Genomic DNA, 55,396 nt, shown 5'->3' on the forward strand with positions numbered 1-55,396 from the left:
CTCAGATTTAATACCTGACAATGTCAAAGACTCCATCACTTCTCAGACTTGAAAAGGTAAAACTCATGTAGCTCTTCCTAAATGACAAAATATACTGTGGCCCACTGTCTTCGAGATGAATCAGCAAACAACTTATCCGCATAGCTGGACACTCCATATAAGCAGTCTTTCTATGATGTGACAGACTTGAGTCATTTTGAATTTTCATTTACTGTTACAGGAAGGTTCATTAAGGAGGAGGACATTCTTGAAGAACCAGGCAGAACTCATTCTCTCTAGGCCCTGTCTGTTACAGGAGCTTCATTCAAGATAGCGGTAATGCTAGAAAAGGAGACAATACTACTGGTTTTGTTCATAACTTCTCCAATAAAACACAAGGTAGCCTAAGTTAGTTCTGCTGTGTTTCTTGACAGTTCTGGTGAATTTAAGTCACCTTCAGCCTGTGTTGAACTGAAAACTAGTTCTGAACCCTGAAGTCTACAACAGACTTGGGTCCTGAGCTCAGATGAAATCTTCTGAGCTGTTTAAGCTCATTTTTATAGTTCTGGTCCACTTTTTCTTGTTTTTGACAAGTAAACTAGTCTAATATCTGGGGGTGCAAGTCTGAGAGTCCGCTTTTGTGTAACACACTGTAGGGATCCTGCTTTAGCAGGGAGTTGGAATAGGTGATCTCCCCTCCAACACCTACAATTCCATGATTCTGTAGAAACCACAGACTTTAAAAACTGGCCTTGACCTTTTACATAATTTTCCTCTCGAATTCATTTCCTTATGTATGGTCAATATAATAAAATAATTTCTAAGCTGATTTCAATATGTACATTCATTATTAACTCTCAGTCATTTTCTTGTAACAGTGGCCAAACTGCTCCACAGCCTTTTAACTAGATGCCATTTAACTTAAGAACCAAATGATGACTTCTTGAGGGTCAGGCCTCATGCTCATTCAATTGCTCTGGAATAGAAAATCAGATGATAATCAGCAGCAAATAACAAAACACAGGTTCAAAAGCCAAAGTAGTGAAACAATGCAAAACTTGATATAATAAGAGATGAAGCTGAGACAGAACTGCAGACATGTAAGCCCTGGATAATTTATAGTTCTCAGCCCTGAAGTGCAGGCTGGCTGCACATTCTCTCCGTTTTTAGCAATTGCATGTGGCTTAGTAACAGTACAGAAATGCACAGAGAAACATAAGTTTTGTCCTGAGATTCTAGGGCACTTCATAGACCACTTCTCGGAGAGTGGAGTACACACAGAACTCTCCATTTTCTCTTGCTTCTTATTTTAAATCTCAGTTGCAACTTTGGTTCAGATAATCAATCAGCTCCAAGAAAAAAGCATTGTTACAATCATTTAAAATGTTTTATGGTTAAGAAGAGATGAATAAAAAGCAAATGCAACATATGTACCATAACACAGTGAATTGACAGTTCCTCATTCTGCTCAGAAATGTGACTGATGCTTTCTAAACTAACTTGCCTTGTGGCAAAAGCAGGCCTGTGAACACAGGCCATTCTGTATCCATACTGTGAAGAAGAAAGGCATGGAATAGTGCAAGTCCATATATGTTACATTGCCAGATGTAGAATAAGGCAATCCCCAAGACTAATGCAGGTTTTGCAGAGAAGCCAGTTAGTGGCATGTCTGTTTTACAGATCTTGCTACTTAAGCTCTCTTTTTTCAGACTTACCCCAGCTCTTTACACTTCAGGACAATCATACAGCCTATAAACCCAAAAATCAAGCCACAGGCAAAAGCCTGAAACTGGACATTTAGCAAGTGGAAGGCATAAGTGTGGGAATATTTGAAGGGTGGATAATGTGAAGCAATCAAGAAGGTGTGAGAACCGCAGAGCATGGTCACTAGGCCACTGGTAAAGAAGCACTGCAAGAAGGTTGTAGTTGACAAGAAAGAGAGCAAAATGCAGTCACCCAAAAGTGAGCACTGAGGCAGATTGCTGGGGATTAATAAACATGCATTTCCACCACTGTTTAATTCTCCATTCATAATCTCACCTCTGTTCTTTCTCGAGAAGATTCCATTCTTTTTTTCACTGCTTTCTCTCTGGAGCTCATTAACAAAACAGAAAAGATGGGGGCCGAGGTCACTGTGTTCATTCAGATCTCAGTAAGAAACACTAGATTGTTCACCTTTGAATTCTCCCTGGAACACATACACAAAATTCTCCCTCTTACACTGGCTATGCTGAGCACTGCATGGTATCCCAAAACAGAGTTTGCAATGGATTTATCCAATTCAAGACTGAAGCCATATTCTTTACAGGCACTGGTGTGTTCTAGTGTATCCTTACCTTAGATTTCCATTAAATTTCTTCAGAATTTGTGTGGTTAATTCAGCTTCTGGGTTTTGAGGTTTTGTTTCTTTTCTTAAGAGCTGAGCAAAGAAAATGATAGTGGGCTTTGCATCACAGTAAATATGCTCCAAGGTCTTCTAGCACCACTGTAAAATCTCTTTACCTTGTGCTGTTTGAAACCTCTTAAGAACAAGAGGCTCAACTTCATACTTCCAGACTTGACACCACATCCATCATTATCTGACCTTCCATATATAGCTGGCATAAAATCACCTGTTTAAATGCTGTCCCAGGTAACAGCTGAGGAACTCTGAAGTTGTGTCTCCTAGTTTAGTAGGAAAATTTGTTGAAGCTCTCAGGGATGAATTCATTACTTCTATTACAATATGTTAAGCTGGAAGCAAGAGAATGTTTTTATCTATTTACTTTCTCTAGCTATGTGCCATACAAACAAGATAAATTTAAATATCTTTTTAAACGAAACCCCATTTAATAGTATCCCAATATCCTCATTTGACACATTTTTCATTTTTATTTGTTGTGCAGCCTGCATGTTACTAATTTTTATTCTTGTCCCAGATTCTCCAAGTCTATAGCAGATGCAAGTAATGTACCTCTGAGTCTATCAGGTCATTCTCCTAGCCTGCTTGTCAAGTCAAAGACAAATGAAGATGGAAATTGGCATCTTGCATACCAGCAAAATGGTGATCAGTTCCTCAAACACAGATTGAATGAGTTGGAACTTCGAAGGGCATTGCCCGACCTGTTATTGTGATTTAACCTGGCAGATGGCAGAGCACCACACAGTTGTTCGCTTACTATCCCCCTTCTCAGTGGGCTGGGGAGAGAATTGGAAAAAAAAAAGAAAAAGAAAAAGAAAAGTAGAACTCATAGGTTGAGATTTAAAAAACCTATATACTAAGAAAATAATAATTATGACAAACATATATATGAATTTATGTAACAAATGATGCACAAGTAATTACTTATCTTTCCCCAACCAATGCCTAGCTAGCCCACTGAGCAATGGAAAAGAGCGAGGTGAACTCCCACTTCCCTTCAGAACTTCTTCCCCTTGATGCCACATGGTATGGACTATCCCTTTGGCCAATTAAAGTTAGCTGTCCTAAGTCCTCCCAGCTCCTTTGGCCCTCTGCTGCAGATGGCCTTCATTCTATATAATGCTTAGCAGGCAGCTATAAAGATTGGTGTGTAGTCAGTGTTGTTTTTCTCCTAGAACCAAAATGCAGCATCATATTGGACACTCTGCAGAAAACAATTATTCCCAGCTGAAACTAAGACACCTGTCATCTTCTGCGCATCTGATTTGGTTTTCAGTATAGCTTACTTCTCTTTGCTGACATAGACTGAAACCTATGCAAGGAAGAACAAGAGTGTGGTTCTAGATAATAAAAAGGACCAACAGAAATTATGCACAAGACAAAAAGTCCTTGAAGATGTAAGCTCCCAAAGCAATTACAGAATCACAGAATCATTACAGTTGGAAAAGACCACTAAGATCATCTAGTCCAACCATCCACCTACTACCAATATCTCCAACTAAACCATGTTCCTTAGTACCACATCTCCACGATTATTGAACACCTCCAGGGACATGAGTCAGCCACCTCCCTGGGAAGCCCATTGCAGTACCTAACCACTCTTTCGAAGTTTTTCCTAATATCCAAACTGAAACTTCTCTGGCACAGCTTGAGGACATTTCCTCTCGTCCTTTGTTTGGTGATATGAGAGTTCTTCATCCTCTTTAGGAGCATCAGCAGAAATGGATAAGCAAATAGACAACAGAAGAACGTAGTAAAATCTTTTAAGATATCAAGAGCTGCTATATGGCACAGGAGGTGGCTGTGAATAAAGGCTGTCACAGGTTCTGGAACAGACCTGTTAGCTTTGTCTTCAAATAAGCCAATCACCAAAAATTTCTCCTGAATCTGTGATGTGCTTCTAACACTCCTGGTTTCACATGTTATGAGTTTCAGTGTCTGTGAAATGAGGAACAAACATTCACAAATTCAGTGTCAACAACTTGGACAGGATTTAAATCAATGTTTGTTTGTTTCTTCTTTCCTCTTGTAAGAAGCATTTTTTCTGGTCTAAGTTTGTGATGGTATCCCTCCCTAAGGGTACTTTGTCACTCAGCTGGTCCTTATCTGTTAGTAATAATGTACCTTTGATATACAGCAAGCTGTGTACAAGGATGGGGCATAGTGACCTTTTTATCTACCTACCTTGTTGGAATGTTCTCTTCCTTAGCGGCCAAAAGTAGATATGGAGGGAAGATAAGGATGGGGTAAATCTACAGTGATATTGCCTCTCATCCTAGTGGTGATGTGTTAGTGACTTTCCATATAAAGACTTGCATATTAGTATCTATTAGATCCAAGGATTTTCAGCTATTTATGTAGTTACCTACTATAAATGTAGATTTTGGGTTTGTACATCATTTTGTAATCAAATTGACAATGTATTGTAATGAAATGCAAAAAGTTTCTGATGCTTTCTATTTTGGCCCTGCAATCTGATGAATTAATATATGTCAAAATTGCTAAAAGGGAATGTCCTATACTGTGACTTTAAGGCAAATGTTTTTAGACCAGCATCTTTTTTTCTAGTTGGCCACAGTTCAGAGCCAATCCATCTGTCTGTGTATAACAGTTTTCCTTGATGTATATCTCTCAATTTTTCAACACTTAACGTCATCTGCTGCTTTACTGTCTAGTGACTTAGTCCTAGTTACTTAGTATTCCTTAGCAGTTTTGTTTTGTTTTTGTGATCCCAAAAAAATTCAGTATCAGTGGGTTTTACACACTCCTCTCTGCGTTTTGCAGAATCATTCACAAGCATATAAAATATAACAAGCTATAGCAAAATTCGTTTTCATATGTAAATGGTCACTTTCATCCATTGTGAACAGTTTATTTCTTCTCTTTATTTCTCATTCCTATTTAGACAATAATACAATAATAACTTCCTTTATTGTTGTTGTTTTGCATCCTTCTTTTCTTTGGGACATTTTGATGTATTTGAGGTAAACATTTAAAAACATACAAAAATATAAATTAGATGGCCCTTGACTGTGTTAAAAGAATTCCAGCATATTGTTGACATATGATTAACCTGGTTAAAGGTCCTAGTTAGCTCTTCTCCTAACATCATATTAAAACCTTATCAATTAATATTTCAATTAGAGATATCCTGTTGCATTCCTCATTAAGAAAAATTCTGATCAAGGAACCTCTTTAACCCTATCCTTAGTAGAGCAGACCTGGGATTTCTTCTAGTTTTTTTTTTTTCTTTTAACATTTTCTTGAATGTTTATTTTACATATGGTTTATATATGGATCATCAGTTGGCCCTACAGATCTATGCATAGGATTCCTCTCAACTTTGGGAAAAAAAAAAAAAAAAATTAAATAATAAGATAGAATTATTCTCCCTCCAGACATTATTAGTGGTTTTGTAGCCTATTTGCAAAAGTACACATTAAATTCTACTTTGTTTGTTTGATCTTTTTGCAAAATGGCTTATTATTCTTAAATGTCTACTCTAGTGCGGTACTTGGCCTTTCTGATTTTAAGGTAAAACTTGGGAGATAATTTTTGTCATATTTTCCTCGAGTCTTTCTCTGATTCCTTTTTATCACTGTCTGTGTTGCTTTTACTAAATCAGTTTGTTTGCTGGTATTGATTTATTTCTATCTGCTCAGTGTAGTTCCGTAGATATATGAGCCAGCGATGTGCACTCGCAGCCCAGAAGACCAACTGTTTCCTGGGCCGCATTAAAAGAGAGGTAACCACCAGAGCAACTGAGGTGATTGCTCCCTTCTACTCTGCCTTGTAAGGCCCCATCTGGAGTACTGCATTTGGGGCCCTCAGCATTAGAATAATGCAGAGCTACTGGAGCAGCTCCAGAGGAGGGCCACAAAGATTATCAAAGGGCTGGAGCATCTCTCCTATGAAGAAAGGCTGAGGGAGCTTGCTCAGCTTGGAGAAAAGAAGGTGCGAGGAAGGACCTGACTGTGGCCTTCCAATACTTGAAAGCAACTTATAACCAGGAGGGGGATTGACTTTTTACATGGTCTAAAAACGACAGGACAAAGGGAAATAGCTTTATGCTAAAAGAGGGGAAATTTTAGGTTAGATGTTAAGAAGAATTTTTTTTATCAGAGGGTGGTGAGGCACCTGAACAGGTTTGCCCAAAGAAGTTATGGATACTTCAACCTTGGAAGTGTTCAAGGCCAGGTTGGATGTGGTCCTGTGCAAAATGGTCAGAGGTTGCCAACCCTGCCTACAGCAGGGGGTGGAACGAAATGATCATTAAGGTGCCTTACAACATAAGCCATTCTACAATACTTAACATTAATGTGAAGTATTAGGAGGGATGCTGAATTAAAGTATAGTATGGTCATTATTCTAGAGAGACTCTTTAGTGTTGTTAGTTTGAACCATATCTTGAGCATTTCTCAGAACTGCATGAGGTCTTTTCCATCTTGTGGGTATCATGGCACATTGCAAAAAGCCATGATGCTATCTGAAATTTCCATCTCTTCATTAGTAAGTTAGAAACATAAACAGATCTTGTAATAGTCACTAACAGTGTTAAGGTAGTTCTCAGCGCCCTGAGGCTGAACTGCAAACTTAGCACTTTTCAGCCAGTAACTGTTGCATAAGGGCACAACTGTTGCTGCCCTCCACTGGCTGAGACCTCTGTTCTCTTAGTCCTTTTAATGTAGTTGAGAAAAAAAACTGAAAGCACCTCTTTCAGTGCAAGAACTCACTACAGAACTGAAGGTGTTTTTCAGATATTGCATTAATTATTCTCCTTGTCCCTTCAGGAGCCAATTGTGTGGAACCATCTCTTGAAAAGCTCTGCTTTTATTATGTACAACATACTTTCCCTCATTGCTAATGTGAGGCAATTAATGAAAGGTATTGTTAATGTAAATAAAGATGCATTTGAGCTGTAAGACTGCTAAAGACTAGTTGATAGAGGGTGGCCATTATTATTTTAGAAATTCCAGATTTTTTTCAGCTCTTGGTTTGGAGTTCCCATCTGCAATGGGATGGTAGGGTCCAGTTGTTCCTTTTGGCTATGAGTTGGTAAGTATCTTTGCTCTTGGTTGAATAGGCATCTGGATTACAGAAGAAAACCACTACCTGCTTATCTTTGCCTGCTGAAAAACAAAGCAATGAAAAATAGCTCAAATACTTCATAATCTCTGGGAGAAGTGGCTAAAAAGCAAATATAGTATAATCATTTGGGCAGTATGCCCTCACAGTCCAGAAAGTCAACTGCATCCTGGACTGCATCAAAAGAAGAGTGGCCAGCAGGTTGAGGGAGGGGATCCTGCCAAGCTACTCTTTGCTGGTGTGGCCTCACCTGGTGTACTGCATCCAGATGTGGAGTCTTCAGTACAGGAGAGACATAGGCCTGCAAGGGAACAACTCTCCTACCAGGACAGGTTGAAGGATCTGGGGCTATTCAGCCTGGAGAATAGAAGACCCTGAGGTGACCTGATAGTGGCCTATTAGTATCTAAAAGGGAGATACAATAAAGAAGGGGACAGACTCTTTAGGACAGTCTGTGGTGATAGGATAAGTAGAAATGGTTTCAAACTTAAAGAGCACAGATTTAGGTTGGACATAAGGAAAAAGTCTTTTGCAGGGAGGGTGGTAAAGGCACTGGCACAGGTTGCCCAGAGATGTGGTGGAAACCCTGTCCCTGAAAACATTCAAGGCCTGGCTGGACCAGGCTCTGAGCATGCTAGTATAGCTGATGGTGTCCCTGTTCACTGCAGGAGAATTGGATTAAATGACCTTTAAAGCTCCCTTCCAACTCCAAGAATTCTTCCAAGAATTTTATGATTCTCAGAGTTTCTTAGGGCTATAAAGCTGACATCTTATTACCAGTGTTGTGGGAGTTCATTCACAACATTATACAAACACACCTGGAAAATGTGTGGGATAATAATTTTTTTTTTTTCTCCTCACAACTGCTTTAGATTAGATGTGTGCCTTTTGGATTGCACAGCTAGGCATTCAAAGTAAGAGTGTCTGAGGGAACTGGGATTGATTAGTCTCGTTGTGCCAGGAGAGATTGAGGTGAGGTTGAATAGTATGACAAATTTCTTCTCAGTAAGAGTAGTCAGGTGCTGGAATGGTCTGCCCAGGGAGGTGGTTGAGTCACTGTCCCTGGAAGTGTTAAGGAATCATGAAGATGTGGTACTGAAGGACATGGTTAGTGGGAATGGTGGGGATGGGTTGTTGTTGGACTTGGTCATCTTAGAGGTATTTTCCAACCTTAATGATTCTATGATTCCAAGGTTTTACACGCTTCATAGTGGGTACTTACACAGTGCTCACATTCTTCTTCACAGTCTCCATAATTTCTATGGTTGTATAGGTAAGACAAAGTAGGCCAACTGCGGAAGAAGGTAGCTGACCCTCCCCATCACTGAAGACAGCTTCCCCAGGCAAGAAGCCTTTCAGATGCCGCATGTAATTCTGTCACTCAAAGGGATTAATTTGGGACTGTGAGGAAGGCCGTGTGGGCATCCTCTGTGGAGTTTTAGAGGAGAGGAGAACAGGCTTTGCTATTGCAGACAGAAGACATGGTAAAACTGATCACAAGGTGAAAGATAAAAGAAATGCTGGTGACCTGGACCAAATCTTTTTAACTAGTAATTCATATTTCTGCTTCCCAAAAAATGATCATTTCAGAGTTTTCAGAATAAGGATAAATGAAGGAAAACAGACGCTTGCCAGCTGTTTTTGCATTCTTTCTTTTATGTTACCGTTATCTTAGGAAAGAAAGCACATGAGATGTGTAAGCATATCTGATAATTTGAAGCTTAAATGGACTATTTCTAGCTATCCTCAACTGTGGAATGTCTGGATGCTTTCACGAGGAAGCTTCATCCATGGAGTCTTTTCATTTCCAGGGAAAAAAGCAAACAAACAAACAAAAAAACATTGAAACCGAAACTACTGCAGAGAGTCATTCCCAAGGAGATGAATTATATTGTGACCTTCTCATAAAATCAGTCCTTGTTACTTCATGATTCTCATTTGGCCAACCAGGTAGAATTGACAGTTGGCAATATTCTGTTTGAGAAGATTTTACAAGGTACATCTAATCCTGCTTAAGCCAGTGACACTTCCGTAAACCAAGACTGCAGCATGTGAAATGGAATTGGTGATAAGCAGGATGTCTGCTACTTTTTCTGATCCTGACTCTAGTTCCTGAATTTCCCATGGATTCTAAGAACCAGAAGTCAGTCGAGATAAAAAGAATCAAACTGAACAACAGTAATTAGTGGAGGAAAAATAAAAAGGAAAATATTCTTCATTTGTCACAGAGATGTACTCAACCATCTCTAAACACAACAACTAAACCTTCTAAACACAACAAATATGTTAAGTCATGAGGTAGAAGGATAATACATTTAGGAATAGTACTTTACTGAACCCATAGTTTATTAGTTTGCTCTCAGGCCTCACAGGAATCAAGTACTCGTCTCACTGGTCAGTCTGAGGAGTATTGCCAGGCAGTGTTTATAAACTGAGGCTGAAGCATATACATATGAGAATTTTTTTTTTCTCAATTTACCTCAGAGGAAAAAAATTCTGTGTAGTCCAAAATCCTAGCATATGAGTGATACTACCCAAAGTTTAGTAGATTGTAGCTGCCAGAAGGCATATAAAGTGAAAAGAACTTTAGTGAAAGAGAACTGTGGTACGTAGAGGATCCCTACCTAGGTTGAGGTATTCAGGAACTGCTGAAGAAGGTGATCCATTATGTAAAGATGACAAGGGAGTGAAGTAGGCAATTATTTCCTATTTCAAATGTCTATAGCTGGAGTCTGTGGATAAAGGAAGAGAATATTTATGCAGACTTTGTAAAAAGAGCTGTATAACAGCGATAGCATATACTTAAAAATCATAGTGAAAAGGATTTATCAGTGAAAGCAATTCCATAATACTTTGGTGATAGGAAGGCAGCAATAATCTACAGAGACCTAGCATTAAGTAACACGAAAAACAGTATCTTGGGGAATATTCAACTGAACTAACTGATAGTCAGGAATATCAGGCTGAGAAATTCACAGTGTATGAATTTCAATTAGCAAGCACATTATTTGTGCTCTTTCAAAACAAGACTGAATCAGTGAGGAGGGAGCAAGTCTACAGGTAGATCTGCTACAAGGAAGAAGACTATTCAAGTATGGTTTTACTGAACACAAGATAATTTTGCCAAACCACCTTCAGACTCTGAGATATCTCCCATTTCCTCTCAGCACAATCCCTATTTCTAACACTAACATACAGCCAGAACATACATGAAATTGAAATTACTGTTTTGACCTGTTGTTGTTGTGCTCTGGCTTAGGACCAGATTAGCTGTGCTACAGAAGTCCAGCTATTCCAGATTATAGCAGTGTCACTCATGTTGACTTCAATTTTAAGAAAATTTCAGAATATCCTAGTTACCTAAAGAGTCAGTGGAACATACCTCTGTGTTGTGATGACAGGTTGCATGTGTGTCATTGGGTCTTGTTAAAAAGAAAGTTTGTTTGCATTATAGGAAGGAGAACAGTGGGTTGGAAGACACATAGGTAGATATTTTTCCTGTCAGTTCCTAGGCATGTGTCAGAAGCTGAGTAATGGGATAAGTCAGTATGGAATAGTCATCTGATAAATATAGTTTTAGGACACAGTGCGGTTTGGTAGATGCAAAAACTTGTTTCTGGCCCTTTTATTTTCCCTCTAGGTCTTCTCTACCTATATCACTGAGAACTTAGCAACTTCACTTCAGTCATGGCTGCAGCAAAGGGACAGACAGCCCAGAACAGTTAATCAGGTTCTTATAGATGCCTGAAGTATAAAGCAATAAGCTCCCAGGCTTACGATCCAACTCTCAGCCTTCTAGGTGGCCATTTTAACATGGCTACTCAGTGGTGGCCAGAGAGACAGTAATCATGACTGGGTGGCTGCTTTAAGGTGCTGCAAGGTTGAAGCTAGATGGAGGTTAGAAGCAGCAACAGGGCTGAGCACAAAGCCTGCTGAGACTGGATTACTGCAAAATAGCTTATTTCTGAAATTAGCAAACTGATTCCTGAAGACATTACCCTGAGGAAATGGAAAAGTCATATACCATTTACCAGTGGGGTGCCTAAATATTAATATCTAGAGCCATCTTGTACAACACAAGTGTTCCTTCTTGCTTCTGTCTGCCCTCACAGAAGGAAAAGGCCTCCTGTAGATCCTTTGAAATATCTGCCAGTTCCATATAGGTGTCTTAGAAATAGCGGTCATCCCAGATGAAGTACATGGCTGTATTCAAGCAACTGGACCTATCCATATTTTTTCAGAGATCAACAAAATGGTTCTTAATGTGATCCCTGTGTCTTCTTTTGAAAAAGAACAATTTGAAACCACCTTCTTCAAGTAAATCTTCATGAAAATACCATGATATGAGAAATTAATATGGAGAATTGCAGCCCCACAGGAGCAACAGCCTTCCCTGAAGTCCTTGGGACTGTTGCTCTTGGCAGGACAGCCATGGAGCCTCTGGCTAAAGCTGGTGGTGAAAGAATCCCACCATTCTATTTTATTAGCTCTCATTCTGGCTGCTGGTGTTTGCTGGAGGAACAGCCTTGCTACTCATGAAGCTTGCAGCGGGAAGGCTAGATGCACATGAGATGGTCCTGTACCTCTTGCATAGAGAATACCCTACTTTATTAATCCCATACGTTGCTGTTTTCCAGCCACACTGAAATCATTCCCTCAGAGGAGACAAGCACTAAAGTAAAACTGGTGAAGCATTTACTACATGCAGATGCTGACAACACATATGCTGTATGCACAGAAGCAGTCCTAGTCCCAAGCAAAGATAAACATACTGAGGGAGTAAGTATCCAGGAGCAGCACAGAAAAAACAGGCTTGCTGCTGCTTTCCATGAAGGATGGCTTGGGAGTTGCTGCTGACAGGATTGTGCCAGTGGGAAGCAGGTGCCATTCTCCCTAGTCAGATGAGCAAGTACAGCCCTGGTGCACTCTATCCCTTACCTTTCCCTCCCACATTCCACATCCAAAGTCAGGAACAGTCTGGTTCTTGCACTTTATTTTAAGACAACAAAATATGACTTTGCCTGCAGAACTCAGAATATTTGAATTGGCTCTTTGTCTGAAGAAGTTCATTCAGTTTACATAAAAATGTAGATTAGCTCCAGGAGGTTTCTAAATCTGTTCCTTACAACTGTCAAGTCTTTTCTGCAACCATAAGGCTTGTCCAAGGTATTGCTATCACAGCTTTATCAGACTATCCCCAGGCAGATTTTATTCAAACACAAACTTTGTATCATAGGATCCCTGAGGTTGGAAAAGACCTCCAAGATCATCCAGTCTAACAGTCCACATACAACATTAATATTTCCCCATTAAACCATGTTCCTTAGTACCACATCTAAATGTTTCTTGAACACCTCCAGGTACAGTGACTCAACTACCTCCCTGGGCAGCCCGTTCCAGCACCTGATCACTCTTTCTGAGAAGAAATTTTTCCCAATATTCAACCTGAACTTCCCCTGACACAACTTCGTCCTATCACTGTTACATGGGATAAGAAGCCAATCCCCACCTCACCACAACCTCTTTTCAAAGAGATGGAGAAAGCCGTAAGGTCTCCCCTTAGCCTCCTCTTCTCACTAAACAATCCCAGGTCCCTGAGCCACTCCTCATAAGAGTTGCACTCCAGACCCCTCACCAGCTTTATTGCCTTTCTCTGGACACACACTGGGGTCTCAATACCTTTCTTGTAGTGAGGGACCCAAAACTGAACACAGTACTTGAGGTGCAGCCTCATCAGAGCTGAGTACAGAGAGACAATCACTTCCCAGGTCCTTCTGACTACACTGTTTTTCATACAAGCCAGGATGCTTATTGGCCTTCTTGGCTATCTGGGCACACTGCTGGTTCATATTCAGACAAGCATCAATCAACACCCCCAGGTCCACTTCCTCCACATAGTCCTCCAGCCACTCTGCCCCAAGCCTATATCATTGCCTGGGGATTCTGTGGACAAAGTGCAGGACATGACACTTGATCTTGAATTTCATCCCACTGACCTCAGCCCCTTCATCCAACCTGGCCAGGTTCCTCTGAAGGGCCTTTGTATCCTCAGGCAGATTGACACTTCCTCCCAACTGAGAGTGCACTCAACTCCCTCATCCAAAACATCAATCCAGACATTAAACGGGACTGGACTCAGTACCAACCCCTGGGGAACACCACTCATGATTGCTTGCAGTTTGTATTTAACTCCATTCACCACTACTCCCTGGGTTTTGTCATCCAGACAGTTTTTTACCCACCTAAGAGAGTACCTGTCCAAGCCACAGGCTGCCAGCTTCTCCAGGAAAATACTGTGAGAGAAATTTTCAAAGGGTTTGCTGAAGTCTAGGTAGACTTCATCAGCAGCCTTTCTCTTATCCACCAAGTGGGTCTTTTATCATAGAAGATCAGGTTGGTCAAGCAGGACTTACTTTTCATCAACCCATGCTGGCTGGGCCTGATCTTTCAGTTGTTCTGCACATGCCGTGTGATCTCACTCAAGATGATCTGTTCCATACCCTTCCCTGACACCAAGGTCAAGATGAAAGGCCTGTAGTTCTCCAAATACTCCTTATAACCCTTCCTGTAGATGAGAGTCACGCTGGCAAGCCTCCAATCCCCAGGGACCTCTCTGGTTGACTAGGAATACTGGTGGTGGAAAGTGGCTTGGCAATCATCTCCACCAGGTCTCTCAACACCCTCAGGTAGGTGTAATTTAACTCCACAAGAGTTCCCCTGTGATTCATTCCTTAATTTGGTATTCAGTTTTAACACTATTCTGGAGGACTACTGACCTCCAGATTTAACTGCAGAAATTACTTGGCAAGACAAAACCACCTCCTCACTAGGCAGCGATCAGAACTTGCTAGCAGCTGTCATGGCATTAAACAAGAAAGAAATTATTACCATCAATAAAGATCTGTCTAGGTGTCTCAGTGCATTACTGCTGCATACACTCTAACTCATATAAGCTTGATGTAAATTCATAGTCCTGTTTAAACAAAACAGGAAGGGGAATCATGCGTAGTTTATGCCAGTTCTTTGCAGAGGCTGAAATGGGAACAAGTAACTGTATTAATAATGGTGTGTCACTGAATGCCTTCAGCTCTGCCTTGAATAAACGGCATGACAATTTCCTTGCCATTCTATGAGCTTTTCAGTTGACTTACAGAATTGTATTAGATTTCTCAGCTCTACAAGAAAATCTATGTGACTTGATCAAACTTTGAAGTTTGCCCCACTTTAAGCAGGGAGTTGAACTAGATGACCTTTCTCCCACATATATTTTTCTGTGCTTTAAAATGGAGATGGTTGTGAAAAGGAAAGGAAAAGGAACAATAAAAACTACATTTCAAGGAGAAATTCAAACAAATTGGTACTTACCAAAATATCTTGTGGAAGTGTCTTCAGAGAACATGTATCCCTCTGGATTTTGGGCTGAAGTCATTAAATTAAATTCAGCCTTCCACAGTGTGTGGAAAAGTAGATTTAACTTAAACCTTTGTAGGGCCATGGACATGAGGAATCTCTCACTCTCAGCAGGGACAGAACCACTACAGAAAACTCAGGAGTCTTTGCAGTAGCTAGTGATTCAACAAAGAATGCTATTTCCTGTGTTATATATAGCTTGTGATTAAATGGCTTTCCCCTGAGAAAACTTTTCTGTGGAATGAATGCTTCTATTTTCATTGGAAAAGTTTATCTGAAAAGTTATACCTGTCGAAAAATGTTCATATTTTGAAGCACTCTGAATTAATTTTTCTCATATTGGAAAAGATGTGAAAAGATGTCAAACTGCTTTCAATCTGAACTGCACATCTTATTATTCAGATTTAGATGTCATTAATTCTGTATTTTCTATATTGTATTAGCATAATTATATCATGTTCCTTGCAGTTTATATGATTATATGTCATAGCTGGAGCAGAGTGCAGCACAGTAGTATGAAACACTACAGGTGGTAATTAAAGGACATTCTGGGGAGGAGGTAAACAAACTAGTTTAAGGGTGCTATGTGTTAAATCTTCCAGAGGTGTAATGTGGTGAGAATACCTGCAAACTCAGGGTAGAACAGCAGGGATCCAGGATTCTCTCCAGGTTTATACTCCTATGTTTCACCCCTCTTGCTATGGCAGAAGATAGTCATGTCCCTTAATGCCCAGGTGGGAAGGGCTCAGCTATTGCAGAGTGACACCGTAACCAGCACAAGCTACAGTGCTGAGTGTTTCATTCAGTTCACACAATGCATGCCTATGCAGTATTCTGCTGCACAAGGCTTTGCTTTGTATAAAATGCACAGCCTGGGCTTTGACCACTGCACTTGTTTAAGGTCCTGGGATTATTTTTCTTTGCTATACTCAATTTGCTAATCCAAACGCTGACCAGACATTACTGTGGACAAATGGGCTCCCAGTTGCTTCCACTGGCTATCTGTACGTCAGCAGGCTGTAGTCTTCACTTTCTCCATGAGCTGTTGTTCAGCTGATGGACCACACCTACTAGTTACTGGGCCTTTGAGGGGAAGCTGAGTTTCAGCAGTTTGTGGGTGATTCTATCTATAAGCTGGTCATTGTGCTTGCAACATTCCTACAGGGAGTCTTGTCTGTGGAGCTAAATTGTTAAATTTATTGTACAGACATGTTGAGGTTTCCTCTGCATCCAAAAAAAACCTAAGGAGAAAGATTCTAACCATAAGGAAAAATAGCTAAGAAGGAAAGAAACCATGCAATGCAGTCTTCTGGATCTAACTGAAAACAATCGCGTACCAGAATAGCAGTAAAATCCCTGCATAGAAATAAGAATCCATAAGACATTTCTGGATTACAGGTTTAATCTTCATTATTCCTCGACTTTTACTGCCATCTATTGGCTATGACTGAAAAACTCACTGTTGGCCCTTAAACATCTCTCTTTTGCTCTATGTATGTAAGAGCTACAAGTTTTAACACAAATCATATCTGCTTCACTTAGGAGGTTTGTCTTTCTTTCCCACTTAAATCACTTTGATTCACTGTTAGCTTTTAAGCACAGATACTGAATGGTATCTCTGGCAAAAATGGTGGCAAAAAAAAAAAAAAAAAAAAAAAGAATTTTGACAGGTAGAAATTACTGTGAAATGTTTATTTTCAAAACGTGAACAAAAATGTACCTCTGAAATTACACAAAAATAAGAAAACCACTACAGTTTTCCAGCCTCTTAAAGTTTCATAGATGACAAATATTCTTGCTAAGAGCTAAGCTACTTTTCAAGTAAGTAGATATGATACTTCTGTACTTGTTATCATTACTGGGACGTGGCTCAGAGAAATAAGAGAAAAGTTATCTCTGAAGAGCAGCCCATCTAGAGGAGAATCACAGAGCTCAAGTCTGTGGACACCTTGTTCCTTCATACAGAGCCAACAGCTGGAATTCATCCAGTGTTTTTAAAATGGTAAATAAATAAAAAAATATGGAAACAAATCAGCATGACTGTCGCCTCACAGTTCAGTGCTTGAGTGAACAGATTCCTCACCTTGATGAAGACCGTCCTTCTGTCATTCTGTGATTCTGTAATTCTGTGACATTCTATTGTGAATTCACTTTATGTAACATTAATCCATGTGACACTGCATGAAGTCTTGGCTGGATAAGTGATAAAAGGGAGCATCCAGAGAAAAGGAATGGAGGAGGAAGCCAATGCAGATTTAGGTAGGGCAGAAGGAAAGGATGGGTTCTGTGCCTGCGGCAAAGACAAGACGCTGGAAGTCACAGGTAGGGGAACAGGCTTTCCCTGTGTTAGCTGTACTTAGTAGCTTAGAAAGGAGCCAAAGACACACAAGAAGGTTCAGTGGATGTATGTGCCATTCAGCTGGCTTTAAGGTTCTACTACTAGAAGATTAACACAGAGGCTTCTTTAGTCTGTGCACACTAATGCTTGCACTTTTTCCAACATAGTTTGAAAATATTACACTGTAGAGAAGGGTATGAATTGTCCTGGAATATAAGCCTCTGCATGGAGCAGAGCTCTCTTCTGAAGGATAGTACAAAGCAGGGAAGCTGAGTGAGGGCAATGAGTCAACAGAGGCATCCTGGGCACCGAGTGAGCCTGAGAACAACTCTAGCAAGCTTGTGCTAAATTTCTTCCTCAGTTTCTTCATTAAAAGGCATACTGGCATGGCAGTACAGTATTATATTTTAGCCTTGTCAACTATCCAGTTTTTGACAGACTTGGGAATTGATCAAAGTTTTTTAGATGTAAGTTTGTCAACAGAGAATTTTCCGCAGCCTTTGCAGACCATTGGTCTGATCCTTGATCTCTTAGCAAAGAAACTCTTATTCTCTAGAAGCAGCAGCTTTTTCTCAAGTGCATGTCTTTCAACTCTGGCCTGCAATCAGGTTCTTGGTATTTCAGAGCTATCCAAATAGTCAAAATGACATTGCTCATAAGCTTTCCTGCATTTTGTTACACACAAGGCCTGTTGGAAATACTAACAGCCCATTTAAGTCCCTCCATCTGGATGTATCCAACATTATTTATAGGCAATAATTCTCAGATACTGCAACCAAATTTGAACTACATCTTCTGGTAGAACACATCAGCCCTTTGATCAACACTTCCTAGCACAGTGTGAAGCTGAGGGCTGTTCTGTGATGGACTGTTCTTCATTTGCCGTGCTGAAGCAGCGTAATGGTATGTAGACTACCAACACAATCATTTAGCACATTCAAATGAATTCTTTAACATTTTTGCGTACTTTGTTAATTTTATTTTGGGTAAATACATTGATGAATGCAATCCAATTTCACTGTATTCTCAGATAAATTGTCTACTGAAAAAAAAAGAAGTCCCATGTTCAGCATCAAGTTTCTCAGAGTGGGTTTGGAGATTCTTACAGGGCAACATGAAGATCAATCAAAATGACTGCTGGAGTCTTTTGCTTTCCTACCTATTATATATATATATATTTCCAAGAGAGACTACCATAGCTTCAATGTGGAATATTTGTTAGATTAGATTCTTTGTTTCTCTCCTACATCATTACTAAAAATAATGTGTATACTGAACACAGGCTGGTGGAGCAGCATTTTGCTTTCATCTGCTGTGTCCTGCAGATATTTAATCTATCAACTGTTCTGACTCCTTCTAGATTAAAGGACTTACAAGCTATCAATATTTTACAATAAAGTCAGTGTGAGGTACTTTTTCTTAATAGAAGTCTTCAGTAATAAACAAATAAAGCAACAACATCACCCCTCCCTCCCAAAAAAAAACAGAACACCAAGATACCACAAAGCCAAAGTGGCTGGATTTTGTAAAACGTCAACAAACTGACTTCAAATCAATACTAGGTATTGTATTTAAGAAATACTTCTCAAATTTCTGTTGGTAACAGAAAATTGTGATGTAAAAGTAATTAAGATCAGTACATCAATCCTATACATTTTAGATCCTATCATACACTTCAGGCTTAATCACAAGTTCATTCTTCCACTGACTCAGTAGATCAAACCTTGCATTTTAATTGTTGTTGCTGTCACATGAATGCCATAACCTTAAATTTTCCATATGGAAGGTAAAGAGAAGAGTTTAAATGACCTGCCTGTAGCAGATCATTGTATTACCAATATTAGGACAACATCAACACATGTACCAGCCGTAGTGAACATAAGGTCCTAAATATGCTAGCATGTGTGTAAGAGCATACTGTAGGACAAATTCTATCTTGAATCTGTGGTTTAAATTCATGTTTAAAGCACAAGTAGTCTCTTACATTTCCAACTAGACCAGGGAAGATGGATGTTTTCCATTTTAAAGTCAGTTCTTCAGCTTTGAATGTCTTTATTTTCCAAAACTGGAAGAAAAAAGGATATTTCTTAATTTCTTAATTTTATGAAACATGCCCCCAGAAAAATACAGCTTACTATTAAAAGAATATCCTTTTTTATTTGTATTACAGAAAATAATTTCTGTTCATGAAATCATTTAGATATGCTGTATTTAAATACTACTTTCTGCAACTGCTGAAACAAAACCATTCCACTTTATTGAAAGTTATCTATTTTTTTTTCCAAGAAATACATTACAGAAGTTATTTTATATCTTCAGATATTTCAGTTTCATTTAACATTGCATTTTCTCATTACAAAACTTGTTAGCTTGATCTGTATACCACATACTATGCAAAACCTTCAGAACTCCCATTTTCCTCTTCAACTCCTCAGTAGAAACAGTGGCCCCTAAAAAGCTACTTTGTAAGTGGAAAATGGTATTTATCTTTATAAATCATCAAGCAGACTCTATCTATCTGATCTAGAATTCTTATGTCACACCTCTATAAATTCTCATAACTCAAAAATCACTCAGATTGGTTTAAAATCTTTTTTTTTATTTAAGAAATTATGATTTTTTAATCTCTTTTATTATTTATGTTTAAAGCAGTACCTTTTCCACAGCTAGCACGGAGCAAGCAAGTTCTGTACAAAGGAATGCAATCACAGACTTTCAGGTTATAATAGGACTTGAGAGGCAACAACAATGAAACAGAGCCCTGTGGGAAAAGTGTAGTATTGGTCATAAAAATCACAAAGTATTTTCTGATCAAATGCAGGTACCTGAGGGATCCAAAACATTGAGTGCAGTTCCCTGAGGAGCTCACACGGAGCACTCGAAGAGTCAGTGACTTGAGGAGAGGAACTCACTGCACACAATGAATCTATGCTCAACAGTGTGGAAGAGCAAGAGAAAAGGTGGGGTTCAGTGCCAAACCCAACAAGAAAGACGGGCTTCCAGCCTGACATGGCAGCAAGACATCACTCACTCAGGATCTGCAAAAGCAACCATCCCTGGAGTCAGGATGTAAAACAACCTTTCCTCAGCATACCTAGGGGCTACCCTGCTCTCCTCAGCCCGTGTGCTTCCTGGTGCAGCCAAAACTCTGCTTTGTATAAACAATACACGTCATTCAGTGCGTAATGACACTTGTGCTTTAGGGTATCTTGCCTAGCCTCCATCTGAAGGTATGGATCTCCTCTGTTCCTGTTCCACACGTCCCAGCCTCATGCAGGTGTTTCATATCCCACCCAAACTGTAGAAACAGCAAGTGACTTGGAAAAGAAATAAATACGTGTTCAAGCAATTACCCAGAATCAGCAGATAGTTGAAAACAGTAGCAATAGTCTCTTCTTGCCTCAGCTCCCCTTTTCCAGAATGGTGGTTAAAATGCATTCAATAATTCCTGAGAACCATGGATACATAGCAGTAAAAGCCCTGCAGGATCCCAAAGGAAGGTACAAGTAGAATCACAGAATCATGGAATCATGGAATTGCTCAGGATGGAAAAGACCTTGAAGATCATCAAGTCCAACCACAACCTAATCATACTACCCCAACTGTAACAACCCTCTGCTAAATCATGTCCCTGAGCACCACATCCAAGCAGTTTTTAAACATATTTTTCAGGGATGGTGACTCAACCACCTCCCTGGGGAGCCTATTCCAGTGCTTAACAACCCTTTCTGTAAAGAAATGTTTCCTGACATTCAACCTACACTTACCCTGGTGCAACCTGAGGCCATTTCCCCTCGTCCTGTCACCAGTGAGAAGAGGCCAGCCCCACTCTCACTGTCAGCAGCTTGCAGTTATTGGAAGAGAGCAATACTGTCTTCCCTCAGCCTTCTCTTCCCCAGACTAAACATCCCCAGTTCCTTCAGTCACTCCTCATAGGCCATATTCTCCAAGCCCTTCTCAAGCCTTGTTGCCCTTCTTTGGACCTGCTCCAGCACTTCTATGTCCCTTCTCAGTACTCAAGGTGAAGCCTCACCAGGGCCAAGTACAGCGCAGGATTACTTCCCTAGTCCTGCTCACCATTCCATTCCTGATACAAGCCAGGATGCCATTGGCCTTCTTGGCCACCTGGGCACACTGCTGACCTGTATTCAGCTGACTGTCCATCAGTACATCAAGGTCCCTTTCCGTCACTTTCAGTCACTCCTCCCCAAGCCTGTAGGGTTGCCTGGTATTGTTGTGACCAAAATGCAGGATGGAACACTTGGCCCTATTGAAACTCATTCAGTTTAACTTGGCCCATTGATCCAGTCTATCCAGGTCCCTCTGCAGTGCCTTTCTCCCCTCTGACAGACCAACACCTCCCATCTTGTTGCCTGCAAACTTACTGAGAGCGCACTCAATCCCCTCGTCAAGATTGTTAATAAAGATGTTAAATTGAAGAGACCCCAGTAAATTCTGCATCTATTCTAAGGATTATATAATATGCATTAAATAATAGCTTGATCTGCACATTTAGTGAGGAGGCTGAAAGGGATCGCTGAAAGCTCACTTGCTGAAAAAGGCAGGATTCTGAGAGAAGAGGAAGGTGTGATCATCTAATTAAGAAATGTATAATTATCCCTACACAAAGGGGGGGCTGATCTTCAAGCTTAAAAGTAATCTCAGTTCTAGCATTTCTTAACTTTTCCTTACATAATTTTGCAGCTTCAGTGTCTTTTGTAAAATGTGTTTCAGTTCCCTTCTGAGAGTAAAACCTGAATATACTGGGGAATAGCACTTTTGTCCCACACACAGCCACTCTGACTACAATGTGTGCGAAGCAGAGTCTGGATCTCCAGTGCTTCAGCTCAGAAAGTTTCCACTTGAGGATCTGAACCAACGGCAGGCAAAGCACACAGGACACTAAACCAGGCTCGTGGGCTGCCCCAAGGTGGTAACTGAATCTGCAGCACCCCAAATACTTAGAAGGGTGCTCCTTCTTCCCTGACTTATTCATCATCAACTCATCATGTTCACTCCTTCTTACTCTTTCTTAGTTCCTCCATCTCTGTTTGCTGCCAGTTCTTTCCCTCTGATCTCTAAGCCTTTGTTTTCTCTTGGCTGCTGCCTTGGTATTTCATCTCCTGCTGACAAACATCATCCCGGATGTTTCAGTCCCTGGCAAGCCCTGTTCTTCAAGCCCTGGAGCCTATGCTCCCTATCCACCTTTTGCTTTTATTGTAACCTGGTCATCACGAGGCATGTAAAAGGAATAGTATTCTAGCTCCAAAAACTGGTGATGGTACCACAGTGACGCACAGGAACTGCAACTGTAAGAATGACCTGCTCAGCTGTAGATGGCCCACCAGAGTGTCCTACAATGATCTTGCATGATTGACATAGAATTCAAACAGCATAGTCAGTGCACCTCCACACAGCAGCTTCAGGCAATTTTTCAGCTCAACTCCACAAGTTGCTACTGATCATGTTCTAAGTGGCTTTTCAGAAGACAACTACCTGGAGAAATTTAATTGCTAATAATCTGATTGATTTTGTTTTCCTCTCATGTAGGAAATATAAAATAAGTACCCCTAACACAGCTAAATTTCAACTTTCCATTCAAAAACGCGGAGTCACTGTAACTTACAAAGATAAGCCTTACATCAATTTAAAATGAGAGAAAGCAAAGTATTTTAACCTCACCTTATTTTCAGAGCTGAGTATCTTCTGCTGAACTTTTCACACAAAAATTATGAATTTCAGTCCAAGCCATTACAGTTTGGTTGAATTATGAGCAACTAAAACTACATGCGTTAGCTTGATATTTCCCCAACTTACAGTGTTAGAAAGATGTTGATGTGCTATGGACCTATGAATTAAGAAAGAGTAGCCTGAAAATAATTTTTAGAAATGCCTAGGGGTTCTTTTCTACAAAAATGCATCATCTGTTCATTTTGAGGTGATGGTCAAGGACTTGGTGATCCTCCATCCTGCCAAAGAGGGAAAACAGTGTGAGGAGGAGGAAGGGACTATATCAACAACTGTTTGCAGAGCTGGTGTTTACAACATGGTTTCGATTTCTTCTATTATGGGATCCCACTGGAAGATAAAAATCCCAATAGACCATTTCTATGAAATCAGGATATAAGGTGACACTATGAAATGCTTGCTCAATAATATATGCAGCATGGGGAATAAACACAAGGAATTAGAGATGTGCAATTGCACAGCTATCATCTCATAGGCATCAGAGACACATGGTAGGTTGCCTCATATGACTAGAGTGTTTCAGTGGAGGGATGCAACTGTTTAGGAAAGGACAGGCTGAAAAATGAGGTAGAGTTGCCCTTGATGTGACAGAGGAGTTGGTGTGCCTGGAGTTCTGCCTGGGAATGGATAAGGAACCAACACAAGATGTGAGTAATACAAGAGATAAAGAGCAAACCATTATGGGTGACATTGTAGTTGAAGTCTACCACTACAGACTGCAACTACAGACAATCTGGCCACCTGACCATCTGCCTGTCCTTACAAGTGAATGAGGCCTACAGTTAGTCAGAAGTAGTACCCATTGGCAAGCCCTGGTAATCATGGAGATTTTTAAACACGCCCCATGCCTGTTGGAAGGACAATACAGCAGGGCATAAAGAATTCAGGAGTTCATGTTTATATATGACGTGGACATTACTGAGGTACTGAATGCCTTCTTTGCCTCAGCCTTTACCACTAAGAGTGGCCTTGGTTAATCCCAGGCCTGAGTCCAGGAGAAGGCTGGAGCAAGGCATATGTAACCTTTTCAGGGAGAATTAGATCAGGGAATACTTAAGTACACTGGACATAATAACAGGCCATGATGAGATGCAACTACGAGAGACTTGGCAGATGTCACTGCGAGATCTCCTTGATAATCCTTGATTAATAATGGCAATGTGTTGAAGAGCTCAAAGACAGAAGGAATGCATATATCACTCCTCTCTTCAAGAAGAACAAGAAGGAGTTTTCAGTAAACTACAAGTCGGTCAGATTCAACTCAGTCCCTGGAAAATTGGTGGAGCAGGTAAACCTAGAAACCATTTTCAGGCATGTGAAGGACAAGAGGGTGTCTTTCAGGAATAACCAAAGGGAAGACAAGTTTGACCATTCTGATAACCTTGTATGATGAAATGACTGGCCTAGTAGATGAGGAGAAAGCACTGGATATTGTATTCCTGGACCTCATTTAGTAAGACTTGGACACTGTCTCCAAAAAGATCCATATAGAGAAGTTAATGATATGAGCAGACCAAAGTGAAGTGAAAACTGGCTGAAGGGCCAGGGCTAACAGGGCTAATTCTGCCTTTTGCACCCACCACACACACTCAGTTGTATCAGAATCCTCATGTATATGGCATATTACGTGTGCTTGTGCACTTGGTAAGTAAAACATTGTGATCACTGATAATAACATTGCAACCTACCTGCACATGTTTGTATCCAGGATATGCACTTTCTGTACATGCAGACACGTATGCTTTCTTACTTAATTATTAAACTACAGCTTGTGTTATTCTGTAAGATAATTTAATAAGTTAACACATTTATTGTGGAAGAAACATCAAGAATAGCTGTGTGGTACCAACACATTTTATAATTTTCAAAGTCTCAACAAGAGTACAAAAAGTACAAAATAATCTGTAATTTTTTTTTTGGTGGATTTGACCACTAATTTTAATGAGTTAAACATGCATCTTCATAGTGAAAATCAACTTGTACGTGCTATGTTTCAAACTGTAACAGAGTCTGAAATGAATATTAAATGCTGGCAAGCTCAAGTTCTGGCACATTTTATGCATTTTGAGACATTGGTTGAACACAGTTCTATAAACAGTGAATATGCAGCCATGCTTTCTGTTTTGGTAACAGAATTTGAGAATAGATTTCAAGATGCCAAAAAAAATCATCATTTTTTGGTATATGCACAACTCCATTTTCAGTTGATGTACATTGCCTGCAATTTTTTTAGTGGAATGTATGGAGTTGCAATCAGATATTCAAGTCAAAAATTTGATGAAGTAAACTTTGATCAGACCCGCCCTATCAGTTGTAAAATATCTCTCACTTCACAATCACACCTTATTCATGTCATCACTTTTTGGCAGTATGTACATCTGTCAACAACTGTTGTCAAGGCTGAAATGCAGGAAGCACAAAATTTCATCAAAAATCTTTGATGAACACCTCAAGAACTCATTGAGAATTGCAACCGCTTCCATTGATCCAGACACTGATGCATTAGTTTCACAAAACCAAGGTCAAATATCCCACTAGTTTTGTTTTGTTGTTTTCTTTTTCAAAATGTTTCAGTAAAAAATAAAAGGAGTTTTGTTACTTACATACATTATATGCAGTCCAAGACAATTCCTCTTCACTCAGTGAGGCCTCAATGTGCCAAAAAGTTTGGACCTATGAAGTGCCTTGCCAAGGAACATCTGAGACTTTCTTGGAGTCAATGTTGGTATTGCTGAGTGATATTCAGCAGGGGCTCCTTTAAAGACCTTTATTTTTGTTATGAAAACTATCAACTGATTGTCAAGAAGTGGGACACAAAGGGAGAAACGAACGTGACCCCATGTTCTTTGAGCATTCATGAACACAGAGTAGCAAAGCTGAACTTGAAGAAAGTGGAGAAGACAGAGGTGCATGATGCATGAACAGATGTTCTCTACCTTGTAGGGAATGAAAGATTCAAGGCAGAGGGAATAACGTACAATGGCTATGCGGCAAACAGCAAAAGTGCTCTCTGAGCAGAAACATCATCAAAAGGCCACTTAAGGAGGCTGTTCAAAAACTGGGAGGAGCAGGAAAAAAAGACAGGAAGGAAGGTGAGAGAGCTAGAAGCACAACTGCAAGGGAAAGAGGCGGTAGTGGGATGAAAATAAGTTCGAGGGGTTGCAGATTACACCACGGGTAAGGAAATAGCAGCATGGAAAGAAACAGGGGCAACAAAACCAACGCACACGCACACTTAGGCTCACCTCATCGAGCCGTTTGTTCCCAACGGAGAGCACACGAACTCCCGTCCAAAACGAGCCGTTCTGCCCATACAGGGTACGGGGCAGATGTGCGCAGCCGTGCTCACAGACACCGCCGCCAGAGCACGTTTGTCTGCACACGCGTGGGAGCAAGCAGCAATATACGGCCACGCGCCTACTGACATCTCGGACTCTCGACTGCAGTCGCGTGTGCGTATATATCTATACACAACCCCACGCACAGAGGGATTCTTGCAGGTACCCACAGATACGGACGGGCATACACGCGCGGTGCTCAGCTCAGCTCAGATCAGCTCCGCTCAGCTCCACACGCACACGCTCGCGTACCCACAGCCGCACTCGTGCGTGCACACACGGCCACCTGTACACCGCACGGCCACATTCACGCGCGTACCGCGCCCGCGCGCGCCCCTCACCTCACCGGGGCCAATCCCCACGCCGTCCCCCGCTCACTCGGTCCAGCCGCGACCACGGTGCGGCCCCTTTAAATGCTAATGAGGCGGCGCAAGTCCCGGCGCCGGCCCCCGCTGACTGTGTTAAAACTTCGGCGGGGCCATTTTAGGGGCAGTAAGACCCAGCGCGGGCCCGAGGAACAGCTGCTCAGCGCCGCGCACCCGTCCTGCTGCCAACCAGTATGAGCGAGGCGGCGGAGACCAGCACCGCTAGCGGCACGGCGCCCGCCGCAGCTGCCCCCGCGCCACCGCCGCCCCCTGCTGCCGCCCCTCCGGACGTCAAGCCCAAGAGCCCCGTCAGCGGCGCCGCGCCGGGAGCATCGGGCGGCGAGGTGGCACCCGCCGCGTCCGGCTCCGCGGCCGCTACTGCCGCTACCGCTGCTACCGCCGCTACCGCCGCCGCAGGGGAGACGGAGAAGAAAGTGCTCGGTGGGTGCTGGGCGGGTAGGGCGGTATCGCGTGGCGGCTTCGCGCTCGCCTCGCTGAGGGAGGGTTGACGGCAGCGCACGCTGTGCTCCGCGCCGGGCGGAGCCGCCGCCCGCTTGCGGACGCCCCGCTCCTCCCCTCGTTCCTCGCTGCCGTGAGTCAGGCTGCGCGCGGGGTGGCGGCGGCGTCGTGGGGAGCCGCCGGAGGAGCGGGGCCCGGCTCGCACGCAACTCGTGGCGAAGTTGGGCGGCGCCGCCGCCGGTCGTGCGCGGAGCTGGGGCGCGGCTCCACGCTCCGATTCTACGAGGCCCCGCGTCGCGGAGAGTCGGGCGGGGGCTGCGTGGGCAGCGAGGAAAGCGAGCGCAGCCATGATGGCGGGCGGCAGGGCAGGCTTGCCGGCACCTGCTGCGTGCCCGTTCCGCGCTGTGGGGAGAAGCCGCGGTTGTGCGGGCTGAGCGTCCCGGCCCCGCCCGGAGCGGTACGGGAGGGCGCGGGGCTGCGAGCCTACTGCCGGAATCGGCTGCTGGCAGAACGCGTGGATGACCGTGAGCACGGATCTCTGAAGTCTTGGCAGGACTTCTTTACTCTTAAAGGACAGCGACTGCTTCAATAATGTCTCTTGGTTATATATTTTTTAAAATTATTTCTTTCACAATAGCAAAAGTGAAGTGCCGAGTTGCTGTCTCAGTACTCATGCCGTGTACGTGCATAGCGTGTTTCTTTCTTTTTTTTTCTGTTTGAACTGTAGCTAAACAGGACCAACCTGTTGAAATGGTCTGGGTGTAAGTCTGCGTTGAAATTGTTCTAGTGGAAGCAGGCTACTGTTCATTACCTATTTATCTCGCTTATAATCTACTATTAATAACCACTTTAAGAGGCTAGCAAGACAAAAATAAGGCTTACTTCTAATGCCTGAGCTTCAGTGAGGAAAGACAGCATCTTCTCTTTAGAAGGTTTGAAATCTTAGTGCAACAGATAAAGGAGCAGGTAGAGACCTCAATGGAACTGCCATGGCAAGGAGCCTAGCAAAGTAAACTGGTAGTATGTTTTTGGTAATGTTTTCATGCAGATCAAGCCCCTGCTTCCAACCTTCCCCCCCCCCCCCGCCAGGTCCTGGAGGGGGCAAAGAAGGAGTGAAGGCTCAAGTGCTTTTCCTGGTCTAGTAGGAAGAATAACCCCCATGATGATGCTTCTGCAAATGGGCCTTAATGTTAGGCAAGCTTTTTTCCTCGGACATGAGGAAATAATGCAATTAAAAATGGACTCAAAAGTACATAGTAGTCTAGTAATAGGTCTTATGGTACAGTGCAATTAAATCTCCTCTTAAAAAGATATCACTTTAGAAGCAAGGTTTGAGGCTTCCCCAGTGTTTGACTTCGAGGTATAAGGACAAATCAGCTTTCATGTGCTTTTCATTGCTGAATTAAGAAAAACAAGGCTATTTAAATGTGGATAGGAGTGACTGATCATTTCCCTGATATGTGCACAGCATTTCGTAGGAAATATGTGAGCTTTTGCTTGCCAATGGGATAAGACTCATCACGTTAACTGCTTTCTTTGAATTGTCAGTAAGACTGGTTATGGCTTCCTCTGGGCTTGTTCCTTCTACCTGCCTGATCTCTCCACTATGACAACTCAGGCTTAACAACAGCTGTGCTGTGGTCACATGGAGATCAAACATAATACTGACGTCTAATGTTCTTACCCTCTTGGTGATGCTTAAGGGGACGTTGTTACACTAATACAGGCGGGGAATACTACTTCCACAGTATACCATCTTAGGACTGTACTGGAGGTTTCCTGCAATCTGTGGCAGCTTGTGCAAAAAGAAGAGTGCTGTTCTACCTAGCTCTGAAGCTGTGTGCGCATTTATCAGCGGCCGTGTACGATGAGTTTTGACTACCTTTCCTTCCGCTAGTTTTCTGGCTCCTCTGAGAGTTTTCATAAGATTGTCAGGCTTCTCATCCTCTTCCTGATCTGATTGAATAGGCCAACATATTCATGGCTATTTTGAGAGAAGAGGAAAAAAAATAAGGCAATCAGTGGTATTAGCCTATTATTGTCTTCTGCCCCATTTTCCCCTGTTAACTTGCACAGCGCAGTGAACTCTTGCCTATGTTCTGTACCTTCATAATATAGTAAGTATCTGGACCTAGATATGACCTGGTGAAACTAAACCTAGAAGCACTGCTGTAAGAGTGATAACTGTTGTCCTTCAGTCAATGCTGAGTGGCAAAATTTGGGGGCTTTTCTCCTCTTGAAAACAAGGGGAAAGCTGAGAATGGATGCTGTACGAGATACAGCCTTGTTTTCTCTAGTAACTATCACAGTCTTCCATGATTTCACTTTTTCTGACTATAAACATTTGCTCCTAAAATATGAACGCTTACCAAAACCTTCACTGAAGTGCGGTGATAAAGCACTGTTACTATTTCCAGTAGACCTCAACAACAGTGTAACAGTGGACTGCTACCAGCAAACATTTCTGTTGTAGCTGTGTAGCTGGAGGATGAGGTCACTTTTTGTCTGTCAGGAAGGTGTGCACATACATCAATGTCAAGGCTGCGTAGGACCAGAGATCTGTTTAGCCATGCAGTTGCCCTGTGAATATTTAGGGAAGAATACAGAAGAAGGTAATTGTTTCCAGGATGTTTTCTTTTTGCCTCGAGCAGGCTGACTAAGGCTTCTGAACTGGAGATTATCCTGAAAAGACTTTTCCCCTTTAATTAATACTTATTTTTTCTTGATTTTTTTTTTTTTTTTTTTTTTTTTTTTTTAGAAAGTTGGCATTTGTCTGACTAGATCCTTTACAGGTGTCTACTGTTCAAATTAAGTAGTGTGACTGCTTGACATACTGCAACTGTGTAGCAGTGCTGTGTATTAAATAACATTTATAGGTCTCCAAATTCTCACTTTCGTGCAGGTTTGGAAAGGGAAAATCTTGTAGTCCCCACCCAGTTGCTGACAAAAAAGGAGAGGTTGAACTACCTCCATCACAACTGAGTCCCTCCCACACACTACCTACATGTTGGTGGAACAAGTTCCACCAGCTCCTTTAAGACACTACAGTCTGATTTCTACATGAGATGTGAGTTTAGTGTAGTGAGACAAGAAGTTGTCTTCTTTCTAGAAGCTTCAGCGTGGTCCGTTTACAGCTGATACTTCGTGGAAGAGCTCTGGAGTAAGGAATATAAACAGAAAACAAATGTTGGGCTTTTGTTTGGAGTGGGGTTTACAATGCAAGAGAGAGCTCATACGTAAAAATAAACATGTGCTGCCCTTCTCACATGAGATTGTTGGATGATATTTGGCATACTGCTTCTTCAGCCAGTTCAGGTTTCCAAGGAAGCAAAAAGGAGGGATGTTTGAGTGAAAGAGCACTTCTAAACAGTTTCTTTCTGCTAGATGTGAAACATACAGCTACTAAGCTAAAGAGAACTGATGACTGGCGGTCATCAGAGGTTTAAATGTTCATTTCTTCTTCATGGAATAAGAAATAAAATAGAGGAGGAAAATAGATGGCCAACTCTGAAAATAGGGGGTAGACTTAACTGTAGATGGTGGAAGCTACCATGCAGCAAGTGAAAGCAATATTTCCTACTACTGCATTAATATAAACTGAAATGGAAAGTACATCTTTGGCATTAAGGAAGGAGACCAGGTCTGGTCTGAGAAATAACATGCAGCTATAAAAGCATTTCTGTGACACTTTTGTATTATTATTATAATTATTATTTGAACTACTTTTTTTTTCCAGCAACAAAAGTTCTTGGCACGGTCAAGTGGTTCAATGTCAGAAATGGATATGGCTTTATCAACAGGTATGTTTAAATTGATAGTTGTGCATATACTGCGGAAGGACTCATGGTATGGATAATAGACCTTGTGTTAGTCATTCAAGCAGTGACCCAAGGAGCTGACTACAAGCTTGTGCACTTAGTGGTCAGGCATTCAGTAAACTTGGATTTTCTCTGAGGTGAATCTTTGCTCAGTGGTATGTGTGGGATGAAAATATAGTGTTAAATTCAGTATAAATTTGATCTATTAATTGCTTCTCGTGTTTACTCGTGCTACAGTTCTAATGAGCTGTATTATCTTTTGTGACTGTGTGGCTTTTTTAAGATGTGAGGAAGGAAGATGAGAGGGAATACCTCTGGCTAAGGATCTAGTGTGTTAAGATATTACGAAATAATACTCTGAAAGAGTGGTCAGGCACTGGAATGGGCTGCCAGGGATGCGGTGGAGTCACCAACCCTGGAGGTGTTTAAGGAACATTTGGACATTGTGATGAGGGACATGGTTTAGTGAGAACTGTTGGTGATAGGTAGATATTTGGACTGGGTGATCTTGTGGGTCTTTTCCAACCTTGGTGATTCTATGATATTAGTCAAAATGATTAAGTATGTCTGATATTTTTTTCAATATTATGTAACTGAGAGTATTTTAGGCCTGGGTTTGGGGATCTTTCGTTTTTTCCTCTCTAAACACAAACAAACGTTTAAGTGGCACCAGTAATGGCTAGCTATAAGAGGTGTTTGTCATGCCTCCAACTTCAGATGCAGTAACAGCAGGGAACTCTGACTTTTAAGGCTGAAATATCTGTTAAGGGGCTTAAATGTATGATTTATGAGAAATGTTTCCTGCATAGTGAACACTTAGTAGACTCATAGAACTGCTTGGAAAGGACCTTAAAGATGTTGAAGTTCCAACCCCCTGCTATGAGCAGGGTTACCATCCAGTAGGTCATGTGTCTTACAAGATACATACTTGTCCTGCAAGTCCCTGAATTGTTATGCAGATTTGGGTTAGTTGAACACTGGGATAGAAGAGTCCTGTTCCATGGATCTGAAGCTCACTTTATTATAGCCCTATATCTGGAACTACTATCTGGTGCAGTGTAAAGTAGAAGAAAAGAATTGAGAAATACTTTCCTCAGTCAGGTCTTTCAGAGCACTTTGAAGGGCGAGCCTTCTGCTGGATATAGTATAATAACTGTCTCACAAAGCTGAAGTTACTTATTCTAAGCACAGGAAAGTTAGTGATATGGTCTTTGCAAAGCCTTTGTGAAGGATACTTGCTCCTGCAGGGATTTAAGTGAACAGACTAGACTGTAGAATCTAGGTTGTTCCTGTTGTGTGAGGACACAGAACTGACATCTTCAGGTGTTGCATGTGGGAGCCTGAACTGGCTGGTGTAGTCTAGACAACCATATGAGTTGTTTTCTGGTTCTCCCTCCAGTGGATGCTCTTAGCACCTTGTGCAGGGTTGCTTTAAGATTCACTGAAAGGAGAGCTGTTAACAGCTGTGGCCAGTCCTGTTGGTAGTGTTGCTTGACCTCTGGGATAACAGATCAGGTTGCAGGCACTGTGGAGGTTCTGGGAGGTGGGATAGTGGAACAGTGAAAGGCAAGTAGCCCAGTCATTACTTATTCAGTGTTTTGTTTCAACACAAAACGCTTCCCTATGAATTATAGGGCACCTCCCTCCTGTTCCCTCATTTCTCTGAAGAATGGGAAGTCCTTACTGCTATTAAAGGTAGGATCCTTGAAAAATCAGACCAGCATCTTGACAGCATAGCCTAACACAGAATGTGTGGAATCCAGGCGATGTGTGATGGGCTGGGGGAAGGGAGGCCTTACTTGTGAAGTCAGAGATCTCTATTTAAGTCTGTTAGTCTGAACTCTTATTACTTTTTCATTTCTTTTTGCAGAAATGATACCAAAGAAGATGTGTTTGTTCATCAGGTAAGAGTGTGGTATTTGTAGTTAGAGATAAGCACTGTCATGACCTACAATTGTTTTCTAGTGTAACTTCCAGAGCAGCTGGGTCTCTGGGGTCAGCTTACCTTGGCAGCTGCTTAGAATATTTACTTCAAATATCTCAAGTTGGCATGCATGTGTTTCAGGGAGGAATACAAGGATATGTTTCTTCCTCTTTCAGAGTCATATTTGAAAGAGTAGATACTGCAAACCTTCACTCTGTTTTGTGTCTGCCTTAATTTGAACATTAGAGTTCCACCCACACCCAGAGGAGATGATGACTCTGTTTACCTGTCCTTCCCCCATTTTCCTCTATTTCATCACTTTCCTCCTGTGTCTTGTTTCTTCCCACCATCTTAATCTGTGGGTCTGTTCTGTCTGCCCTCCCTGGTATTGGAGAGAAAGTGATCTGGCCTGGCTTTTGACCAGGTTGGGTTGCCATCAGCTGTTGCTGCATGAGGCAGCTGTTCTTGAGAAGAAGGGGTGGAAGGCGGTGTGCTGAGTGTGCCCAAGGAGGGAGAGGCTGCCAATCAGCCCGCCATTGGCTAACCTATGAACTGTCAGTGGGCTGTTCTAAGTTTATATCATGAGTCTTGGATCGCAGACAACTTGTGGGAAGGCAGAGGATGCTGCTTGCATTCTGGTGCTAACTGATTGGCTGGCTTAGATCTGCTTTTGCATCGCCCGAAGCTTTAGCAACAAGTGAAATATTGCACTTGGAACTTGTCTCATGTGGAAGATCTGCTGTCCGTGTGATTGTTAAAATCATGAGAGTCCTCTGTAGCTCCATGGAAATATAGCTGGTGAAATTACCCTCAGAGTTGGTCACTGAGAGAAGAGGGTATGTGCGTGTGTAATTAAAATTGCTGCTGAATGTCAAGTTAGTCATGAAGCCACAAACTAGACATCATAACTGTTTCTCTGAGTCAGGGGGTTTAGACTCATTATCCCTAAAATGGATGAAACTGAGTAAGACCAGTGCCTGGAACAAGTGAAGGTGGTGTCAGTCCATGTTCTCAGTATGTGTTCCTAATTCAGTTAGTAGACCAGTAGTGAGAGCTCTCAATGCATATATGAATTTCTCGAGAGGTCTTAATTCATAAACAAAACTGTTAACAGTCACCCTCCTGTAATGACCATGTGTTTTGTACACACTGATTCATATGTGTATCTTTTTCTAGATACACTGCCACTGTGCTGATACACAAGTTCTTGTAACAAAATATATTTTGCATAGGCAACATTGTAAAACTGCCTTGAAAACAAGGTATCCCTGAGATCTGTGTGAGGATATCCAGCTATCCTTCTGATGGCAAAAACTACTTGGAGCATCATTTTCTGTGGGAAGACTGCCTGTGAGAGCTTCAGAACAATGAAGGCAAGCAGCAAGCTACTCTCTGTGCTGTTATATCCGTAGAGATGATTACTTAACTCTTTGTAAACTGATGGTGGAACTTTGCTGGGTTTTTTTTTTTTTCCACCACAGAAGATGAGATGTTCTAGACACAAACACTAAAGCAAAACTGGCTTGATGTTTTAGAAATACCACATATATCCAATGTGAGCTTGCATGCTAACTTGCCTCTGGGCTCTGCATGACAGAGTATGTTCTCCCAGATACAGCCTGCCTCAGCTGCAGTCAGATATTCTGAAGCTTCTCTGTTTTGAGTTGTTTTACTACACAGCAGCAGAAAGTGAGGGTATAAAGGGGTGATGTGTCTTCTTTCTCCTCCCGTAATGTGCTGGAAGGAGATCCTTGTTCCTGGGGCCTTGTGGCCACTGCTCAGTGCTGGACAGCCCTTCTTGGGTGGGGGAGCCAGATCTGTTGGGCTGTGAAGAAGGAGAATGAGTCCTCTGCAAACATCCTGCTGGGAGCTCCCTGTCTTTGGTGGTTAGTGCATATGCAGCTCCTCCTCCACTTCCCCTGCACCCAGCTTGGGATGGGCTGGATTATACAGCTAATCCTTTAAGAATAAGGTTGACCTAATTGAACAGAGACCACCCCCCTCCACTGCCCATGTGTACACACACAGGAAGAAACAGCCTGGTCTCATGATCAGGATAGGGGGTTAATTCTCAGTGTATGGCTATTGGATGCTATCTATAAACTGAGCACAGATTAAAATGCTTTTCGCTTTAGGACATGCATGGCTTGCTTTGAATTAACCCTTTGTCTTGCAGAGGACCCAAACAGTAGTATGGTGAAGGGAGAGTCTAACTTAGCTTTGTCTTGCTTGCATCTTTGTGCAGTTGGCTCATGTGGGGTGCTGTCTTGGTGGAGTGTGTTGGGGTGTCTTGCAGTTTAACCCTATTAAAAGTATGCACAACCAGAGAAGTTAAAGTTAATGAGAGAGTTGGAATCAAGAGGCAGTGAAGACAAAGCTAGTGCAGCAGATGAGATGAATGGCTTTCTTTTTCTTGTCTGAACTGATCTGTGTTCCTCTTACATTACAGTGCTTATAGTGCAGCCTAATACAGATGTATCAGTAACTGGTGTGGCAGATCGTGGCTTTCACTGTGACAGTGCTGGATGTAAACATGATGTGATATCTTGTGTGGGAAGAACTTTTCTAAACAGAGGACTGAACTAACTGAAGTCTGTCATAGCCTTCTGTTCATCAGTGTCCCTTTAGAAAAGATCTCAGTTTATCGTTCAGTGCTGTCTGTGTTAATACAGAACATCTGTCCCTTGAATAAAAGGCCCTAAGCCTGCAGGTGATGAACAGCAGCAGGAAGAACAGCATTCTCTCCTTTCTGGGTATATGGAGTAAAAGTCTTTTCATCAAGCTTAAAGTTCAGGCCTCTTATTTCTTCAGTGTTTACCTACTGCTGATGTAGCAGTAGGAAAGTCATATGGTTTCTACTCTGAATTCTAGGATGTACTCAGAATTATTCCTGGTTGCCTTCAGAAAACAACTCAGTCTACCAAGTAGTAGCTTCTATCTTCTATCCAGTTGCAATTCTAAATCTTGAAGTCTCTATACATAAGTCTGGAATAGTAGTTGTGAAGTCCTGTTGAATTTATCTTCCATTACTTTTTCTTGAAAGTTTGAGTAGCTTTACTTATCTTAATTATGCCCTTTGTTGAAAAGAGGTCTTTCTAGTTCTCTCCCCCCTTTGCAAGAAAGAGGACTTGAAAATGCAACTTGACATGTCATGCAGAGCACAAGTCTGCTGAGGTCATGCCAATTATTTCAATACAAGTGAAATAATTAAACAGTTAATCTACTGTAAGATAACAATTTTTAGTATTAGTATGTCTTTTTTTGAAAAGCTAGCAATTCCAGGTGGTTTTAGTAATGGGCTGTTACTAATACGTTAGCAAGAAAGCAAATTGTCTGTACTGGACAGTGGGAGTCTGCCTGTTGTGGTGTTTCCCAAAAGAATGTACTTGAGCAGTTCATTCTGTTCCTATATCAGAAAAGTTCTTGGATTGTTTATTGCTTTGGTATCAATACTGTCTATGCTCTCACGTTCTTCAGGGACACTGTGGGGTGCACAGAATAACTGTCTAGATGTGCAGCTGCAGTGCTACAAGGACATCCAGGCCTATTGCCTTAAAGGAAGGGGGGTGGTTTTTCATCAACAAACAGAAGTGTCTTTTCTAAACTGGTCAAGCTGAACTTTAAGCTGACTAGAATTTTTCATTTGGTACTTCAATAGACTAAAATATTTCTCAGTGTTGATAGAATGACTATAGTTGCCATGCACTGGCAACAACTTGGCTGTTCTTCATTTGGCCTGTTTTTTCTAAACTGCTTATCACTCTTTCTGTTTTTGCCTTGTACCCCATTTTTAAGTGGGATTTGTGTACTTCTAAGTACTAGATCTGTACCTACCTCATTTATGCTAACAAGACACCTGTATCAGGGAACTTAAAGTACATCGGTCTTTAACTGAAGAGTACTTCAGTAAAAAATAAATTACTGGCTCAGTATATTGACATCTTCACTATATGTGTTGTTTAGTGTTCTTCAGTCTCTTTAAGTTTGTAAGCCCGTGCTTAATGAGCTGACAGTAGCCTTGCCTTGCTTTGCCTTGCTTAATGCATTTTAGGAATCCTAGAAGCATGCCTCTAACTGGAAAGCACCCTAGAATGATTTTCAGCCTATCAACAGTGGATGCCCAAGTGTTTCTGTGAGTTTAGAGATTGAGGGTAATACCAAGTGGGTCTAAACAATGACATTAATAGCATTTTTGTGTTTGTCTGCCAGGGATGTCTGAGATAATCTGTTCTGGTACCGTTTCGCTGTGTTAAGTAGGGACTCGCTTAACTTTCTGGGGTCTCCCTTACAGTGCTTAGGTAAAATGCTTATTTCTATTATTTCAGAGTTACAGTAATTCTTTAGTTACCATGGATTGCCAAAATATCTTTTTGATGTCACCTCCTCCAATATGCTCTTGATTTTTAAGCTCTTTGTAGTGCTCAGCGTGTCTCCTAATGATTGCTGCAGTTGCTATCTTGGTAGAGCATGCAGGAAATAGAGAATTTGTGCAGAATGGTCCTGATATGCTGTAGGCTTGAGAGAAGGCATCTTGGGGCAACAGCTATTTTGTAAGCTTATGAGTATTGAAGGAGTAAATTCTGACTCAGTAAGGAGATTCTGTGAAAAGAGAGATCTATGTGTCTTATATATTCTGGTATGGTGGCTAATTATCTGGTATGTGGTTTTGAGACTGTAGCAGAAAGACTACTCTTTCCTCATCCATGAGGGTTTGAAGGAATGAAATGAACTAATGTATCTTTCTGTATCTTTATTTAAAGACTGCTATAAAGAAGAACAACCCACGGAAGTATCTGCGCAGTGTTGGTGATGGAGAGACTGTAGAATTTGATGTGGTCGAGGGAGAGAAGGTGAGATTACTGTGGCAAAGAGGTGTGATCCAACAGTTCTCAGTATTCTTCTGAGAAGTAACACAAGTTTTGCTGTATATCTAGTCTTCTTAATGTATTAATCCCTGTGGTGGGTGACACATTCTCACTCCGTAACACCAGGATTATGAATAACAGGCCTGCTTTTGCACTACCTGTGAGGAAGGAATCTGGATAGCTAGGAAATGATGTTATATGCATAACATGTTCATGTTTTATCTTCCTTCCCCTTCTTGCTGTACCTGGCTCTTTTCTTCCATACACATGGCTTACATTTTTTAACTTCCAGGGTGCAGAAGCAGCTAATGTCACTGGGCCAGATGGAGTTCCTGTAGAAGGCAGCCGCTATGCTGCAGACCGACGCCGCTATCGACGTGGCTATTTTGGCAGACGCCGTGGGCCACCTCGAAGTGTAAGTGTAACTTTTATTTTATTTATTTATTTTTTTTCAACAATGGTCATCCTACCTCCATAGTAATTCTAATTTTCTCAAGAGAGGGAGCTACAGGTTTGACTCAAGTTAATTAAATTGTGAGTGTTCCTCAGTAATATTCTAGCTTTTTCTAGCACATCACTGATGTTGTTGGTGATAGCTCTGTTACTGGGTATCTGGTAGGCTCTTTCTTTTCATCCCATTCCAGAACTGTCTTAAGTATCTTTTTGGGTGTTAGGATATCTGCTTGTGGAGAAATAAGATACCTAGGCAGTTAACCATGCCCTTTACATGAAGCAATAGGAGGAAGTATTTGCACTGACCTAAGTAAGCAGTGTAATAATCACTTGTGAAGGTTGAGTAGAGAAAATTTTTTCTTCAAAAGCTCATTGTTTTTGTATGGCACAGTAGTAGTTTAACAAACTAGTTGCTACTCTCACGTAGCATCCCTTACTAGAACTCTGTCTGCAGCAGTGCGGTATAAAAATGCATTTTTCTTTAAACTGACTATCTAAACATGTTATAAACAGTTGTGCATAGGTTTGGAAAGCTTTCCTTCAAGATTTCGCAGAGGGGAGGTCTCACTAAGTGATAGGTGGCTGTAGTTCTGACAGTTACCACTATCTGTTTTGTGCTTTTGCTGCATTGGTGCTTAGAGTAATCCAATGACTTGAACATAGTGCAGGCTTGACAATATTTTTTTTTTTCTAACAGTTGAGTCTGATCATCATTTACAGGTGTGTGGTGTTCTAATATGAAAGTCTCGCTTCATCCAAGCAACATAACTCTCTTCATCTTGTTCTGCAGTTGCCAGTGTGGAGGCATCTTTCTCTATAGCCTAGCTGTTGATGCTTGTCTGTTGAAGTATTTTCTTTTAATGCTGTTAGATACCACCGAACTTTAAATATGTGAAAGGTGTTCTTTGAATGAAGCCCTGTAGACTGCTAGAAGTTGGTGATGGCAACTGATACTTTATTACTGAGTGTGTCTTTGTTGTGATAGTTCGCAGCTTATGCTTTCATTCCACGCAGCAGAGAGCTAAGAGTTGATGAGCTAACAAACTAGAAATGAGGAATACACTAGATATGTTCTAGTATCAATTCTGTTTCCTTTTGCTCTGCTGAAATTAAAATCTCATTCTACTGTCTAGTGAATGCTTTAGTTATAGTATTTGATTGTCTGGGACCTGCTTCACATTTCAAATGAGCAAGCATATGAGGGTTTTAACACCCCTCTGCACTGCTGAGTACGTAAAGCAGCTCTTTTCCTTTTGCCTGAAGAATGATTGTGTGAGGCTTGTCTCAGGCATGGGGAACATTCAGTCTGTAGGTTCTTGTGCTGAGCCATGTTTTCTTAGACATCTGATGGAAACTCATTAAGATTAAACTCTGACTAGCATGTGACAGTATAACACACTTAAATTCCAATACTTGAAGGTATATGGAGCGAGATTGGGAGCAAAATTGTGGTTCCATATTGTTTTCCTTACACTTGCTTATATCTAAATCCTCAGACTGGTACCCAAAACACACAGACCTCAATGGTTATGTGTCTGGGGCCTGGGAATCTTGAGAAAGAGACCTCTTATATGTAAAAATTAATATTTTTATATGTTTAAAATAGAAGCATACTGGTCTTCCTCAGCAGTTAATGATTCTGGAAGAATTGTAGCCTTCAAAACTTGCAGATGATCACTGCTCATGAAGTTTTTTTGTCTTCCTCTTCAGTTTAATATTCCTCTGAGTGTTCAGCCTGCCCAACAATGCATTGTTCCTTTAGAGTTGGTCATCTGTGAGCTTAAGAGTAGATTCTGTTCTGCTGTCAGATGTTGGAGTTCTTACAGTACCATCCCTTAATATGCCTGCCTCTAGCAGATAACCAAGTGAACTCCATGATTGCTGTAACTTTTCAAATACAACAGTGGCCAGTTCCTTGAATGCTCTTAAAGGCATGCTGCCTAATCACAAACCTGGATGCATGTGATTTGCTTGAGTGATACCTCACTGTCAGAGATGAGCTCAGTCAAGAGTTCTGAGAAAGAAGTGGGCAGTTATGTGTATTAAACTTTGTGTATATTCCTTTGGGCAATTCTTGCATTCTCAGCTAGTGAGGACTGACCAGTTCTGCTGGGTGCTGAGTTCAGGCAGCTAATTGACAAATCAAAGCCCTACTCTGGTAAGATCTTTTTAGGGACTGCAAGGGGCTCTCTGCAGGGACTGTCTCTGAATTGTCCTAGTGTAGGTCAGTGAAACCGCTCTTAACTTACCCAAATCTTGTCATGCTTTGTTTGTTTGGTTTTGATCAATTGCTTGTAGACTGGATCATCAGAAACAATTAGCATTTATTTTTGGAAATTTCTTGCATCAATTAACATACTCTTCATTTGGCAGTTTGCAGTAGAACTGCAGTTCTACTGTATTTCAAAAGAAGCTTCTCTTTAATGACACTTTCTTACCTTCTCCTCTGATTTGCAGAGGGGTAGAAAAGTTAGCAATGTCTGAGCTGTAAGGTACCATTCACTGAGAATAAAGGTGGTGCCTCTCTGAGTCCTGTAAGACAGTTAGATGGAAATAACACCACTTTTGAGACTTAAATTTAAGTTACTGATAGTACACTCAGCCTTCTGTGTCTAAAGAGCACCTCAAGGAATAGACTCCATTGTATCTAGGCCTGTTGTTCTTCTGATGTACTGGGCTACAGAGGTGAAAGGTTTTTCCGTAACTGAGCTGCCATGTTGCTGATACTGCTTACAAAAGGGGGGAAGAAAGAGTTGGGGGGAGGAAAAATCAATACAGTAGTTTATGGATTGTAATAACACTCAGCTTTAACATACTGAGGTGACTTCCAGCCTTCTAGAGCTTCTAACTGCTGTCACTTAACAACTCCAGTCCAACCTTCCAGTCTGTCTCTTCTAGTCAAGACTGATTTCTCCTTGTTTAACTCCATGAGCGTTGGGAAGTATGCTAGATGCTATCTTCTGTTAGCCATGCTAGCTCGAATGTCTGTACTCTAGACATAACTTACTTGACCTAGTTTTGAATATACTATATGGATTTTTTTTCAAGGGTGAAGAGAATCTTCAGCAACCTGAGACTTTTCAGCAGCTTTAATGGACCTTTTGAACTGTTTGGGGAGTTCTGTGGAAAGCAGTACTTTTTTTGTATTGTAATCTTCAATTTCTTTCTCTGAAGACAAGAGGCTGCAATCTTCCACAAACTGTGGTAGTGTAGACATGACATGGAGGTGTAATCAGAGTACTATTACAGGCAATGGATCATGAAATAACCTTGAATTGATGATATCTTCTTTTAAGTACAGCGTGCATTACTAACGAAGTTCTATGCATGGATCAGGTAAAATCTCTTGGGAAACGTTTTAAAGGTTGACACTGTTTCCTGTAGAGAGAATGTGAAAACATGAGTACTACTGTATGAGAGTTAGAGAGTGATCTGAAGAAATATAAAAACTAATGAATGAAATTGAAGAGACAGGTGAAAAAACTTCTTGTGGTTATAGTTATGCTTAAAAACATTCTGTTTAGGGGAGGGATTAAAACTCAGTGTCTTCATGGGATAGTACAGCATGCTTACCTATTTTGGTAGCCTTCAGAGACAAAAATGTGAGTGAAGCTGACCAGTTCTTTACATCCATCTTTTAGGATGACCTAGTGTATTATTAAAAGGTAGGATGTGGAGTTGGAAGGTTTTAGTGGAGAATGTTAAGTGTATCATGTAGTAGATAACGTATATGTTGTGAGTTTGGTGCTTTTAATAGTACCAATGAAGTTTTTGTAGTAAATAAATGTAACTTATTGTCAGTATAATAAAGCAATCTTAAAGCTTAGGTTCTGTTTTGTGGTTAAACTGTATTTAGTGACTTCAGGAAGCATGCTTTACTTCAAACTGGCAGATCTGAGAAACTACTAGATATATGAATGTGCTAACTGAACTTTTGTGATACTGTAGAGGATGCAGGAAATAGCTGATATTTCTGGGCTAAGTAATTCATGTTTTCAACTAGCTACTTTAAAACAAGCCCACATAAAATATTCACATATCAACATCCGATTCAAAATGAACAGGGAAACAGTGTCTGTATTGTTTTTCAGTAAAAGCTTTTATCAAGGTTTTTTTGTCACTAAATGAGCTGGAGACTGTTCTTTTTCTGAGATTTCAATGCAGCATTCTGTGGGGAGGAATGCATTTGGGCTGTGCTATTAGAGACATTGGAATTCAATACTATCTTTAAAGAGCAGTGAATTTAATACTAATTGTCCAGTGCTATAAGAGAGCTTTGGCTGATGAAGTCATGACTTTGCACTCTTCCTTACCGTTGAGTTGGCTGATGCTTTGTTAACCTCTGGTCCCTTAGTCAAGACCTTCTAGGCTTTTGTGTTTTCATATGTTTGACATTGCAGCACTAGAATTTGAATTGTTTGGTCAGAAATCCTGGAGAAGGGAAACAGTGATTGTGCTGAAACTTACCCAGAATCATAGTACAAGGGAAATAGTAATATATTTGCTTTGATTTTACTACTTTTGCTTTCAGATAGTGCTTTTTCTTTGGTCTCCCACGTCTGTGCTTTCCCAGACTGAATAGCCACATCCTTCCTTTATGGAAAGGAAATGCCAAGACTTCAGAACTGTTATTAGCACACATGCTTCACTATGCAAGGCAGACATTGACCTCTCATCTCAGATTTTAACTGTCAAGTTGCATAGAACAGAGAGTCTTAATATAAACAGTGCCAGAGTGGTAATGCAAACACTATAATGCTTAGAAATGTGTTTTCTTCAAATAATTCTTAAGTGGCTACAGAATGCATTGGGAATAAATAGCTTTTGTTACATGCTGAATCAGATGCAGAAAGCATTCTGTTTCCAGGTCTCTTTTTGAATCCTTTATTTTGGAGCAAAGAATAGTAAAACTAGAACTGTAAGGCATGGTGACCTTGTATGCCAGTAGTGTCTTATCTTCTGGAAAAAGAGAATGCTGTAATACAACTCTATCAATTTTTCAGCTAAAGAGAGAGTCTCTCAAAGGCTGATATTGAGTGAATGTATGAGCTGAGTATTGGACATGATGCAGTAATTTTCTGTCTTTGAACTCAGTGTATTTTCTTTTTGGAAAGAGGATTTTACTTAATAAAGTCAGAGTAGTGTCTAGCAGTATTTGGCATGACAACTTTCAGTCTTCTAAATTCAGAAGTGTCCAGGTCAACTGCTGCTTTTCCATTGCATAGTTTACCTTTTTTGAAATTCAGTGTCATGTCTTGAAACCTACTTTTGTATATACTGGGGAGATCTGACAGGTTCTTTACCTTTCCCTTGAGGGAGGGAGGATGCACTAATAGGTGGCTTTCTCCCTCACTATGAGGAACGTGAGCAGCATAGCTAGCTCTTGTTCTGCCCCGATCTTGTCTTTGCCAAAATAAAAGCTTTGGTTTAGTATGTTGGGGTTTCTGTACAGGCTTACTGTTATCTGAGCTCATATTCAAGTCTCTGGGCTATACGGTCAGTATACTGCCTGAAGTAAGGCTATCTGTCCCTGATTTTTATTTTGTTTGCTTTATTTTGGCTTTAGGGTGTTGAGGGAGAAATCAAGGATGGGGTTACGGAAGGAGGACAAATTCATCAGCAAGTCCAAAGGAATCCTACTTATCGTCCCCGCTATCGCAGGTTTGTGCTGTTTTCTTTGCTTGTCATTGCAAATAAGTGTAGTCTATAAAAGCTTGCAGAGTGAAAAGCTGAATTCCCAGACATTTGAGTACATGTAAGTGGTAGAGAGAATTGGAAGCATTTAAATTACCAGGAGGAATGTGTAACTTTTAGGAATAAGGAAATAGTTGTAGAATTTGCTTGATCTAATCGTGTGTTACTTACTTCCAGGAGCAGATCAAGAAAGGGCAAAGTTATTTGTATCCTGTACCAACTCATTTCAATATGTTGCTCAGTTGTGAGAAGTTCCATGTCTTTCCAGCTCGAATTCTTGTAGTACTTCAGGCAAGCAACTTATCTAGATCCTGCTTGACACGGGGCAGGTTGTCCAGTGTCTGCAGGGTCAAGATGTGCTTTGTAAAGCTATCTGTGGACTGCAGTCAGTAGTCTAACACTATGTTGCTTGTGTACCCAGGATTGAGATGGTTGTATCACTCGAGCATAGGTCTAAGCAGTGATGCTGTTTGTATGTACAAAAGAGCCTGTCTCTTCAGGAGAAAAATGAAGTCATGTTCTGTCCCCTACCGAACATCAGATACACAGTAGGATTTCAGTATTGCAATTGCAAGTGCCCAAGGGCTGAGGCTCGGAGGTGGAAGGGAGAGATTTTAAAATCATAAAATAGTTTGGATTGGAAGGCACCTTTAAAGGTCATCTAGTTCTAACATCCTTGATAGGAACTTCCTACTAGGTCAGGTTGCTCAAAGTCCCAATCTGGTGTTCTTGAACGCTTTCAGGGGTGGGGCTTTCACAACCTCCTTAGACAACTTGTTCCAGTGCCATCCACACAGTAAAAAATAATTTTACTTAAATCTAATCTTCATCTACTCTCTTTGATTTTTTTTTTTTAAAACCATTATTCTTTGTCCTATCACTGCATGCCCTAGTAAAAAGTCTGTCTTCAGCTTTTCTGAAAGCTACCCTTTAGATTCTGGAAGTTTAATATCAGGTTTCCCTGGAGCCTTTTCTTCTCCAAGCTTGACAATCCCTACTCTCTCAGCTCCAGCCCTTCTTCACAGGAAAGGTGCTCCAGTACTGTTAATATTCATAGTCCACATCTGGACTTGTTCCAGAGCATCCATGGTGTTATGCTCAGGTCCCAGGAAGGAGCCCAGTACTCCAGGTGGGGTCTTGCAAGAGCAGAGTGGGAAAATCACTTCCCTTGATCTGATGACTGTGCTTCTTTTGATTTAATCCTCAATGCAGTTAGCTTTCTAGGCTGCAAACATGCTGCCACCTTATGTTTATCTTTTCATCCATTAACACCCTGTATAACTAACAAATATACAGGTATCTACAGATTGTATAGCTAGAAAGATTATCATGGTGGAAAGGGATAGTCAGAAATAAAATGCTCACCTGTGTCCTGGGCTTACAGAAAAACTCTAAAGGGAGTGATCTCCAGAAAGAGATCCTTCCTCAGTGGCAGTCAGCCCTTAAATGGGGTCTAGGAGAGGTGGTGCCAGGCTCCACTTGTGCTCACACAGATGAATTGCCTTCACCTGTGCTCCTGCAGCTGATTCAGTGCTTGCCTCAGGTGATCAATCAGAGGTTCATGCTGTGATTCAACAGTTCTCATACACACCCCCAAGTCCTTGGCTGGTCTGCTGTCAATCTACTTATCATCTAGTTGGTATTCATGTTTGGGATTGCCCCAACCAATGTGTAAGACTTCTTACATGGCCTTGTTGAACTTTGTGAGATTCTCACCTTGAAAATCTGTTAGCATTTCTCTGGAAGGCAATTCTTCCCTCTAGTGTCAGCTACACCACATACCTTGGTGTCATCTGCCAACTTACTGAGGGTGTACTCTTTGGCCATGCCACTGACAAAGATGTGAGTAGTCCTGATATCAGTCACTGAGGAATGCCCCTGTTGCTGATCTCCACCTTGACATCAAGCTACTGACCACAACTGTTTGAGTGTGACTGCAATTTATTATTATTTTTTTTTAATCCACTGAGTGATCCATGTCTCTGATTTGAAGAAGGCAGGCTGAGGGAGCTGGGCTTCATCACTCTGGAGAAGAGAAGGCTCAGGGGAGACCTTATTGCAGCCTTCCAGTATTTGAAGGGAGATTAAAAAGGAGAGAAACTGACTTTTTTTTTTTTTACATTGATAAACAGTGACAGGGCAAGGAGGAATGCTTTTAAACTAAAGGAGGGGAGATTTAGATAAGATGTCCAGGGGGAGCCTTTCACAGAGAGGGTAGTGAAGTAGTGGAACGAGCTGTTGAGACAGGCTGTGGGTGTCCCATACATGGAGGTGTTCAAGGCCAGGTTGGTTGGAAACCCTGCTTTTGTGGCAGGGGGATTTTAACTAGATGATCTTTGGCTTGAGTTGGAAGGGACTTCATTCTGTGAATTACAATGGATAGTTTCTTAGTAACTTCATCTGCTAGTGTTCCCTTGGGATCCTTAAATGCATCTTACCAGGTCTCGTAGACTTCTGCAACTTCAGGTTGCTTAGATGGTCTCAAACTTGATCTCTTCCTACAGTGGGTGGTTCTTCCAGTCTCTTTGTTTTCTGGAGTTGGGCAGTGTGAATAGAGCATTTTCCAGTAAAGATTAACGAGGGGAAAAAAATAATAATCAGGGAGTACCTCAGCCTTCTCCTACTATTTTCTTACAAAGAGGGCCCACTTTTTCCCTAGTTTCCTTTTATTGCTGACATACTTAAAAGCCTTTCTTGTTGTTCTTAATGTCCCTGATCAGATTCCGTTCTTTCAAGGCTTTTGCTTTTCTAATCTGATCCACTGGCTGTGCAGACAATGATTATGTTCCTCCCAGGTTAGTTCCATCCTTGTTTCTGATCTCCATGTATTTCCTTTTTGTATTTAGGTTTGTCTGGGAGCTTCTTGTGTTTTTTGCCTGACTTCTTTTTAGTTGCCTTGCACTTGAGCTTGTAGGAGGTAATTATTGAATATTTAATCAACTTTTCTGAGCCTCTCTTCTTTCCAGGGCTCTATCCCCTAGTTCTCTACCAGGCAAGTTCCTGAAATCTGTTCTCCTGAGCGATAGTGAGTTTACTGTGTGCCCTCCTTGTTGCCGTAATCATTTTGGGCTCTACCATTTTGTTGTCATTACAGCCAATTATGGAATCATCAGTGTTTGAAAAGACTTCCAGGATCATCCATTCCAATCATCCACATATCACCAGTATTTCCTACTAAACCATATCCCTCAGTACAACTTCTAGACACTTCTTCAACACCTCCAAGGATAGTGACTCTCACCTCTGTGGGCAGCCTGTCTCAGCACCTGATCAATCCCTTGGAGAAGTAGTATTTCCTGATGTCTAACCTGAATCTCCTTTGTCACAACTTGAGGCTGTTCCCCCTAGTCTTACTGCAGTGCTGCCTTTGAGTTTCATGTATCTCACCAGGCCTTCCTTGTTGGTGAGAACAGGATCCGATGTAGCACCTGTCCTCCTTGACTCCTCTGTTGCTTTGAAAGAAGCCCTGATCAGTGCATTCTAAACCTGGATGGCTTATGCCTTGTTGTGCTGTCCTTCCAACAGATACTGGAGTAGTCAGAGTCTCCCATGAAGATCAGGGCTTCTTGAACATGAGTGCTTGTTCTCCGTACTTCATGTTTGCATAGAGGCATTTAATTTGGGCCTTTAAACAAACTGGCTTACTGCCTGGTGTAGCTAAAATTCATTTGTGCTCATCAAGTGTTCTTCCTTTGACCTGCGGTCCTGTTGTCTCCCAGGCTTTCAGAATTGTGAGTGGTGTGGGAAGATTAGATGAAGTTTCATTATTTCATTTCTATTTTATTCTGACATAGGAATAAGCTATGAGGAGGCATCAAATGAAGGAAGTGAGAGACATGTTGAAAAACGTTATGTTTGAAGCATATAGTTAGAACTTTTTGGTGCAGGATGCTGGGGAAATACAAGCTTATGTAAGCTTAAGTGGTGTGGGTCACATAGTGAGCAGAGAACGCTACTGCAATATTACTACATAGGCAGACTGTATCTAGCTGAGGAAATCTCCAGAGTGGAAAACAATTGGACATTAGGGGACTAAAGAGAAATAGGCTTCCTTATCCTTGCTTTTCCCTGGGGATCTATGGAACTGGGTTAAAGGGGTCCTTGAAGACCCAGTGGGACTTTAAATTTAAAAAACAAAAAAAAAACCCTAAAAGCTATTTGGATTTTACATGAACACAATACTTTCCAGTGCGATAAGCAGTTAACTTGCTGAGTCACCTGTGTTAGTCATCCTGTAAATTGGCTAGTATAGGATTTCTATATTTCTGTCCTTAATTTTCTGTTATTAATTCTGACATGACCACTCCAGTTTCAGCCCTCCATGCTGAAGGAATGATTCCATAATTGAGTGACTCAATATAGTTAAAAATATTAGCATGTGAAATACCCATCCTCTGACTGTTATGCATTTTGACGTATTGCCCAATTTCTTTAAACTTCCTGTTAGTAGTAAAGCTCATAAGTCACAAAAAATCGGATCATTTCCTTTTGGAGGATATGACAAATGTGATGCCTTATGGAGACTACTCTTAAGGAGCAGAATTGCATTAGTCTGCCATACAACATATCTTACTTTTTCTTCCTCATTTGTTTTTTTTTTGGTCCTTTTTTTTTTTTTTTTTTTGTATAGCTTATTGAGATCAGGTTCCAGCTTTGGATTTGGATAGATGAACTATGAAATGGGTACAATTCTACTTCTTTGTTGCATGCTTACTCGGAAGCAGGTAGGAAGGAGCAAAAGAATAATGCAAAAGAAAGAAGGAGTTGAACTTCATAGGAATAACGTGGTGGTCCTTGATTGCAATGACAAGTTCCATGCGGAGTTAAACTTAACACTCTTGTGCATGCTGAGTCTACAACTATAAGCCTTCCTTCTCCCCTCTGAGGTTTTCTAGCACTTAACAGAGTCATCCTCAACGCAAACATTATCTGGGTCTGCAGGAATGTGGATAATACTGACACTGTAGCAATCTGATATGTATAAACTACTGCTGAAAGTCCTCATTAGCATTGGGCTACCTCCTGTAAGAAGTAGCTTAATATGTACATTCCAATGTCAGTGAATTATGTTTCTGTTTAGGTTAACAGTACATGTAAGTGCAAGCAATACCTAAATCTAGTGATACTAGTGTTTCTGTTAGGTTTTTTTTCTTGAGAAATCTGAATAGCCTTTTGAAACTGGGTAACTGTGGATTAATTAAGCCACCTAATGGGAACAAGATAGTAGGCCGTGACTTCTAGCCATATTCTGACATTATTGTGGACAGAATACAGTAAGTAATCTTTGTTCCTGAAGTACCCAAGAAAGTATTGCATTTCCAGTGGAGAGCTGAAGGTCACTTACTTGAGATGCATACTTAGTGGTCAGAGAGGCAACACTGCATTGGTTTGGTTATTTGTGAAATATTCCTGGATATTCAAACTTGTCAAGAGTAAGTGCAATTTCCTGGGAACTGTGGCATTCAGTTATAAGGCTGGGCGGCTGTGTAACTAGTGCAACCTGACTGGCTTAATTGGTCACTGGCTTGTTTGTTGTTGTTTTCTTTTTTGATTCTCTTAGCCAACAGTTCAGAGAACAGTTCATCAATATGGTGAGCCATGGGGAGCCGAGGCACTCCAGGTTGCCAAATGGATAAGGCATTGGTGGTTCAGTGGTACAATTCTCTGAGCAGACTGAGCAGAGTGGGCCTGACCTACCTTTTTATTGCAGAGCAGGCAGCAGCACATGCTGTTGTAATTCCAACAGTGAAAACACTCAGGCTGCATGTCTATCTCAATGAACTAGGATTTCCCTTGAACTGTATGACAGCGGAACTCCAAAGGAATTGTTTGCTTGCATTCTAAACTATGAAAGGTGGTAGTTGGCTAGTGAGGATTTTGCTGGGCTGAAATTAAGTTAGTTTAACAGTCTCAGGCTACTTTTGTACTTATATGCACTTTCCTGCCTCTTCAAGAGGGCCCCTGCGTCCACGCCCTGCCCCGGTCACCGGTGAGGCTGAGAACAAAGAGAACCAGCATGAGGCCAGCGCTGTGAGTCAGCAGCCACTTCGCCGTGGGTACAGGCGCCCATACAACTACCGGCGTCGGCCTCGTCCGCCCAACACACCAGCTCAGGATGGAAAAGAGGTAAGCATGCTCGTGGCAGAGGCTGAGTTTTGATGGGATGAGTGTGAAGAAGTTTGGGCAGAGGGGTTTGACAAGTCAGTCGGTACGTTACAGAAAACTGATGGCAAGTTGATGGTAAGGGTAGCTGGCTTAATTGCCTGTTTCTTATGGACTTGTTTGAGCAGCTTACCTTAAATGAAGCCAGCAGTGGGATAGGAATTGCTTCATGGCTTTCAATTGGAGTCAGACTGTAATAAATACCTCTGAAATAGAAAGAAACGCCTTATCTTCCAGCTCTGTTTCCAACTATGTTTCTGAAACTATCCATTTCCAGGACAGGAGATGGATTTGAAAGTTCCAGATCAATTTTTTGAACTGCACAAACTAGATTTAGGTTAACCGTTAGTAATTAGACTTCACCTTAGTGAGGAGAAGACTTTATTATTCTATCCTATCCATTCAATGTGGTTTTCTCCATGTCAGAGCTGACTAATTTAAAAAAAAAAAAAAAAAAAAAAAAAAAAACAAAAAAAAAAAAAAAAAAAAAAAAAAAAAAAAACTATTGGACGGTGAAGGGACTTACTCAGTTTTACCTATAACAAAAATGTTATTGTCTTTGTGTCTCAGACAAAGGTGGCTGAAACACCTGCTGAAAATCCTGCTCCAGTGACTGAGCAGAGTGGTGCTGAGTAATGTCAGGTTCTGCAGGCACCTCTACTATCCCTCAGGTAAGGAACATAGCTAGTATCTTTTTGAGTGAAATGGGATTTCTAGAACTCCTGGCATGTTGTCACATATCTATATTTCTGGCTAGATACTTGTAGTAACTTCTGAAAGCCTTTTATAGGTGAGTCAAGAAATTTCTTCCTCTGCATCTGTCTGTCTGTCACAAAGTAAAGTTTGCTTTATCTATATAGGTAACTCTAATCTTTGAAAGGGTAGATAACAGCAGGACAAGGGGAAATGGTTTTCAGTTGAAGGAGGGAAGACTTAGGTTGGATATCATGGGGATGCTCTTTACTATGAGAGTGGTGAGGTGCTGGAACAGTCTGCCCAGAAAGGTGGTAGATGCCCCATCCCTAGAGGTGTTCAAGGCCAGACTGGAGGAAGCCCTGGGCAGCCTGGTCTAGTATTAGTATGTGGTGGAGGGGGGTTGAAGATTCATGATCCTTGAGGTCCCTTCCAACCCTGGCCATTCTGTGATTCTGTGTGTGTGTGTGTGTGTGTACTTCATGCATACCATCTGTTGATGAGTTGGTATTTTAGGAAGATGTGGTACTCAATTTATAAATAAGATATTCTGGTCATGCTTATCTTGCCATTAATAAGAATAGAATATTCTCTGCACTAAGAAAGCAAAACTTTAAACTGCTTTTTTAACTTGACTTTTTTCAACAGGTGTCCTAAAATATAACTCAGAAATAACACCAAAGAAACATTCAAGCAATAAATAAGCAACAGTGATGAAAGCAAAGATTCAAAACATCAGAACTAAAAGCAGGAGGAAAAAAAAAAAAAAAAATACCAGCAACTGAGATCCAGGGAACGCCTGCAAGACAGATGCATAAAGAGTGAGATTTGGAAAGAGCAACCTCCCCAGTTTCAAGAGCAACTGTGGGTTTTTTCTTGTTTAGAATTTCAATGTTTCACTAGTGTTGAATTTTTTCAGTTTTTCTTTTGGTATCAAACTGAAAAGGGGAAAATACCCAATGAAAGAACTGAAATAGAAATCAAATGCTTTTCTTTATTGGATGCTGGTGCTAGACCTCCCAGGTGTGTTGAATAATTTTTTTTTTCTGTGCCAGTCCTGTTCACTTCAGGACATGGGGAGGAGAAATTTCAGCTTTCCTTGGTAAGATCTATTTGAAACTGTGCAGCATGGGTGACGTTCCTTGCAAATAAAAGTGATTTCAACTACCAAAACCAATCCATTGAAGTGTTTGTTTATATTTACCTTTAAAATCATTCATGCTCTAATCTTGCTGCTTCAGTATTTACATGTGAAAATGAACTGCATCTCTTAATATGCAGTGATATGTCTTGTCTAAAACACTGCTGGATAATACATGTGCAAGGACTTGACTGGGTTAGTTATGGCTACTATAAAACAAGAACAGCTTCTGCAAGGTAATTAGACAACAGAGCTATAACACTACACTACCCTCTCTGCATTTCTGATTTTAGGTTTTTCTGTTACTATATTGCAGCAGTTGTTTGTAATATCCAGAGTGGATTAGTGGGATATTTTTTCCCTTCTGGTTTGCAAGGTTTTTGTTATTGAAGCAGTAGAATCTAAGGCTATAGGTTTCTCTCTGCCCAGACTTAGGCTGCTACCTCATTCTAGCAAATAAAGTTCCAAATAATGGCAGTACATTTCATTAGTCTCTACAGTTTTCCTTACCTGAAAACAATGAAATTTTTCCACCTGCTCCATTTTGTGTTAGTATAACTCTTTGGTTATTAATATGTGTGAGGTTGTGTGGTTTTGATTTTGTGTGTGTGTGTGTGTGTGTGTGTGTGTGTGTGTGTGTGTCCATCCCCAAACCTGGGCTGTCTTGCATGTTATCACACTACTGCCAGCTGCTGAGTATGGGTGTGTTCCTTCAGCTATCTTGTTGCATGCTTCATTCTCTGGCCTGGTATTTCTCACGTTCTTGCTTTTACAATTGATGTTATCCTGACCTTGAATAATGTATTTGTTTCCTTAAAACGCCTAATTCTGTTCCTAGTGATACAACGCTTATCCAGCCTCTAGTGAATTTTGCTTCAGGTAAATCCCCTTTGATATGGAGCAACACTGTATACATTTAAGACTAAACAAATGGAGAGATTTGTGGCAGGTGACTCCTACTACTGTTTTCCCCCCCTACTTTCTCTATTCTAATAATTAAAAATCGTATGAGATTCTCTGGGGTCTTACATTCCCATGTTACTCCTCAGGAAATAGGGAGTGGGGAAAGGAAGGGAGTCTTGAGTAGTGAATAATAAGGGCTGGGAGCAAATTGCTTTGGAGCCTTACTCCCTTTCTCTTCACCTGGTGTGAGGGAGGGATAAGGGAAAGCATGATGCATGGATTGCCCTGCCCCTAGCTTACAGTATTAAATGTTTCTTGGCTTGCTTTTATGATCAGTGAGTTAAGAACTCTGAATAAACAGTGAAGTGAAAACGACAGACTTGGTTCAGGAATAAAAGTGCTTTTGCTTCCTTCGAGCACGTGCAGTGATGCACTCATTCACTGTAGAGTAAGCTCATATTGCAGCACTGATCACTTCCATGCCTGCTTTCAGAAGTGCTAGGTAGGGACTACTGTGAGATACATTCTGTGCTGAAACCACTGTGCTACAGACAAGAGAAGAGAAGGAAACAGTGATCCTCATGGATCTTTTCTGGGAGAAAAAGAATATGGCTGTTCTGACAGATTAAAAACTTGACAAAAGCACACATACCTCTCAAAAATCTTTAAGTAGTACTAAATCCACTTCAGGCATATGGGTGCAGGGCTGTCTTGGTTCATTATAATCTTAACAGACATTCTTAAATGCTGTAGTAATGCTTTGATATTTACTGTACATGGAGGCATTACTTTTGGAGCAGCCTTATTTCATTCTATTGGCCCATGATGTCAGAAGCAGGTGTTGGTATGGCAGCAGAGACTGAGCCTTCCTGCTAATATTCTGTTACAGTTTGTTACTGTGTGACACACGGCAGCTGAAGGGCAGTCAGACAAAATGGCATCTAAAATGGAAGGTGCTTATGAAGCAAAGGCAGGTCACTGAATTCCTCCTTGGGGGGAAAAAAGTGGCACCCACTGGCATTCATTGATGCTTGCTAAACCTTTACGGAGACCAAACACTGAATGTTGGGACAGTTTGTGTGTTTCAGCAGTGGCAATAGCAACATAAAAGACAAGCACATTCTGGATAGCCATACACAGCATGTATGGAATTGCAGTCAGATATTCAACTCAAAAATTTGATCGCATCTCTTTACTAGGCTTATATCAGGCTTATCTTAACATTAAAAAAATATATATCCCTTGCCTTACAGTTATGTCCTGTTCACGTCATTATTTTTGGTGGTACGTACATAAAGGCATAGGAAGTATAAAATAAGATCAAGTCTCTGATGAGCACCTTCAGAATTGTGACCACTTCCATTGAACCAGACATTGATGCCTTGTTTTCACAAAAACAAGGTCAAATGTCCAACTAGTTTTGCTTTTGTTCTCCTTATTTAATGTTTTAATAAGTAAATATATAAGAGAATATATAAATAAGTTTTATTATATATGTATATAGGCTATATTTTTAATATGATGCTTAAGAAAATTTCTCTTCATTCAGCAAGGCCCAAGCATGGTCTAATCATTTTACAGTAAATCATTTGTTGCTGTAAAGCTTGCCATAAAGGCTGAGAAAACCAGTTCTATGTGCATGCTTATTTCATGCAAGGACATGTGCTTCAGACTCCTTAGAATGTTCAAATGAAATTCACGATCTGGATACTAAGAGTTGTAGTGACCTTAGTTGTAGAGTAACAGCCTTGAATTCTTCAATTTGTAGATCCCTGGAAACTTTCAAAGATGATTAAGAGCTATACAAGTAAATTTGGTTTGGCTGTTCAGAAAGTCTATTTGCAAATTCTGAGTTTAAGTCTTGGATGTTGTCCTTTCTATTGGTCTTTTTTTCATCTGTAAAACCAGTTGGCCCTCAGCATCACTGTAAAGTTGTAGCAAGGAAGTATCTGTTCTGAGATGCTAATATATGGCTGGGGAAAAGCAGTCATACCAGCCAAAAGGGTGGTGAGAATTGGAAAGCACCAGTACTGAAAGAAATAAATATTCTAACCAGAGCTTTAGGCTATATTTCAACAAGGAGTGAGATGCCTAAGTAAGTGAAATGCAGAGGCTCCACAGGCCCTTCTCAATTCTGCTTCATCTTGTCATTACAGGCTTTTTGGATGAGACTGCACATGGCTTAGTTTGCTACTGCTTGGATAGTTAATTCTTGAGCATCCATCCTTACCTTGAAGACGAGTTAGGTACCTATGATCTGTAAATCTTGTTGTGATGAGCACTGTCTTTATTCATGCAATATGAATTAGCATTAACTAATTCTAGTGTCTCTCCAGATCTGCGTCTAAAACAGCTAACAACAAAGTTCAGCTGATTTGTGACTTGCTTATGAAATGTTACCATCAGAAGGTTAGGAAAGAATAGCTAAGGAAAAAATTCCTTATTCCTGCTATATTTGGGCACATAGATTGGCAGTGCACCAGTGCCAACTTCTCTTGCTGTTGTGGCTGTTGTACAGAAGCATGCTTTTCTGTAGAATACAGCACAGGAAGCACTTGTGTATAACTGCTGTAAGGGCTGAAATCACATAAGTAGAGTTCACTGCAAGTGAGCATAAAGC

General features: G+C 41.1%; 1 protein-coding gene across 1 annotated transcript; it reads left to right on the plus strand.

Moving 5' to 3' along the window:
* Positions 1-26,843: 26,843 nt before the first annotated feature.
* YBX3 (Y-box binding protein 3) lies at positions 26,844-51,905 on the plus strand. Its single transcript, XM_042810542.1, has 9 exons — positions 26,844-27,105; positions 30,860-30,923; positions 32,812-32,845; positions 37,626-37,715; positions 38,023-38,145; positions 43,750-43,844; positions 49,832-50,003; positions 50,610-50,710; positions 51,381-51,905. The coding sequence occupies exons 1-8, from the start codon at positions 26,859-26,861 to the stop codon at positions 50,673-50,675; spliced, it is 891 nt and encodes a 296-aa protein (XP_042666476.1). The 5' UTR covers positions 26,844-26,858; the 3' UTR covers positions 50,676-50,710; positions 51,381-51,905.
* The last annotated feature ends 3,491 nt before the right edge of the window (positions 51,906-55,396 follow it).

This window comes from Centrocercus urophasianus, unplaced genomic scaffold (genome assembly GCF_019232065.1).
Source record: "Centrocercus urophasianus isolate 14NV4802_14NV808 unplaced genomic scaffold, USGS_Curo_1.0 seq_12, whole genome shotgun sequence".
NCBI classification, from domain to species: domain Eukaryota; kingdom Metazoa; phylum Chordata; class Aves; order Galliformes; family Phasianidae; genus Centrocercus; species Centrocercus urophasianus.

Coding starts and splice junctions, on each gene's coding strand:
- YBX3 (XM_042810542.1), top strand. CDS start 26,859: ATGAGCGAGGCGGCGGAGACCAGCACCGCTAGCGGCACGGCGCCCGCC. Junction 30,924..32,811: donor GGATATGGCTTTATCAACAG/GTATGTTTAAAT, acceptor TTCTTTTTGCAG/AAATGATACCAAAGAAGATG. Junction 32,846..37,625: donor AAGATGTGTTTGTTCATCAG/GTAAGAGTGTGG, acceptor CTTTATTTAAAG/ACTGCTATAAAGAAGAACAA.